Here is a 65,598-nt window from a genome sequence, read left to right as displayed (position 1 = left end):
TAATAGTGAGCTGATTTGGGCTGATTTGCACTCAAACAGATGGTAATCCTGCAGATACATTGATTCACAGCATAAAACACACTCTCACATACATAAAAACTGTTGAAAAATAAAACAAACAAAGGAAAAGGCGATTGCTATAAGTTCTGCCTCCATCAGCTGACAGGTGCGTCACAGCGTGTCACCAGCTCTCACGAGAGAGCGCCAAATTCAAATAAACTATCTTTCGCCTATCTTTCATTCATTCTTTTTTCCGGTGGATTGTCTCATTCTGTTTGTGACACTGTACGCTGCAAAACCATGCCGTGTTTTTGCTACCAAGACGCAGTTTTCAACCGGGAGTTATTCCATAACGGACGCAAACAGTTCTGTCGCTGAAGAACTGAAACGTAAACAAAGGAATTATGATCCATATTACAACGTTATTGCTTCGTTGGACTAACCGTGCTTCATGAGATGTCGTTCAGTGGACCCTTACCTTTCTAACTAAACCGGGGTTTACAGCTGTGGATGTGTTTATGACTCGTTATTACAACGGATCTGGTATGTACAGCGTTTCTAATGTTCATGTCTTTATGTGTACTGCTTACACAAATGTAGCAAATACAGTCTTTATAAGCTTTCCATTGAAAAAAATCACTGAAGGACAGACAGGATATGCTGTTGCTTCTTTCTCAAAGATAGTAGTCTCTGGTCATTGGCAAGTTTATTTAAAAGCTTCAAAGCCAACAAAGTGTGTACACCATCTCTTGGGGCAGACTAGGACACACAGACCAGGGAAGAGCCCAATGAAGAAGTGCAGCACAGCTCCAGGGCCAATCCTGCAGTGAAGGGTGAGCGTGATTTCACCAAGAACAACACGTTCCTGGATCAACATCTTTGTTGATCCTGGAACAATATTCCAATCAACCAATCAGAATTGAGATATAACTTTTCAGGAAATATCTGTTTTAGGCTTGAAATCATGGTTAGGTGCTTCTACGCCCTTAATCAGCTATCATTTCCAACTGATTTAAGGAATAAATTATGGGTAGGGTTAGGTTTAGGGGTAGGGATTGGGTTTAGTCTATATTTTTGGACGATAATGTTGATCCAGGATCATCAAAAGATGTTGATCCAGGAACATGTCTTGGCAAAATCACAGTGACCGCAGTGAAGACCATTGTGTCTTAGATTGAATGAACGGCACCTCTATACAAATATGACACTTGCACTGATTTTCGTAACTGCTCTCTTTACTGTTTTTTTCCTTTTACAAGAACACTTAAGAATACAATGTAACACTGCGTTCTGGGGAATGTAGCTAAATAAACAACGTTAACATATAAAAAGCAAAGGCTTCCTAACAGGTTTCCTCTCTCAGTAGTCTATCTCCACCTCACTGAGGCTATAAGTTAACAGAATTTCATTAGCTTTTTCTGCTGTCACCTCCATCCTGCAGCACAAGTGTTGCAGAAGACTGAAGAGGTTTGGTGCTTGCAACATCAAGCAACATCTAAGGAGTGATACAATTAATACAATTTCAAATGCTGATTTTAGAATGGGATGAAATTATGATTAATCATCTGTTCACCAAGTTGGACACTGTGCATTGTTAGCTATATTTCTTGCATATATGTAGAATTCAAGAGCAAAGCATGACGAAAAGGCCTACAGGATGGTGGAGGAATTAATATCAGTGAGGATGGTGCTAATGTTAGTGATGAGGAATGGCTGCCAGAAAAAGAAGGATCAGCTGCCTTTTGAATCTACAGGAGGGTAAAATACAAGTATTCATCAAAAGTGTTTTCAATATTTGAAGCTGTTAACTTTCCACATAATGTATCATTTTATTCATTGGTTTGTTAAATACAAACAGTATTACTGTGTTATTATGACTTAAACAGCATCTCTTCATGTACATTTATGCATGTAGCAGCGAATTACAGTGTATTCAGGCTATATATATATATATATATATATTTTTTTTTTAAACCATTTTGTGTGTTCCCTGGGAATCAAACGCAGAAGTAGAAGTGGAGGACTTTTATTTTGATCTGGCGATATGACGCCATAAGACTGCGCCACGCTCCTGACACTGTTGTGATTCGGCTGAAGAAGGTTTGAGTTTAAACCTTTAAACAGTGTTTAAATAAGTGCAACTCTTTCAAATGACTTTATAGTTTTACAACTACTGTAGAACGAATTATGTATTATTAAATATAACACTAATAAATGCTTTATCTAACATCAATGAACGTTATGTAAAGTGCACCCGTACGAGTAGTAAAAAGAGCGTCTCATTTCGATCCTTATATCGTAAATCAGTTGACCGTAAACACGAATTCAGTCTCTTACAATTAGGAATGAGAGACACTGAGCTTTTAGAAACTCAGAACCAGTTAATTTACAAACGGATTCAGTGATTTGTAGCGTTCGTATCACCGCAAGCGACAGCATCTTTTCAAAACAGTGTAAACACAATGAGAACACTAATACAATGACAACTTCTCTAATTTGCAAATGTTTTCATTAAAGTTTTTCTCTCTGTTGACTATTGTATTTCCAAACATGACAAAAGAGGCAGAAGAAAGCTCGGTGAAGCAACAGATCTCCACGGTGATGTTATAAAGATGGAGTTTATTAAAGAGGAGAGTGAAGACGTGAAGATTGAAGAAGCATTCAGAGTCAAACAAGAAGATCCTGAGGAACAGACAGGTTAGTTTTCATTCTCTAAGCTGAACTCAGTCATCTGATCCTTTTTAAAATGTTGACATTCACAGAAATTAATGATATTTTTGAAGAATGTCACTCAAGTGGGCAATTTTTTTTTCAGAACGACGAGCTAAAAATCGATTCGTTTTAGAAAGGCAGGGCGTATAGGAGAAGCAGTACAGTATGTGAAGAATTATGTGTTTTTTTTACCTTAAACCACATAAACACATTGAATTACACCAAGTACACAACGTAATGTTCTTTTTAGTAACATCATTTGCAGGGGTGCACATGGTTCTCATAAGAGGTTTGGTTTGGTCCACACTGCATATAGCGTGACCCATTAAATATAACTATAAAAAATGAATTTATAATATTATTGCACTATATTTATTTAGTTTTGTTTTTAAATACAATAATAGTAAATTGAAAGCTGTCACTGTATCAAACCAGCATCTTGTGAACTTTTTCTGATTAAAAACACCTTTATGCCCTTTACTTAAAATAAGATTATAAAATATTTGAGTGGCGGTGAGAATCTAAATGCTTCCTTTTTAATATAAAAAAGGGCTTTTGGGATTTCATCCTTTTTTTTTTTTTTTGTAAAACACATGGAAGCTAATAATATTCTGAGTCTCATAAAAAATCAAAAGAAGTGAAAACACTTAGTTTACAAACTATTATCATTTAAACATACTAACATACCTGAGAATGCTGTAAATAACAGTATATAATCATTAGAACAAACAGTCAGTCATATGTCCAAAACAAGAGTAGTAATGAAATAAAACCTCAGTCGTTGACAGAGTTTAATAGAGTTTCTGCATGTGTTTACACTGTTTCTTGAGTTGATGGGCTCTGCTAAGCAAATATAACAGCCTGTGGCCCCTAACTTTATAGTAAACTGCAGCATAAATTGTTTTAATCAAACTGTTTGAAAGTTTTTGAGCGACACAAGAGTTCAAATAAATCAAAGACACAAATTGCACATGACAGAGATCACTTGTTGTGTTGTTCTTCCAACAACCTCAATTGTAAATTTAATATCAGAAGTTTATTTAGGATGAATGTTTCTTCTCCAGGGGCCGGTGCAAAAGCAGTTATGTACTTATAACACAAAAGGGCACTAAGTTACTAAAAAAATTGTTTTAGTAGATATTTTTTGTGTTGTATCATTAAACTTAAACTTAACTCTACATAGAAATATTTAAAGTGCCCCTATTATGGGTAATGAAAGGTTCAAATTTTGGTTTTGGGAGTCTCCAACAACACACTGCAGGGAACTACACTCACCTTTTCCACTGGTGGCACTTGCGCGACTAACTTTTTCAGTTACTGGCGCAAAACATGATTTGGTCGCACAAATTTTTTATAGTAAGCCGCTCTGGATAATAATGAAACTGTATTGCATACAGATGTGCTTTTTATTTTACTTGCCATCTTTTAAACCACATTCCTTCTTGTTTTATTTCTTACAGTACACACAGTGCATTGCTCCGTCTTGGTACCTTAACCCAGGGCCGTAGCTGGTTGTACAGTGGACCCTGTCTGAAATTGTTTAATTTGAACTGTATGTTTGTTCTATTTATTTATTTGTGCTATTTACACAATGGTTAATTTTTTAAGTTTGTAGGTGTCCAGAAACTAATTTAAAATAGCACTGCATAGTCTTCACTGTAAAATAAAACACACAGTCAAACATTTCTCACATTATCACAGTTTATTTGCTATAGTTTAGAAATTGGTAACAAAATATGACAAAAACTCAGAGTTAAACTGTGTCAGAACAAATTCCTCTTGATAATGTCCGATAACTTCAGATAACAGATAACTAATGTAATGGAATCAACCAAAACTTCAGACAACTGTCAGTATGACAACATTTACACAACTATCAATACTTTGTTGAACACTTACGCAATGTCACTGGTAGTCTAAAGTATGAAGATTTTGGGGTACAATATTTCACAGATCACTGTATTTTCTTATACTCACTTACATAAATTGACTAGTGTCCTGCACCCACCAGTAGAACAATATAATCAATTATATCTGATTTTTAATTTGATTGTGGATAAATTCTTGTTAAAACTACAAAGTATTTCAGTCAAGAGCAGTGAGGGATTTACTTTCATTTTCATACATTAAAGACACTGACAGCAGAGCTAGTAAATAAGACGCGGTCACTTTAAGAGACAATGCATCCATTATAATGATACACATCCGATTTTTCTCAACTCTTTACTTTCACTTAAGACATAACCACAGACTTTTCGAACACACTTTCCAAGACAGGTATTTTGACATATTTAGTATGTATTTGTCGGTACAAAAGCAAAAAGACTTTGAGACGCGTCTCTGCGTGCTCCCTGAACGCCAGAACACTGCTGTTCTTTCGCATCTTTTTCGGTTTGTTTAGACTGCGATTTGTATTTGTTCGTTCAGGTGCAGGAGGACGCGAACGTCCTGAAGGAGAGCTCAGTTCAGTGTCGCTGTCCGTGAGACGCAGCTCTCTCGTGCAGACCGAACACAGCGCGCGAGTAACCAGCTTTAAACTCAAGATGAAGACAACTTGATGTGTTTAATGCGCAGAGCACATTATAAAACGTATTCTTAAAATACACGTCTGTAGTAAATCATAGCATATTGCCTAAAAAAAGGCAGGTAAAAATCAAAAAACAAAACAGTGATACATTTGCGACCTCATAAAAATTAGGGTTGCAATGGCCTTTCATAAGGTCGCATTTGCAGTTCCCTGCACTGACATGCATGCAAGGTCAAAAAACACTTTCATTGTTTTTCCTTTTTTGCTCAATGATTCCCAAAGATTTGTTTAACAATTAATTTTTCCAAACCTCTCCTTTGCGTGATGCTAAACTGTGATTGGTCTGATGACGCAGTCTGTTGTGATTGGTCTACTGCTGCAGCGCAGGTCAGTAACAGAACGCCCATCACCGTTACTAGCCCACAGCTCAGTGATCAACACCCAAACAGTCATGATATATGCGTAAGACTAATGCAGAAATGTATTAATAAAGCACTGCAATTTATACACTAACATATTGCTTTATTCTTTATCAGAACTACAAGTAATGACAATGACATACATTCACTATTCATCCATACATTTCTAGACAATTGCGAGTGAACAGATATTGCTGTTAGACAGAGACCTACAAGCTGCGAAGAGCGAACACAACACACACAACTAAATACGTATTTTGCATGCTACAGTAGGCTACAGAGTACATGACGGCAACAGTTTTTATAATAATTACTCCACTTTCAGAATAAAAATATTCCTGGTCATGTTCTCACCCCCATGCCATCCAAGCCTCCTTGCGCGTTCACTTTGTAAACACTGGATCGGTGCTTCTGCAGCGATGACGAATGATTTAAGTTGAAGGAGAAAATGAGTTGTGAGCTTAAGATTTAGCACCAGTTTCAGCGAGAGAAGAGACCTATTTAAAGGGGGTTATAAAACATCAATTAACTTCATAGGTTACAATAAACACTAGTGCTGCAACTTACGATAATCGATTAGTTGGCCGATTACAATTATTTTATTTATTATTAATCATATATATATATATATATATATATATATATAATAAAATTCAATTCAACTTTATTTCGCCATGTATACAGATACTAGGAATTTGATTTGGTCTTCTTAATGCAGGCAACACAGTAAAAGTGGAAAAGCTAAAAAAAACAGTTACAAAAACATACAAGGACATATAGAGACATTATAAGCAATACGTTAATATGAATGTAAAAAAGTGATGAGTTAATAAATAAAGTGCCATGAATTCCAAGATTTAAGAATCATTTAGGAGGGCTATTGCTTGGGGGAAAAAACTGTGGCGGTGGCGTGATGTTTTGGGCAAAAAGGCCCTGTACCGCTTTCCAGAGGGGAGAAGATTAAACGGACTATTGGCAGGTTGAGAGGGGTCAGCTGCAATCTTCACAGCTCTGTTAATGGACCTGGAGCTGTACAGGTCCATAATGGGGGGCAGGGGGCAGCCGATGATCCACACTGCTGCCCGGACGACTCTTTGTAGCCTGGCCTTTGCGCGGGCTGACGCAGAGGCAAACCAGACCGTGAGGGAGGATGTAGCACACTCTCAATGAACGCTCTGTAGAATTGTACCATGATGGGGGGACTGAGCCGTAGTCCTTTCAGGCGGCGGAGGAAGAACAGGCGCTGCTGGCCTTTCTTCACTAGTTGGGAGATGTTACTGTCCCATTTGAGTGTGTTAGCGATGGTTGTGCCCAGGAACTTGAAGTGCTCTACCACAGACACAGATGAGTTATTGATGACCAGAGGAAGATGAGTCGGGGGCTTTTTGTGGAAATCCACTATCATCTCAACTGTTTTGTTGATGTTAAGCTCCAAGTTACTGACTGCACACCAGGACACCAGGAGACTGACCTCTTTGCGGTAGGCTGACTCGTCGTTGTTGGAGATGAGGCCTATTATGGTGGTGTCGTCCGCATATTTGATGGTTTTGACAGAAGGGCCTCCAGAGGTGCAGTCGTTGGTGTACAGTGAGAATAACAAGGGGGACAGTACACAACCTTAGGGAGCATCAGTGTTGACTGTGCGGGGCTGTGATAGATGTGGGCCTAGCCTGACATACTGAGTCCTGTTGGTGAGAATGTCTGTAATCCATGAGCAGAGGAGGGGGTGAATATTCAGATAGGGTCAGTTTGCCGTGGAGGAGGTCAGGGATGATGGTGTTAAAGGCAGAGCTGTAATCCACAAACAGGAGTCTTGCGAATGTGTTCCGATTGTCCAGGTGTTGTAGAATGAAGTGAAGTGCAATGTTGATTGCATCATCAACTGAGCGGTTGGATCTATATGCAAATTGAAGAGGGTCCATGAGGTGATCAGTGGGTGCTTTGAGATAAGAGAGAACCAAGCGTTCAAATGCTTTCATGACTACAGAGGTGAGGGCAACCGGTCTGTAGTCATTTAAGCAGGTGATCTGGGGTTTTTTCGGCAACGGAATGATGACAGCAGATTTGAAGCAGGCAGGTACTCGGCATCGTTCTAATGACTGATTAAAATGTCCGTAAATAATGTGGTCAGCTCACTGGCACAGTGCCTAAGGGAAGCAGGTGACACCATGTCTGGACCACACGCTTTCCTGATGTTCTGACCTTTAAAAAGCCTCCGAACCTCATGCTCCGTGATGACGAATGGTGCAGATGAGGTGGTGGCGGTGGTGGCAGTGGAGGGGGGGGGGGGGGCAGGGGGATAGAGTGGGGAGACCCACGCGGGGCTTCGAACCTAGTGCAAAACACATTGAAATTATCTGGTAGATTGGGGTCGTTGGAGGCTAGTGGAGGGGGCTTTTTGTAGCCCGTGGCAGATTGTAGGCCCTTCCAGACAGCTCTGATGTTCTTATCTCCGACCTGTTGTTCAATCCTGACCTTATAAAGCCTCTTAGCATGCTGGATGGCTTTGCTGAGTGCGTATTTGGCCTTGGTGTAGGCAGCCTTGTCTCTGCTCCTGTGGGCTTTGATGGAAGAATAGCAGTGATCAAGAGTCCGTTCTCCCCTGGTGGCACAGCGCACCAACTGATGGTATTTTGGAAGTCCAGATCTCAGATCAGTGTGGTTGAAATCACCCATGACAATTACAGTGGAGTCAGGGAACTTATTCTCCACTTCTGTATTATGATCAGCTAAAAGCTGCTGCGCTGTGTCGGCATGAGCCTGTGGCTGAACGTAAACACATGCAAGGATAATGGATGATATTTCCCTAGGTGAGTAAAAAGGTTTGCAGTGTATGGCCAGCAATTCCAGATCGGGGGAACATAATTCAGCAATGCCTGTTAAATCACTGCACCACTCGCTACTCACATAAAAGCAGACACCTCCGCCTTTTGTTTTCCCGGTGGCTGTTGCATCGCGGTCCGCTCTAAAGAGCCGATAACCGGGTAGTTTGACCGCCGAGTCAGGAATATTGGAGTGAAGCCAGGTTTTCGTCAAGCAGAACGCAGCAATATCGGAATAATCCTTGTCCGTCTCCAACCGAAGTTGGAGCTCAGCCAGCTTGTTGCTGATTGATCTCACGTTAGCCAGTACTAGTCCAGGTAAAGGTGCACGGAACCCTTTCTTCTCCAAACGGCGACGGCAGCCGGCTCGATTACCCCTCGCTCTGCTGCGGCGGAGTAGCCTCCATGGACGAGCTCTCGAGTGTTTGTATGGGCTACAATCCGTTGAGATTCTGAGGATATCTGAATAAAGACCCTGCAAATTAGGGTGGCAACTAATGCATGATGTCGCACTGATGTTTAGTAGTTCGTCTCTGGAGTAGGTAATTTTAATAATTGCACCGCACGATATACAAACACGGACAAACTTTTCCTCCTGCACAAGATCTCCACGGCCGCCACACAAGCGCCGCCCCCATATCAGTATATCAGTACAAACCAAAAGTTTGGACACAGCTTCTTATTCAAAGAGTTTTCTTTATTTTCATGACTATGAAAATTGTAGAGTCACACTGAAGGCATCAAGGGCTATTTGACCAAGAAGGAGAGTGATGGGGTGCTGCGCCAGATGACCTGGCCTCCACAGTCACCGGACCTGAACCCAATCCAGATGGTTTAGGGGTGAGCTGGACCGCAGACAGAAGGCAAAAGGGCCAACAAGTGCTAAGCATCTCTCGGGGAACTCCTTCAAGACTGTTGGAAGACCATTTCAGGTGACTACCTCTTGAAGCTCATCAAGAGAAAGCCAAGAGTGTGCAAAGCAGTAATCAAAGCAAAAGGTGGCTACTTTGAAGAACCTAGAATATGACATATTTTCAGTTGTTTCACACTTTTTTGTTATGTATATAATTCCATATATAATTCCACATGTTTTAATTCAGTTTTGATGCCTTCAGTGTGAATCTACAATTTTCATAGTCATGAAAATAAAGAAAACTCTTTGAATGAGAAGGTGTGTCCAAACTTTTGGTCTGTACTGTATATATATAAAACTTTATTAAAATGTTATTGACAAAACACACTATTCCACATTCTGCCCAATGTCCTTCAAACAAATGGGCCAACAGAATGCCATGAAACATAAAGTGCTTAATTTATTAGACCACCTGTCATGAGAAAACACAAATATTTTAGGAATCTGTAAAAATAAACAACTAAATGTGTTACAGTGTTCCTGTAGCTCAGTTGGTAGAGCACTGCGTTATCAAGCGCAAGGTTGGGGGTTCGATTCCCCGGGAACACATGATAGGTTAAAATTGATAGCCTGAATGCACTGTAAGTCGCTTTGGATAAAAGCGTCTGCTAAATGCATAAATTTAAATTTAATTTTAAATTTAACTAAATGGTATTTATTTACATAATAACAAAAATGGCCTCGTTTGCCTTTGATAACAACTTGGATGCTTGCTGGCAATTTTTATCTACTCTTTTTTTTTGACTAATTGGGTATCTGAAAAAAAAGGGAGTTTACACTTTTTTTGTTCTGCCTTTCTTTCATAGATAACAGCAATAATTATATTATAGCATTAGAAATAGCCTACTACTGTAACTTAGGAGCTTACGCATATTGGAGGACTAACCAATACAGAAAGCTAAATAATTAACAAAGTAATTACCAATACTTAGTTAAGAGCAGCAGTGGCACAAACCTTACAAAATTGGTTAAAAACCTTACATATATTTGTTTGAATAAATTTGTTAATCACTGTAGGCAATAGAGTTTTAATCTCTACGTCAAAAATGTAAATAATAAACATAATTAAGACTAAATCAAATTAATGTTCTGCAGGAACACGTGTCCCGTGCACTTTGATCACAGTCAGTCTCCTCAGTTCGTAGTATTTTCATAAATTACTCACACCACATGCTGACTTTTAAACATAAATGTAATATTCAACAGCAGATATTTGAGCACAGTGAATGTTTTTGCGCTGAATAGTATCTCCCTCTCTACTGTGTTCCGTCTGTTTAACGCATGCCTGCTGCACTGAAGCTCTTTCAGTAAAGATTTCAACTTAACACAAACTATCAGGATGGTCCTTTATGCAAAATGGAAAGGCTTGCGTGAATTTGTGACATTTACAAATAAGGATATGACCATTAACTGAAAGTTTTTTTGCACTGAGGATGCAAACATGTATCTGTCAAAGCGATTGACAGGGCAAGCCATTACACTAATGCATCAGCTTGAAGCTTAAAATAAAGATTTATCATGTTTTGGGCAGCATGTATCACATACTTTTCCTGCAGGAACTCATTCGGTTTCCTCCACTATTTTCAGATTCACTTTTGTCCAAGAAATGCGTTATTCAGTGCTATAATTTGATGCGACCGGCTGAAGTTGGACGTGCACTGTGGGCAGACAATGAGAATTGTCTATGATTTTCATTATCGATAATAATCGATTTTATCGATTAGTTGTTGCAGCATTAATAAACACATCAAGTATATAAAAGACACACATTATGCTTGAATATATTTGCTCTAGTAGCAACGGTAATAACTGATTGTCTTTTAAAAATTATCAATTTATGTGTAAATGTATGTTTTGTATGAAAGCTCTGAGATCAGTCTATAGAACATTCCCAAAAAATTTTTAAGGCTAAATGCCCCTAATGCAGAAATTCAAAAGCAACTTATCATAATAAGATAAAATACAATTATTGGAGAATACAGCCTGTACTTTATTTTTTATAATGGCTATGGTAATTGTTAGCTCAATATGGAGAAGTTGTTCTGGGAGTGGCTTAGGGGCTGTTTACACGACAATGTTTTCAGCCAAAAACGGGAAAACGGCGCAGGTTGTTTTTCATTTCTATGGGTTTAAGCGACCCCGATAATGTGATATTTAGGCCATGAAATTCTAATTTTACCAGGAGAACCCAACCAAAAATGAATTTTATACCCAGCCTGAATGCAATTTTTTACCGGGAATCCCCCTCGAAATGTAATTGGGTTAGTTTTGAGTAACAGTTGGACGGGTTTTGTCGTGAAAAACATGGCAACCCGGACGTGTAAGGTATGTAGACATTCGCAGTGTTAAAGGCAAGTGCGTACAAACATACACAACAATGGCGGAGTACACTGTTGTTGCTGTTCAAGAGTTTGCTAGCGCTTCTTCAGCAAAGTGTGGATTTACTTCACCAATATTACAACCTACAGCGGAGATGAATCATATACAACATATAATTGCCACTTCCCTACAGGTACTGTTTTCTAACAAGGTGACAGCGCCATCTACTGGCCTGGCATATGTAATACAGCGTTTTTGGATGTTTTTGCGGATATGTGAAAACGTGAAACTTTTTAAAAAACGGAAGGGCAAAACTTTTCTGTTTTTGACTACATCACTGACTAGTCTTAGTGTGAATAGGATCTAGCAAACATTTTGTTGCTTTTAAAGCTTTACATGTCAAATAGTTTTGATGTATGTTGCTTTGTGCCATTAAACAGGTTAATTGAAGTTTTTTTTTCTCTCTCTTAGGCCTGATGGCGCTGAAAGAAGAGAATCAAGAGCTGAAAGAAAAAGAAGATAAAGCTGAAAAAAATGATTTTATGACGGAAGAAAACTTTTTTAATTGCCCAGAGACTGAAAAGACTTTGTCAAGGAAAAAAGCTAAAAAGACTGCAACTAAAGGCAGTTACACCTGCCAACAGTGTGGAAAGATTTTTAATCAAAATAGAAACCTTACAGTCCACATGAGAGTTCACACTGGAGAGAAGCCGTATACATGCCAGCAGTGTGGAAAGAGTTTCAGTCAAAAAGCAAGTGTTAAAGTCCATATGAGAGTTCACACTGGAGAAAACCCTTATACCTGCCAACAGTGTGGAAAATGTTTCAATAGAAAAGGAAATCTGTCAGTCCACATGAGAGTTCACACAAGAGAAACCCCATTCTCCTGCCAACAGTGTGAAAAAAGCTTCACTCAGAAAGGAAGCCTTAAAGTCCACATGAGAATTCACACGGGAGAAAACCCTTTTACCTGCCAAGAGTGTGGGAAAAATTTCATTCGAAAAGCAAGTCTTAAAAGCCATATGAGAGTTCACACTGGAGAGAAGCCTTTCACATGCTCTCATTGTGGAACAAGTTTTAAACATAAAGCAACCCTTAATGCCCACGTTAGAATTCACACTGGAGAGAAGCCGTTTGTGTGCGGTCAGTGTGGAAAGTGTTTCAGATTTACAGTAACCCTTAGTCACCACATGAGAATACACACAAGAGAGAACCGTTCTATATGTCATCAGTGTGGAAGGAATTACACAGACAAGAAGCATCTCATGAATCATGTAAAGATTCATTTGGGAGAGAAGCCTTTCATGTGCCATCACTGTGGAAAGACTTGCAAAAACAAAACAAACCTTGAGGTTCACATAAGAGTTCACACTGGAGAGAAGCCCTTCACCTGCCCTCAGTGTGGAAAGCGTTTCGCACTCAAAGGAAACCGTGAGGTTCACATGAGGCTTCACACTGGAGAGAAACCTTACGAGTGTCTAAAATGTAAGAAGAGTTTCATGTATCTTAGAGAGCTGAAATGTCATTTGCAAACTCATTCTGAAAAGAAACTACACCATTCAGTGTGTGACAAGGTTACTAAGAGGAGCAATTTCAAAAATCTTCTCCGTGATGTGAGACCCTATTCTTGTTCTTTCTGTAGAAAGAGTTTTAAATGGCTCAGAAGTTTAAAATGGCATCAGAAAACATGTCTGTATGTGAAATCAAAGCTACTTTTACACCGCAAGTGAATGTGGGCCAAATGGATTTTCCAGGGAGGTTTTTGCCTTTGGTGAGGCTGATGTTCATAAGATATGGATTAGAGGTTTCCTCCCTCAGGAATCTAATATTTAATTTTATAATTGTGTTCAACTGTCTCATCCTTTATACCATGAGGCAGCATATGAAAAGTGAACTATCTATTCCAGTGTCGCAAATAATTGCATAGTTCATTTCTTTAAAGAATGGATCCACTTGTATATTTGAAATTGAATTTCATGATAGAATTGGAAATGTAATAATCTGTATAGAATCTGCAGATTCTATGTCCCCACATAACACATAAAAGATTTAGGTTAAGTACATTGTATTTAGCCTTTAAGGTAAAGATGATAACATCAGTTGAATGATTGTGTTAAAGTTTATAGCTAGACGTTTCTGAAAGTTCCTGTTCTCTTTATTGTAAGTCAAATGAACTTGAATTACTGACTCTCACCTTTAGTCTTTACTGACTCTTGGTGCCCCTGTCCCATTCTTTGAATAATTATGCTGATTGGATTTGGACAGGTCAAATTATTATACCTGCAAAGTTCATTTTCACACTTTAAGATCATATGCCAGTTGCCATGTCTCTATCTCTAAGCACTGTCCTTTAAATGTATATAAAACTACAATGTACAGATCCCTGGTTAGACTTGATGACTGCAGCAAACAACAGCACTTTCTTAATAAAGATTCCTGCTACTTAATAAAGAAAGCCTGATACACAGAGTCTTTGCTTCTGAGTTTCTGACAGTAACAGTCATGTCATATGTTATTTGAATGAAAATAATTTGTGCTGTCATATATATATACATATATATATATATATATATATATATACACACACACACATAAAAATGAAATAATTATTAAAATGATTAAACCAAGTATAAATGTTTTCAATAATACAAAATGCATTTCATTGCAGAAGAGATTGTTTGACCACCAGCTGTTCTTTGGCGGGAGTGAGGTGTCATTTGGTCCTTGCTTATACTTTGTATCAGGGTTTCCCATGTGAATGTTACATAATGGTAGAAATGAAATCTCATGTAAAATTAAAAATAGTTCGAGGCTGCAAAAGTAATCAAAACTGAAATTAAGTGAGTGCTCCTTCTCTGATTATGGCATTGCCTTAAAGTTGTGATTTTTTTTTTTGTCTGTCTGCCCTGAATTGAGTGTGAATTAATCTTTAACAAAGCCCACTCATAAGTATAATTTAAACTTAAACAGATCAGTATAATAGACAATGCGAAACTGCAGTCTATAATTAAAAGTCATGGGGAATTGGATAATTAAATGCAAAATGTGCCCCCAGACCCAGAGAGCACCACAAGACATGGACAGAAGATGGAGGCAAGGGAGGCTGCTGATAAAAACTCTAGTAATAGTGAATATATTTAAACCACTGGAAAAGCGAACTAGTGTTAAGATTAATGAGGTTCACTCTGGGGTCACAGAGGTTACAAAAATTATTTTAACTGAGGAATGTATCTTTAAATCATTCAATTGAGAACTAGAGCGGACGCCCCAGAAATAAGGCGTTGAATAAGGTGGATGATTGGAATGCAAAGACTGGAGAAATTATCTCCTAATTCTGACTAGTCAGACTTCCATAGAAAGAAGAAGGTAGAGAAGTAGACGAGGGGCGTTAGCACGTGAGTGTTTTGCTTAATACTTTCTGTTGTTTAAATTATTACTTACTACTAGGAAATAATATTTCATTTTCTATATTTCTACTTTGTATTTTCATTGTAATTCGTATTTTTGATTGCACTTGCTGGTAATTATAATAATTGCCGTCAGCTAAAGGAGCCTGTGTTATTTGCATTGCTCTTTTCCCACACATTTGAGCAATTACCTTGCTATAGGCTATTGGCTGTGCTAATAAGGCACAGCTGGTTTCACTTTAGTCTCTTAGAATGTGTGATTATTTGATGTCTGTGAAGACTGACAAGTCTAAAGACCTGAGACTTCACCAAGCAACAAAACTGCCAATGCACTTAAGTATTATTATTTTTTTTTGTATCTTCCCTATCCAGCTTTTTCTGCGACGTGGAAGTAAGCCTATAGGTGAGGCTTCCAGTTTATTAGCCACTACTGCAATGCTCTTCTGGTTGGACTTCATCAAGTAAGATCAAATCTCTAAAGTTGATTCAGAATGCAGCGGCACGACTAGTCTTCAACGAGCCTGTAAGAGCATGTTACACGTCTCTTTATCTTCTTTTCACTGGCTACCAGTTGTGGCTCCCATCAAGTTCAAAACAATGATCCTTGCATATAGATCAGACACAGACTCAGCACCCTCCAACTTCCACTCTCTACTACAAATCTGCATAACCCTCCAGAAGAGCAAAGCCTTGTGGTACTATCACAGAGAGGCTCAAAATCAGTTTCCAGAACATTCTTGTTCACCTCGTGGAATGATTTTCCCAGCCCTATCCTGAATGCTGAATCTCTTACCATTTTTAAGCGACAGCTGAGTTCATCCTTTAAAAAAAAAAAAAACTTCCACACTGATTTCTCTTTATTTATTCCTTCCCTTTTAGCTTGTACTTATTTGAACAAATTCTTGAAACGTGGCATTATGAGCATATCCTTGGTCTGTTTGCCTCTTTAAATTTTTTTTTTGATTTTTTTTACAAAGCATTCTGTTGCAGCTGAATAACATGAGCAAAAATCAGCAGCCTACAGAACACTGCAAGTGAAATTGTGCCTATGCTTTTAGAAAAAAGACCACAGCAAAAACAACTAGATTAATATACATTTTAAATAAGTGTTAAAGACCAGTAAAAAGTCAGTAATAAAATAGGAATGAACAAATCAATTGATAGCATGAATAAATACAATAAATACAACTGAACCAGATTTCTGGTACAGAAACTGTAATTAAAACTTTAAAAACAATAGATTAAATAAAGTTATTAAATATATTCAGTCAAGATCAGTGAATTATTTTCTTTTGTTCTTTGATTAACATTAATGCGTGTTTATAGGCTCCTGTCTCTTTAGCACCGAACGCACACAGCGGCTCATCTGTTCATGTTCACTTTAGACAGGGGTAGGCATGTTCGGTTCTAGAGAGCCGCAGTCCTGCAGAGTTCAGCTCCAACCCTGATCCTTACCTCTGACTTCAGACAAAAATGCCTGTGTTTATGACGGTGATCCTCAAATCTGGCTTGCGAGATCAACTTTCCTTTTAGCTCTAACCCTAATCAATTTGGAAATTTTGATCCGGTTCTATAATGGAACTGGTTTTCGATACTCAACCCAATGCATGTGCCTCTTTGGAAAAATGTCTGCCAGAGGTCTTGGAGATGAGGCCATCCCACTCATAGCATCAGCTAATTATCGAATTACTTTCTGGCAAGGCATCAGAAAGTAAAATGCTTTTGAGAACAGTTATGAGGTTCCTCAATTTCATGCAGAAAGAGCGGCTACTGGTAGCCAGCGTAACCTGATGAGGAGAGGAGTAAAAATTTTTTGCTCACTGTTGCATTCTGGATCAGTTGCAAAGGCTTGACAGTACATGCAGGAAGGCCCGCCAGGAGAGCATTACAATAGTTCAGTCTGGAGAGAACAAGAGCTTGGACAAGAAGTTGGGTGGCTTGCTCTGACAGGAAGGGTCTAATCTTCCTAATGTTTTATAAGGCAAACCTGCAGGACCGTGTCGTTGTAGCAATGTGGTCTGTGAAGCTTAACTGATGATTCATCATAACTCCTAGGTTTCTGGCTGTCCTGGAAGGAGTAATGGTTGACGAACCCAGCTGTATAGAGAAGTTGTGATGAAACAATGGGTTAGCTGGAATCACAAGCAGTTCTGTCTTAGTAAGCTTGACCTGAAGGTGATGGTCATTCATCCAGTTAGAAATGTCACTCAGACAGGCTGAAATGAAACATCACCTCTCCAAGACACGCTGAAGGATCTATCAGAGAGGTGGGACTTAAACCACAGGAGTGCGGTTCCAGAGATGCCCATCTTTGTGAGGGTTAACAGGAGAATCTGGTGATTTAAAGGTGTCAAAAGCAGCAGATAGATCCAGCAAGTGGAGTACTGAGGATTTTGAAGCTGGATTGAAGAGTATTTTCTATATCTCATTTCCCCCTTTCTTTTCCTTTTTAAGTATTGTTTTACTATAGTTAAATGGCTAAATACAAATTAGAGCCATGGTATTAGATCAAGTCTCCTCATCCGGAAAATCAGATCGGAAGCCAAATTATGCCATAAAATATCAGTTTTGCCTCCAAAACCCAGTCGTCAGAGTTTTGTCTGATTCCCAAAACCTGTAAACAAGTTGTGTCTGGTACCTGTAATAAGTGTTTTGTCTGGTATCGAAAACTGCAAAGTTTATTGAACATTTCTTACCAGTAGTAAGAACTGAACCCGTGACCTTTGGGCTGTCTGACTCTCTAACCATAAGGCCACAACTATATTGTGTGGAAAGCACCAATTTGACCAAGACCGCACACCACACATGATCAAGATTCCATTCACAAACAACCAGAGTTCCAACTGTGGACTTGGGAAATCTTGTAAAATCCCTTGCTGTTAAACTTGACTTTAGAGCACGTACACGCACACACACAGATAGCCCCCCAAGTAGTGCTCAAGCATCTGTTCTTTTGGGGTCTGACTACCGCCAGGAGGGAACATTTCATTTAAAAGTCTGTAAAAGTGACTTCTTTGGGATGGCACAATCAAGCGACGTTCACTTGCAGAACGCAAGCTTCTAGAGGGCACATAAGTCTGAAGTAATACATTTAGGTAAATGGGTGCAGAGCCCATTGCAATAGTCCAGCCTGGACAGAACAAGAGCGTGAACAAGGAGTTGTGCAGCATGTTCTGAAAGAAAAGGCTTGATCTTCTTGATGTTGAATAAAGCAAATCTGCAAATCGGACAGTTTTAGCAATGTGGTCTGAGAAAGTCAGCTGATCATTAATCATAAGTCCAAGGCTTCTAGCTGTTTTTGAAGGAGTTATGGTTGATGTGCCTAACTTGATGGTGAAATTGTGATGAAACGATGGGTTTGCTGGAATCACAAGCAGTTCTGTCTTGGCAAGGTTGAGTTGAAGGTGATGGTCCATCATCCAGGAAGAAATGTCAAAAAGTAGCATGGAAACTTTTCTAAAGAATATCAGACTCCAACTGAATGTTTATATTTTTCTTCCAGTATAGTATTGAGTCTGCTACTGTGTTTTCTCTCCTGGTACATCTCCATTCTCCTCTTTGTGTCAGTATTCAGCATGTGCCTGTATTGTTTACAGACTTTGCAATATTTCCACACAAATTACATTTGAAGATGAGTGCAGAGCAGTTCTCTTGCAAGTCTGGAACAGAGATCGGCTAATATAAAACTAAACTAGTGCTATACCATTTTTAAATCATTCTCCGGGCCGGATAAAACACCTGGCCTTATGTTTGACAACCCTGAATAAAAGCTTATAATATAATATATATATATATATCCCAGAGGCATAGATTACGCTGGGATGCTGGAGACCTGTCCCCCAGACTTTTAATATCATGGAAATACGACCCCCGCACTTTTTCAGTCAAGCGTGTTCGCATCAAGGTTTTTTAAGAGCTGGTGTGAATAAATATAGATTTAAATTCAAAGAGACAGAATACAGGTGCTGGTCATATAATTCGAATATCATCAAAAAGTTGATTTTACTAATTCCATTCAAAAAGTCAAACTTGTATATTATATTCATTCATTACACACAGACTGATATATTTCAAGTGTTTATTTCTTTTAATTTTGATGATTATAACTGACAACTAAGGAAAATCCCAAATTCAGTATCTTAGAAAATTTGAATATTGTGAAACGATTCAATATTGAAGACACCTGGTGCCACGCTCTAATCAGCTAATTAACTCAAAACACCTGCAAAGGCCTTTAAATAGTCTCTCAGTATAGTTCTGTAGGCTACACAATCATGGGGAAGACTGCTGACTTGACAGTTGTCCAAAAGACGACCATTGACACCTTGCTCAAGGAGGGCAAGACACAAAAGGTCATTGCAAAAGAGGCTGGCTGTTCACAGAGCGCTGTATCCTAGCACATTAATAGAGAGGCGAAGGGAAGGAAAAGATGTGGTAGAAAAAAGTGAACAAGCAATAGGGATAACTGCACCCTGGAGAGGATTGTGAAACAAAACCCATTCAAAAATGTGGGGGAGATTCACAAAGAGTGGACTGCAGCTGGAGTCAGTGCTTCAAGAACCACTACACACAGACGTATGCAAGACATGGGTTTCAGCTGTCGCATTCCTTGTGTCAAGCCACTCTTGAACAACAGACAGCATCAGAAGCGTCTTGCTTCAAAAAGGACTGGACTGCTGCTGAGTGGTCCACAGTTATGTTCTCTGATGAAAGTCAATTTTGCATTTCCTTTGGAAATCAGGGTCCCAGAGTCTGGAGGAAGAGAGGAGAGGCACACAATCCACGTTGCTTGAGGTCCAGTGTAAAGTTTCCACAGTCAGTGATTGTTCGGGGTGCCATGTCATCTGCTGGTGTAGGTCCACTGTGTTTTCTGAGGTCCAAGGTCAACACAGCCTTATACCAGGAAGTGTTAGAGCACCAACTTTATGGAGATGCAGATTTAATTTTCCAACAGGACTTGGCACCTGCACACAGTGCCAAAGCTACCAGTACCTGGTTTAAGGACCATGGTATCTCTGTTCTTAATTGGCCAGCAAACTCACCTGACCATAGGAAATACCCCTATGGGGTATTGTGACGAGGAAGATGAGATATGCCAGACCCAAGAATGCAGAAGAGCTGAAGGCCACTATTTAGAGCAACCTGGGCTCGCATAGCACCTGAGCAGTGCTACAGACTGATCGACTCCATGCCACGCCGCATTGCTGCAGTAATTCAGGCAAAAGGAGCCATTTTTAGAAGTATTAAGTGCTGTACATGCTCATACTTTTCATGTTCATAGTTTTCAGTTGGCCAAGATTTCTAAAAATCCTTTCTTTGTATTGGCCTAGGTTATCTTCTAATTTTCTAAGATACTGAATTTGGGATTTTCCTTAGTTTTCAGTTATAATCATCAAAATTAAAAGAAATAAACATTTGAAATATATCAGTCTGTGTGTAATGAATGAATATAATATACAAGTTTCACTTTTTGGACAGAATTAGTGAAATAAATCAACTTTTTGATGATATTCTAATTATATGACCAGCACCTGTAGTCTGCACATGACCTGATATTTTATTCGGACTCAGAAGGAGAGATGAACATCACGGAGCACTAAACACTCCTGCAGAGTGTGTTTCATTCATACTCGATGCCGGAGGACACTCTCGTGTAGAAAGTCATATCAGGACATTCCTAATATGGACAAAAGCGTCCAGCTATCGCTGTATGGAAACAGTTGTTTTCACAGAAAAACAGAAACTTTTGGAATCACGAAGACATCAAACATACAACTGCGACAATATATGGTTTTTCAAGTCATCTCCACCAGATGATAAAAGTATATGAACAATGCAGTGCTAATTGACATAGAATTTATTACAGTGTAGAAACTATTTTGCCTTATGTGATACATTTTTTTTTGTAGTATATAAACAATTCATTAATATTTGTTTTTGTCCAGCAGTTATAGATTAGCCGCCAGGTCCTTAAAATGACCATTACTCCTTTGTATTCCTCCTAGACCAGAAATATTGGTGTCTGATACAAGTTTTGGCCATGTAATATTCTAATTAGCATATTTGCATGATAGATAAGTGATTAAAAGTCCAATTATATATTAAAGCAATTGGTTACAAGCATATTTATGGAATAAATATGTAAAATTTCCCTTGAGTACAGGTACATGTGAAAAAAAAAATTAATATCATGGAAAAGTTCTTTCTTTTTTTTGTAATTTAATTAAAAAAAGCTAACTAAAGCTAACTGAAGATTGGAGTAATGATGCTGAAAATACAGCTGCACATAATAAATTACATTTTAAAACCCTGACCAAGGCCCTTCTCCCCTGATCGCTCAGTTTGGTTGGGCGGCATGCTGTAGGAAGAGCCCTGGTGGTTCCAAACTTCCATTTACAGGTGATGGAGGCCACTGAGCTCATTGGTACCTTCAATGCTGCAGAATTTCTTCTTCACCCTTCCTCCGATCTGTGCCTCAATACAATCCTGTCTCAGAGCTCAACAGACAATTCATTGGACTTCATGGTTTGGTTTGTGCTCTGATATGCACTGTGTGTGCCTTACCAAATCATGATGCAGAAACATCTCAATGATGATCAGTGGAAACAGGATGCAACTGAGCTCAATTTTGAGTTTGAGTGTTGTTGTTTAGTTTTTTTGCAAAATTTGACATATGCAAAGTTTAAAAAACAACAACAAAACCTTCTTTCATGTTTTCATTATGGGGTATTATTTGTAGAATTTTGAAGATAATTATGAATTTAATCAATTTTGGAATAAGGCTGTAACATGCCAAAATGCGGAAAAAGTGAAGTGCTGTGAATACTTTCCGAATGCAAAGTACAACATAATCTGTGAAACATGGTGGAGCGGAGTGATGGCATGAGCATGCATGGCTTCCAGTGGCACTGGGTTACTGGTGTTTAGTGATAATGAGACAGAAGACAGAAGCAGTCGGATGAACTCTGAAGTGTATAGGGATATACTGTCTGCCCAGATTCAGTCAAATGAAGCAAAGTTGATTGGGTGGGGCTTCATAGTACATATGGACAATGATCGAAAACAACCCAGGACTTTTTGAAGGTAAAAAAGTGGATTATTCTGCAATGGTCATGTCAGTCTCCTGATTTCAACCAAGTTGAGCATGCATTTCACTTACTGAAGACAAACTAAATGCAGAAAGACCCACAAACTAACAAAACTTAAGTCAGCTGCAGTGAAGGCCTGGCAAAGCACCACAAAGGTGATGTCCATGAGTTCCAGACTTAAGACAGTCATTGCCTGCAAAGGATTTTCAAAAATAAATGCAGTCACAGGCCAAAATCTTAAAACCGGTGTCATGACCTTTTATCCTACCCATCAGATTTTCCTACCAGGGTTTATTGCACATGTGCACATCAATATCGCGTCCTTTTTCTCATGCTAAACAATGATATTTCATGTATTTGCATTAAGGTTAGGGTAGGTGTAGACTTTAATAATAATAATAAAAAAAAAACAATAATACAGTAGGTAGAAAAAAATATTTATTGTTGGTTTTCTGTAACTGAAACCTTTCTAGCTTTAACCGCGAATATATAACACATTATTACTGTATTTGCATTACTATAAGGTATGTTTAGGGTTGTGGTAGGTGTAAAAATTAATAAACCATAATTTTACAGGTAGCATTTTTCATTGTCGAATTGTACTACCAACTGTTTTAATGGTAGGTAGCAAAATCTGACAGGGTAGGACAAATCGACAGAACACCACGACACACCAAACCAACAGTCGGCCAATGTCAGGCCATTGGTGAGCGTCTGTCAAGCTACTTTTGGTGGTGTGATCAATCTCATTGGGCTCACGTCGGCAGTATATTGAATTGGCATCGTGAGAATGAGAACTCTGATTGGATGTTCAGTTTAGCAAGCAAGTCTGTGCACAAGAATTAAAGTGAAACTGATGTAAATGATATAGAGAGTAATCTGCTGTAATCTCTGCAGTTGTTTCAAGCTCAGTTTTATTGGTCCAGATACAGCCAACATGAGGTGACAACACCATTGGCTTTCATCGCCACTATGATCCGCCCTTTAGGAAGTAAGCCCCGTTCACACCAAGTATCATAAATATAACGATAACGATAAAGATATAGTTTTAAAAATCTTTCTCAATATTAAAGAATAGCAGAGTCCACACCAAAGTTACAACGTTAAAGGCACAGATAAACTATATCGTTGGAATCAATTCCAGAATTATTATTTTTTTCCAGCTGATGAACAATACAAACACTGATATCCACTGATATCAGAAACAATCCTGCAATAACGAGCTTGAGAATATAAAGTGGCAGACGAGGGTGTGCTAAACTGACGATATCATTCACTTGTGTGGAAGCTTATATCATTATCTTTATAGTTATTGTTTCTGACAGTAGAGAGCAATGAGATTTCATTACAAAAGGTAATTTAAGGAATTAGATTTACTTAATTATTCAATAAATCAATGTTATTGCTAATATTAATGTACTTTTTCATTATTGTGTCAGTGTTTTATTGGCAAGAACAACAAAGTGTCGAAACGAGCTCTGTAGAGCAGTTTGTCCATTTAGGGCTACTGTAGAAACATGGTGGTTACTTCCATGTAAGGGGACCTGTGGTGTATGTAGATAGAAATAGCTCAATCTAAGGTAATGAAAACAAAACGGTTCATTAAGAAAGGTCTTTATACACCTCTGAAAACAGTTATATACATATATTATATTGCATTTCTGTCAGTAGATCATTGTAAATATTACACATTGCACCTTTAATGATTAATCATTTATCATTTATGCTTTCATAATCCTTTTATGTCCTAGCATAATTCTAACTCTTAGACAAGACATTGAAAACATGTTTACCTGGGTATTGTTTAACTAAAAATGAAACAAAAAATGCAATTACTTTTATTCATAACTTTTCATTTACAATGAGGAATTGTAATAGAAGATGGAAGTTTATTCATCTAATACAGGGTTGGGCAACTTCGGTCCTGAAGGGCCATTGTCAAGCAGAGTTTAGCCCCAACCCTGATGAAACACACCTGCCTGTCAAGTCACCTTTATTTATAGTGCTTTTAGTAGTAACTTTACAGTATTAAGTAATACAAAATGACAATATTAAACACTCAATTTTCAGTTAAAGGCAGTTAATCATTGAATTCAATGATGTCATCATCCAACTCGTTGTTTAAATAGAATCTGTGCAATCAAGTCGACGATATCACTGTAGATGAAGTGTCCCCTACTAAGCAAGCCAGAGGCGACAGCGGCAAGGAACCAAAACTCCATCGGTGACAGAATGGAGAAAAAAAGACTTGTTCAAGTGTGTTTGATTAGGGTTGCAGCTAAACTCTGCAGGACAGTGACCTTTATAAGGAAACAGCCAAGTGAACAAAAGTGCATAAATGTTATAATACATTAATAAAAATGAAATGCGCAGTTTATATATAATTTTACATGATTTTGACATTATTTTTATTCACAATTTCTAGTATTTGTACAGGCTTTATTTGTTTTTATTTCAATGCAGTAATAATTAAAGGGTTAGTTCAGCCAAAAATTAAAATTAACCCATAAATTACCTAGGGGTGCGCGCTAAGGATCGTCCGATAATTAACTGACAAGCTGCGCAAATCAACGCTGATAATGAACGTGGATTTGCGCAGCTTCTCAGTTAACAGTGGCTCTGTGTAGTAACAGCTGCTCTATGTGAAATCACGCACCTGATGGAATTAACCGCTGATTAGAGAACCGGCTTTACTGACCAGATGCGCATTAATTATCAGACGATATTTATCGCGCACCCCTAGGGTGAAGTCATCCTAGGTGTATATGAATTTCTTCTTTCAGACGAATTCAGTTGGAGTGTGGGTGTTGCACACCATCGGTTCATGAGAAGTTTAATAAAAAGCTCATCCATTAAGAAAAAAGTGTCTCGCTCCAGGGGGTGAACAAAGGCCTCCTGTAGCAAATCGATGCGTTTTTGTAAGAAAAATATCCATATTCAAAACATAATAATCACTTTAATCTAGCTTGCACTCACAGTTGTAAACGAAGCAGTTCCGGGGGAATGAGGTCGGCTTTGTGTGTTTACTTCCGCTCAGAAGTAAACACAGCGGAGAGATCAAAACAAAACAAAGGTCACTAATTAGAAGTACAAAATGAGTATTTGTAAAGTATGTCAGAGGATTTTGGTATAAGCCAAGAGGAGACTGGTTTTTCTTTGCTAAAGTAAGGAAACTTTGCTCCTGTTAACCAATGTTGGTTTTCACAAGACTCGGCGCATGCACAGCACTGACCTCCATAACTGCCTTGTTTACAACAGTGAGTGTAAACTAGATTAAAGTGATTATGTTTTGAATATGGATATTTTTCTTACAAAAATGCATCGATTCGCTACAGAAGGCTTTTGTTCACCCCCCGGAGCCGTGTAAGACTTTTTATTTAATGGATGTGCTTTCTATTAAACTTATCATGGACCGATGGAGCGCAACACCCTCTGAGTTGCATCTAACAGCTTGAAAGATCAAAGACAATTTTTCATACTGAATTCATATGAAATAAAAAAGTAATATACACCTAGGATGACTTCGATGTCATTTATTTAAATTAATTTATTGGGTAATTTTCATTTTTGGGTGAACTAACCATTTAACAATTCTTTGATTTGTTCCGTGATAGAATTAAAGTTTCTTAAGGGTCAAGATCAAGTTATCTGCATCTCTGTGCTCCATCAATCCACTCTCATAATAGCTGGCTTCACTCAAATTAATGCACGGCTCAGATTAGCTGTATATCGTGTGTGTAAGACTCCAATACAATTTTAGAGTAATTATTTCATCACTAATATATATATTTAAATTCTTAGTATTACTAGAGCCTTGAGTACTAGAGTCTATAGTATTATTGAGTACACAACATTAAATAACATTAATTATTTGTTTAAGGTTGCATTAAGGTTTATTAAGGTTGCAATCTAATCCTGTTTATATGAAATAAGCAGGATTAATTTTACAAACGTATTGCTATGACAGCAACTCTGGGTTGATCTTCGAAGAACAAAATAATCCAAGATCAAGTGAAAATAATCGACAATAAAATCCAGCTCAACCCAAGACACACTGAATGATTTTAGCAATCCTATAAGATCACTGCATGTTACACTGTGTGAAATGGATCTAATAAACTTGGCTATGATGTGTGTAGACTGTACGATAATGACACCTGTTGACCACAATACGATACGACGCATGTTACTATAGAAAAACAAAACAATCAGCATGATCACAGAAATCACCAGGATTGTTTCACAATACAATTCTTTTGTCTGGGACAGCCGAAAATCCTGCACTGTGTTTCAGGCTTTAGCAATGTACGAAGAACAGCCTCAGGACCAAAGTTGCCCATTCCTGATCTACAATTTGTTTGAGGTGTTAAACGGAATCAAAAATAAACCAAACCACATTCCTAGATCCCCCAACTCAACACACTTTGCATGTCTTTGAATGTAATGAGTTGAATCGGGAGTTTGATTAAGAGAGGCATGCAAATGTGCTCCAGGAATGTAGTTGGGAACCAATGCTCTTTACAATGAAAATGTATTGTGAACATATACATATTTTCTGCTAACAATTTAAATTGATTAAATATTTAAAAACTCTTTTGCACAAAGAACAAAAATAAAGTCTCAGAATATCTGTATGATTTTTTAACACTACTCCTAATTAAATTCTCAGGAGGGAATGTGCAGGTGATTTCTGAAAATGTTCCACTTTGAAAACCTTTCTATATTCAGAACACAGCAGTTTTATTCTCACATTTAATGTGCATATGACGTTTCAGGTCTTTTGGATACGTGAAACTCTTCTCACACTGAAGACACTTGTATGGCTTCTCTCCGGTGTGAACCCTCATGTGAATGTGAAGGTTTCCTTTAACTGTAAAACCTTTTCCACACTCTTGACAGGTGAAAGGCTTCTCTCCTGTGTGAACCTTTATGTGATTCTCAAGGTTTGATTTGCTTTTACAAGTCTTTCCACAGAAATAGCACATGAAAGGCTTATCCCCGATGTGAATGACTACATGCTTCTTAAGGAGATTACTATCTGTGAAACTCTTTCCACACTCATGACATGTTAAACTGTTCTCTCTTAAATGAATACTGATGTGGTAATTAAGCGTTTCTTTACGTCTAAAACTCTTTCCACACTGGTCACAAATGAACGGCTTCTCACCAGTGTGAATTTTCATGTGAGTATTAAGATTGCCCTTTCGTGAGAAGCCATTCCCACACACTTTGCAGCTGTAAGGGCTCTCCCCAGTGTGAACTCTCACGTGGGAATCGAGAGTTTCTTTACGTCTGAAACTCTTTCCACACTGTTCACACGTGAACGGCTGCTCTCCGGTGTGAATTCTCATGTGAGTCTTAAGATTTCCTTTATGTGAGAAGCTCTTCCCACACAGTTTGCAGGTGAATGGAGTTTCTCCAGTGTGATCTCTCATGTGGGCATTAAGGGTTGCTTTATATTTGAAACATGTTCCACACTGAGCACACATGAATGGCTTCTCTTCATTGTGAATCTTCATGTGATTCTTGTGGCTTACTTTATGAACGAAACGCTTTCCGCAGTGATGGCATGAGTAAGGCTTCTCTCCAGAGTGAACTCTCATGTGAGTATTGAGGTTTTTTTTGAAACGGAAAATCCTTCCACATTGATGACATCTAAAATGGGTCTCTACCGAGTGGACCCTCTTGTGGGAATTAAGGATTTCCTTACATCTGAAACGCTTTCCACACTGACCACATACAAATGGCTTCTCTCCAGTGTGAATTGTCATGTGAATCTTAAGACTTTCTTTTCGTGAGAAGCTCCTCCCACACAGTTTGCAGGTGAATGGCTTCTCTCCAGTGTGACTTCTAATGTGGACTTTAAGGTTTGCTTTTTGAGTGAAACGTTTTCCACATTGTGGGCAGATGAAAGAACATTTCGATTTGGTTATATTGGTCTTTTTTTGTGAGGAAATATTTTTAGTCTGTATGGATTGTTCTTCGGTCATGAAATTATGTGTCTGGTCTTTCTCTTCCATTTCATTCAGTTCTTCACTTTCCTCTTTAGGGATCATCAGGTCTAAAGTGAAAAAAGGCGAACACATTTTTTAGAAATTAAATAGACGCAAAGCAACATATATGAAAACATCAAAACCAACATGAATGCTCAATCCTAAGAACCTTGTCTCAATATTGTTAACTCCTCACTTTCTTTAGGACACTCTGTTTATCAAACACCTGATCAAACACAGCTTGACCCAGGAGTCCTTGTTTATTATATGTCAATTCCAAATTTATGTCTAAAATATTAGAAAAACAATGTTGTGTCAACTATGCACCGTTTTGCATATTTCTGAACAATTTCATTCAGGATTAAGCCTCATCTTTGCTCATAAACTGTGTTTATTCAAGTTGTTTCTCTTCTAGTGCTATTAGACCTTTTGATAGCAAAGATCACAACACCTGTCATCTATAGCTACCAATTTGTGTGAAATCAGGAGTATGGAGTGCATCAGGGCTCTGTATTAGGCCCACGTATTAAGATGGCAATGATTTGGAGTCTTACATTTTCTCACAATCTGAGAAAAAGAAAAAAAGAAAAACTGCATAACACTTTAAGCAGTAATCAGCAATGCATTTTATGTAAGACAGATATTTAGATAAGAGGATGTAAGCAGAGTGGAAAGCAACAATTTCCCCTCCACACTTCAAGCATTCAATAATCACTCCGCTCTGGGTTTACCATTTCCCACTCCTAACTGAATTGATCACAAACACTGCTCTGCCTTCACTCCATGGCGATAATTGCTAAAGTATTTAAAGAGTAACTAAACCCTAAACCAACTTTTTTTAGTTAATGATCTATAAGAATGGGGCTTTATTAGTGCTGTTCATTGATTCGAGTAACTTTTTTGACATTTGAGTATAAAGTGTTTTAATTCTACAATATATGGTGTAAAAACGTCTGAGTGCTGCCCTCTTCAGGTTGAACTGTGGCTACTGCAGTTGATTTTTCCTATTGGATGTTGCGGTGGCAAGTGACGTAAGCAGTTTCCAGCTCACCACGCCCCTTGGTACGAGCTACCACGCCCTTGGCAGTATAAAACCATCAAAATCACTGTAGTGAGTCAGGAGCTGGAATTGCGAGTATTGGTAACGACCAGGATAGACTATTATAGCATATATTTAGCATAGCAATTATATAGTTATTTAGATCTTCAAGTAAGCATAGATTTATCTGTATTTAGTACAGTGGTCAGGATGGTACGGAGGTGTGTTGCTGGTTGTGACAGCACTGCTGGACTGCATAGTTTTCCAGCAGACTGTAAAATTAGGCGCCAGTGGTTGCATGCACTTGGCCTGGAAGACCGCAAGTTCCCGCCTAGAGCTAGAGTGTGCAAACTGCATTTTACACGGGATTGCTTCTCCAACGCAATGGAGGTGGAAATGGGCTTCTCCACACAGCTCGCGCTGAAAAGCGACGCGGTGAGGGAGTTAAGACCGCAGTTTGAGCCAGCGGCTCGAATTGATATGAACAGACACCTCGACACCCTCCACTTCAGGTGAAAGTGGGGGAGAAAAGTCCTCTACTTCAAATGATCGCTCTGTTGCAAAGCTACTTGCATCACTACAGTCACTCTCCATTTTAGCGTCTCTTACAGCAGCTGTCAATCAATCCGTCACTGCGGGTCTCAGGATCACGCCGCACTCACTCAGCCCCGCCCTAGGTTCGTTCCCTCTATCTCCGCTGTGATCTGCCCACTTTTCAGCATTTTTCAAATATTGTCAGTGGGTGGAGTCAGTCTCTGAGCAGGGGTTTAGTTACACTTAAAGTATGTTTTAAATATCACAAAGTTCTGTTCAGAACTGACTTAAATTAAATAAAAAATAAAATAAATACATAATACTATAATTATAGTTTTAACTTGGTTTATTTGAACACTACATTTTTTAAACACTACACACTATTTTTTTGTAATTGAATAAAAAAAAAGCTAACTTTCTTATATTCTAAATTCACTGCACACAAACTGAAATATTTCAAGATTTTTCTTTTTTTAATTCTGATGGTTACAATTTACAGCTTAGGAAAATTAAACAATTAGTATCTTAAAAAAATAGAATATTCCATTTTGAGCTTGATTAGTTTGATTAACATTGAGTATAAATAATTGGTACCTCTTAGGCTAGTTCAGAACATGCAACCACAATTATGAGAAAGACTACTGACTTGACAGTTGTCCAGAAGACAATCATCAACACCGTCCACAAGGAGAGTAAGCCACAGAAGGTCATTGCTGAAAGGGCTGGCTGTTAACAGAGTGCTGTATCAAAATATATTCATAGACAGTTGAATGGAAGGAAAAAGTGTGGAAAGCAACAGCCTTAAGAAGATTGTCAGAACTTGGGAGTCGAATCAAGAACTTGGGAGAGCTTCACAAGGAGTGGACTGAAGGCAGAGTGAGAGAATCAAGAGTCACCACACTGAGACGTCTTCAGGAAAAGGGCTACAGCTGTCACATTCATAGAACCAAGCCACTCCTGAACCAGGAAAAAAAACATCAGAAGCATTTCACCTGGGGTAAGGAGAAAAAGAACTGGACTGTTGCTCAGTGGTCCACAATCCCCTTTCAGATGAAAGTAAATTTATCATTTCATTTGGAAATCATTTTGGAGATTTTGGAGCACTTCATGCTTCCATCTGCTGACAAGCTTTATGGAGATGCTGATTTAATTTTGCAGCAGGACATTAGCACTTGCCCACAGACCAAAACCTCTTCCAAGTGGTTTGATGACCATGATATTACTGTGCTTGATTGGCCAGCCAACTAACCTGAACTGAACCACAAAGAGAATATATGGGGTATTGTGAAAAGGAAGATAAGTAAAATATGACAACCAATACTGAGGAGCTGAAGGCCGTTATCAAAACAACCTGGGCTTCAATAACGCCTCAGGAGTGCCACAGGCTGATCACCTCCATGCCACGCCGCACTGAAGCAGTAATTCATGCAAAAGGAGCCCCAACCAAGTATTGAGTGCTTAATTAAACCTGCTTTGGAGATCTTAAACACTTTTTGTCACTAATCTTTGAGAAAATGTTTTGAGAAAGTGAATGTTTAATTTTCCCAAGCTGTAAGTCATAATCATCAGAAGTAAAACAAAACACTTTTGAAACATTTCAATTTGTGTGCAATGAATCTAGAATATAATAAAGTTTGCTTTTTTTCACCATGTCTAGACTATGGTGAAGCTGAGGGTTGTAGAAACTAATAATATGCTGTAACTTTGATATTTTTTACCTGATAAATCACAGGACAGCGTTGGTATACTTTTCTGCAATCCTGTGTGCGTGAACTGTACGTTATGTTCAAGCTTGTGTGTTGCGTGTGTGAAGCAATGTAGCAGGCAGCACATTAGTTTAGAGCTGATATTAACTACCTGTACAATTAACTTTTTAAAACGTGAATTCACCCAATCAGTATCGATTATCCACATGCCATAAACAAGCATGCTTGAGATAAAACCTCACACAATCATCCATCATCTTAGGAGTGACCCACATATCTGTCCAACCAGCTAATGAGGTTTAACTGAAAAAAATATATATATATTTTTTGGACTGTTGTAGGGGTTGGGCGATACATCGCTAACAATAATTATCAGTGTTGGGAAGTAGCTAGCTACAAGTAGCGACGCTACTAGCATAACTACATTTTTCAGTAGCTTTACAGTAGCGATGCTACTTTTAAAACAGTGTAGCTTTTCCTGTAGCTAACTCCCTTTTCCAGCAAGTAGCAGTGTAGTACGACCAAATGCTACATTCCGTTCTGCATTCTAACTTATCACAAGCCTGTAATGCACTGAAGTAGCGCAGCATCTTCTGACTAGATCACAAACTACATTTGTTCATTACCGCTGTGCATGTGCTGTGATTTTGTCAGTCTGTCCACTGACAAGAAATCGTCTGATGATATTGCGAAGGATGCACAGGAGTGGATGTGTCACATGAATCAACTGTTATTTACGGAAAAAACTAAGTTAAAATGCAGTCTACGTCAAAGATTTAAAGCACATGCAGGAGGTGAATAATAGCCTCTTTAAACTGATTCTTTTTTCTTCTTTATTGCACTCCAATTTAATTGTTCATTTTACAATGATGAACAGGCATAATAGCCTACAATCTGCCCCCCCCCCCCCCCCATTTACTGTAGTGCCATTAACTGCATTGTGGTATTGTGGTAAAAATGTGGTTAATTCTCATAAAAATTTACTATATTATTAATTTAGACATTAATTAAATGTACTAAACGAGTAGCTGGTTTGAGAAAGCTTTCGGAATTATTGTAAAAACAAAACAGCATTTGCTAATCAGCAGTTTTATAAATTCTTATAAATTTTTCCCACACCAAATGGAAACTATAAATTTTTTTATCTATCCATCTTTTATTTTACATGTAAGAGCTGGCGTGAACTTGAGTGTTTGAGGGATGTTAGCTCCATTCAGCCTATTTATTTTTGCAAAAAATTGAATTGTGCTGCTGAGTGTTGATAACTGGTATTTTGGATAGTTGGGGCTCCTTTTGTCTGAATTACTGCAGCAATGCGGCGTGGCATGGAGTCGATCAGTCTGTGGCACTGCTCAGGTGTTATGAGAGCCCAGGTTGCTCTGATAGTGGCCTTCAGCTCTTCTGCATTGTTGGGTCTGGCATTTTGCATCTTCCTCTTCACAATACCCCATAGATTTTCAATGGGGTTAAGGTCAGGCGAGTTTGCTGGCCAATTAAAAACAAGAATACCATGGTCCTTAAACCAGGTACTGGTAGCTTTGGCACTGTGTGCAGGTGCCAAGACCTGTTGGAAAATGAAATCTGCATCTCCATAAAGTTGGTCAGCAGTATACGGCTGCGTTGACCTTGGACCACAGAAAATTGAAACAGGTAAATTTAGCTGAAAGGGAATCATATAAGATTTTAAAGGGAATTTGAACAGAATCACTGTTTCACGGCTGATCACTGAGACGGCCAGCGATTCATTGAACGAGCCGTATTACATCAACTTGGATTAATATCCAAAGTATAGTGAAAACACTATTAATTAGCACATTAACACACAAAACACAGGATACTTCTCTTTTCGATATGAATAAGGCTTTATTAGATAAATCTATGACATATAAACTACTCTAACTCACAAGCACACGCACTCACACATTCACACAAGTTGCGGGAAGATAGAAAGTTAGGAAAGAATGAGTTTAAGAGACTGAAATGAGTTTAAGAGAATGAAAATGTGAAATCCCAAGTTTACAGCAATACGTGAAATTGCATAGACATGAACAGCCATCAATCACTTAATTAACCCTCGCATTGAGTTCGTCAATGAGGTTAAAATTATATTAGATACACCAGTATAGATGTGAGACTGGAGATAAGTTACTTGGGTCGCCTGTGTAACGGGGTTCCCTTTGTTGAAAGGGGGTTTCCCGAGGTTGCTGATTGGCTGGAAGTTCAGTAGTAGTTGAAGTGACGTCTTGGGAAGCCCGTGGTTGGGCTTTGACTGAAGACGAGGAGGTGTGGGTAAATATTCATTACTAATGAATATGGAGTTAAACAGAGAACTGATATTCATTCAGAAGTCTTTTTGAGTTCAGTTTGGTGCATCTATAAAAGACAGTTTTTGTGCCATTCTTTCACTTAAGGATGTTCTGTGGAGACCAGAGGTTAAAAGGTCCCCTTAGGAATTTCAGTCTTCTAGTCTCCTAGGTCTGGGAATTCTTGTGATTACGATAACTATCATGGGTTTGCATGTGATGGTCAGGCTGTGCATCTCTTTGACCATCAATCTGGATTACTTGTCCTAGATTTGACAATCTCTTCTCCGAATTGAAATTGTCAATAATTGTTCTAATGGTGTTAATGTTGAAAGCTGTTCCGTGAAAGAGTTGGTTTGTTAGTGGACTTGCTTCTGACTTGTGGCACTAGGAATTGATTTACAACATCCTGTTGCCTTTCTGAGGAATTCGGCTCCCCGTGTTTCAACCATGGTCCTGATCGAATCTTTAATTTGTTTGGTTCAGGTCTGATACGCTACAGTGGACCAACACCAGCAGATGACATGGCACCCCAAACCATCACTGACTGAGGAAACCTTACACTGGACCTCAAGCAACATGGATTGTGTGCCTCTCCTCTCTTCCTCCAGATTCTGGGACCCTGATTTCCAAAGGAAATGCAAAATTTCAGAGAACATAACTTTGGTCCACTCAGCAGCAGTCCAGTCCTTTTGTCTTTAGCCCAGGCGAGATGCTTCTGACGCTGTCTGTTGTTCAAGAGTGGCTTGACACAAGGAATGCGACAGCTGAAACAGACGTCTTGCATACGCCAGTGCGTAGTGGTTCTTGAAGCACTGACTCCAGCTGCAGTCCACTCTTTGTGAATCTCCCCCACATTTTTGAATGGGTTTTCTTTCACAGTCCTCTCCAGGGTGTGGTTATCCCTATTGCTTGTACACTTTCCCTTCCCTTTGCCTCTCTATTAATGTGCTTGGCCACAGAGCTCTGTGAACAGCCAGCCTCTTTTGCAATGACCTTTTGTGTCTTGCCCTCCTTGTGCAAGGTGTCAATGGTTGTCTTTTGAACAACTGTCAAGTCAGCAGTCTTCCCCCATGATTGTGTAGCCTACAGAACTATAATGAGAGACCATTTAAAGGCCTTTGCAGGTGTTTTGAGTTAATTACCTGATTAGAGCGTGGCACCAGGTGTCTTCAATATTGAACCTTTTCCCAATATTCAAATTTTAGACGTTATATTAGAAGAAGCTTTCTAGAGCACGTCGACTGCCTGCGTTTGCACACGCTATCAAATGGAGTATACTTTGAAAGGCTGCGTGTTTGACTGTACACATTTGCTAGCATATGCAAAAAAAAAATTAATATTTTGGCCTTGAGGCCCACTCCATGCTAGCTAAAACTGCTTTAATTAGCCCAATAATTTATATATATATATATATAACCGGACCTGAACCCAATCGAGATGGTTTAGGGGTGAGCTGGACCGCAGACAGAAGGCAAAAGGGCCAACAAGTGCTAAGCATCTCTCGGGGAACTCCTTCAAGACTGTTGGAAGACCATTTCAGGTGACTACCTCTTGAAGCTCATCAAGAGAATGCCAAGAGTGTGCAAAGCAGTAATCAAAGCAAAAGGTGGCTACTTTGAAGAACCTACAATATGACATATTTTCAGTTGTTTCACACTTTTTTGTTATGTATATAATTCCATATATAATTCCACATGTGTTAATTCATAGTTTTGATGCCTTCAGTGTGAATCTACAATTTTCATAGTCATGAAAATAAAGAAAACTCTTTGAATGAGAAGGTGTGACCAAACTTTTGGTCTGTACTGTATATATATATATATATTAACTCTTGCGACATTCTTCAAAAACATTCATTTCTGTCGAGGTCGATATTTGAGAAGGATAACATGACTAAGTTCAGTTAAGAGAATGGAAACCAACCTGACTGTGTGTCAGTATCTTCTTGCTTCACACTTAATGCTCCTTCAATCTTCATGTCTTCATTCTCCTCCTTAATAAATGACATCTTTATAATATTCACGTGGCTCTCCGTCACTTCACCAGGAATTTTTCTGTTTGAAAACAGTGTCATATTTAAGTTGAGAATACATAGTCACATTAGTGTTGTCACGGTACCAAAATTTCAGTATTCGGTACCGATACCAGTGAAAATCCATGGTTCTCGGTACCAATTTCGGTACCAAAGCAAAACACAATATGCTAATAAAAAAATAATAATAATAAAATCAATGCCATTCTTTTTATCTTATTTAAAATTTTGATTAAAGAAAAACAGTAAACAAGTTTAACCCAAATTTTATTTGTCTTTTAATTAATGAAATTTGAACACATTCTATTTTTTGGTAAATAAAGGATTTGCTATTAAAATTAAAACATGGAAGAAATATTGTGTGATTTATTTCTTTAAAAAGTTCGATTAATTTTTTCAACAGTAGTAGCAGTATCACATACATTCTACTAAATAATAGTAATATTTCTAGCACAATGCCTTCTTGTAAAAATGAACTTATTTTGACGGGTTGCCATGAATAAATACCTTTAAACTGACACTGGTTTTACTCAAATGAAACGGTAAAATGCTTGTGAAGTGACTCAGAACAGTTCTGGTGATGTTATGTATTTATGTCCTCATTGAGACGGCAGATGCTGAAATCACTGCAAATGTCACGCGCATCAGTCTATGCAACCCTCTACGGACACCTCTGCAATTAAATCGCCATTGGCCATTAAATATTTTAGTTTACTCGCCAGACTGATATATAATTAGAACTTTAGTAATTAGAAGTAAACTTGATAACCGTGTTTAAATGCATATTAGTCAATTTAACTGAACATTTTAACTGGAATGGTGGTGGTGCTTTTTTTGTCATTCAGTGATTCTGTAAAAAAAAAAAAAAGGAGGTGAGAAAAACTAACAAGAATACTGATAAGATAATATTGATACCAATTCTAATAAGAAGAACTATAAAAACACACTAAAGATTACTAAGGATTAATTAGCTGCTGGATTCATGAATATTAATCAGGTTTTGTGCATTCGCTCGAACTGATTTGCTGAAATCAAAACGAACGATAATAGGTGAGCGCCAGCCAATGAGATTGCCATTTGCGCATTAACTCCACACACTAACGTTATCGGAAAACCCAAATATTCTTAAAAGCTGAAGATTTCCATAGATATGCCCCTTTTTTTACAGGAAAATACAACCAAGAGTAGTTTAAATGTAGTGCGTCAATTCTCTCTCTCGGTGTCTGCGTGTATGAGAGAGAAAGCGACAGCGATCTGTGCGCCTTCACACTAGAGGTACATTAAACACAGGTGCGCTGTGCATCCATTGAGATGAACTGAATCACACAGATCGCCTGACTGAGAGTGAAACTTTAAAGCGCTCAGTCAGAGAGTGTTCGGCGAGTGAACAAATATCTGAGCTAAACTTATAGCCTACTTAGCCTCCAACTCACACAATGGCGAGTAAAATCTGAGAATTTTTTAGCCATTGGCTAATATTAGAAATCATTTAGTCGCCATAAGGAAGATTTAGTAGCATATGCGAGTGGTGAACTCGCAATTTAGATGGTTGCTGTGTAGTAAACAAACCCGCACGTCTCTGCCATTCATTCATTCACACAGAGACACGCAGAACATGCAGGATTCAGATTTCAACCAACTTTTGCGGCTTAACATTTAAAAATACTGGTCCATATGGAGATTTGATTTGATTAATTTATGCTAACTTTGATAAATTCTTTGACTGTCCATATTAAAATGTAAGTTTCATTTTCATGACTGGATTTTGAGATTCCGTCTGCGTCTTCTGCTTTGCGGAAATCATAGCTGTATGCGTCAAGAACCGGGTTTGAACGGGACCTCGGTACCACCGGTACTTACAGAAACCTGGTACCGTCACATTTTCATTTTTATAGTACCGACTTGGTACCGAAGTACCGGGTCTTTTGACAACACTAAGTCACATTTAACTATTCATGTTAAGGTAAATCTGTTTATTATGGATTCACCGATGTATCAGCCGTCGATATTTATTACCCAATTTTTGATTATTTTAAATACATCAGCATATCGGAAATAGCATGAAAAGGGCAAATACCAATGGTTTATTAATCAACTGCATGGAGACAATGAGTTGCATGTCTGTTGCATAATCCAATGTTTTTTCTCTGGGCAAAATAATAAAATGCTTGCCATAACAAAATAAAAGCTTTTTGTGTGTTTGAAACCATCAAAAACTGTTACCTCCGCTTCTCAGTGTGATGTTATAGCCTATGTAAAGGATGATGATTTATGTCGAAGTGAAGAAAGCCTAATGTTTACAAAACAAATAATATTTTAGCATCCAGATACATATTGAATATGTAAACATTTGGATTCACGCAGAATGATAGAGGTAGGTTTCAGTTTCACTTTAAAATCAATTATTTTTAGCTTTCAACGTTAGTGGATTTGTTGTGGAGGGAAGGAAACTAAAATAGGCTAATTGTGATTGTAATTTGGCTTTATTTACTGGGGTTTTAGCCTACATTATTTCTGAATTATAATAAAATAATAATAATAATAAAATATGACATACAGCCTACTGATTTAGGAGTATCCATCCATCCATGATTTAGGAGTAGCGTTTTTTTAATCCATGCTACAAACTTTTTCAAATATCTTGAAATAAATAGGCATACTTTAATGTTAAAGCACTGACACTGACAGTATTTTCTATTGTTTAATACATTTGGTCAACAAATAGAGAAATATTGAGCTGTACTGTATTGGCTATGACAAAGCGCAAGATAGGCTATCAGATCAAGACCCTTGTGGCAACAATAAAAATTTTTAATCACAATTAATCACATTATTGTCTGTGATTAATCGCGATTAATTGCATCATTATGCACAAAACTAATAATGCATTCAAAAGTAGTGTATTGTACACTTTTTTCATTTAAAATTATGCCTACTGCTATATGAACAAAAGTGTAAAAACATTTGATTTGCTAACACTTTATACAAATAAAGTGCTTTTTACAGCAGTGTTCAATTTACATCGTAGGAGTTCAAATATTTATTGTAGCCTAAATCTCAACTGATAACATTAATGTAATTAAGTTAAATATAAAACAAGCCAGTTGTCACCGGCAGGACGTTAACGTTTTCATTGAAAATATTTTATAGTTTGTTTTAGAAAAACAAGTTATGCTCATAACATTATAACAGGCACCTTCCTATTAGAGACCTGCACGATTGCAGGACCCATCGCAGCAGAGTTCGGCGCGGGACAACACTTGATGGGCGGGTAGAGACTTGTGTGTACGGGATGCCGGAGAATTATTAGGGTGTGCTCACACTACGCAATCCTAACTTCACGTGCTATCAGAAACTTCTTATTTACATTTACATTTATTCATTTAGCAGACGCTTTTATCTAAAGCGACTTACAGATGAGGACAGTGGAAGCAATCAAAAACAACAAAAAGAGCAATGATATATAAGTGCTATAACAAGTCTCAGTTAGGTTAACACAGTACACGTAGCATGGGATTTTAAATAATATAATATATAAAAAGAAAACAGAATAAAATAGAATAAAAAAAAGAATAGAGCAAGCTAGTGTTAGAGATCTTTACACATACACACACATATAATTGCATAATAAATGAAAATAAAATAGAATACAAAAATATTAGAAAGGTAGTTTGATTTTTTTAAAGAATAGAATTAGAATAGTGAGTGTTAAAGTTAGAGGGTCAAATAAAGATGGAAGAGATGTGTTTTAAGCCGATTCTTGAAGATGGCTAAGGACTCAGCTGCTCGGATTGAGTTGTGGAGGTCATTCCACCAGGAGGGAACATTTAATTTAAAAGTCCGTAAAAGTGACTTTGTGCTTCTTTGGGATGGCACAATCAAGCGACGTTCACTTGCAGAACGCAAGCTTCTAGAGGGCACATAAGTCTGAAGTAACAAATTTAGGTAAATGGGTGCAGAGCCAGTGGTAGTTTTGTAGGCCAACATCAATGCCTTGATTTTTATACGAGCAGCTATTGGAAGCCAGTGCAAATTGATAAACAGAGGTGTGAGGTGTATTCTTTTTGGCTCATTAAAAATTTATCTTGCTGCCGCGTTCTGGATTAATTGTAAAGGTTTGATAGAATTGGCTGGAAGACCTGCCAAGAGGGCATTGCAATAGTCCAGCCTGGACAGAACAAGAGCGTGAACAAGGAGTTGTGCAGCATGTTCTGAAAGAAAGGGATTGATCTTCTTGATGTTGAATAAAGCAAATCTGCAGGATCGGACAGTTTTAGCAATGTGGTCTGAGAAAGTCAGCTGATCATTAATCATAAGTCCAAGGCTTCTAGCTGTTTTTGAAGGAGTTATGGTTGATGTGCCTAACTTGATGGTGAAATTGTGATGAAACGATGGGTTTGCTGGAATCACAAGCAGTTCTGTCTTGGCAAGGTTGAGTTGAAGGTGATGGTCCTTCATCCAGGAAGAAATGTCTGTTAGACAAGCTGAGATGCGAATAGCTACCGTTGGATCATCAGGATGGAATGAGAGATAGAGTTGAGTGTCATCAGCATAGCAGTGGTATGAAAAACCATGTTTCTGAATGACAGAACCTAATGATGCCATGTAGACAGAGAAGAGAAGTGGTCCAAGAACTGAGCTCTGAGGCACTCCAGTAGATAGATGTTGTGACTTGGACACCTGACCTCTCCAAGATACTTTGAAGGACCTATCTGATAGGTAGGACTCAAACCATTAAAGTGTGGTTCCTGAGATGCCTTTTGCCAGTAGGGTTGATAGGAGGATCTGGTGGTTAACCGTGTCAAAAGCAGCGGACAGATCAAGCAGGATAAGTACTGATGATTTGGATTCTGCTCTTGCCAGTCTTAGAGCTTCAACAACTGAGAGCAAGGCAGTCTCAGTTGAATGTCCACTTCTGAAGCCAGATTGGTTGCTGTCAAGGAGGTTGTTGTGTGTGAGAAATGTAGAGACTTGGATGAACACAGCTCGCTCAAGTGTTTTTGCAATGAAAGGAAGAAGGGAAACTGGTCTGTAGCTCTCTAAAAGAGATGGGTTGAGGGTGGGTTTCTTAAGTAGTGGAGTTATACGTGCCTGTCTAAATGATGAGGGAAATACACCAGTGTGGAGGGATGTGTTGATGATGTGAGTGAGTGCAGGTACAACTGCAGGAGAAATGGTTTGAAGGAGATGAGATGGAATAGGATCAAGCGGGCAAGTAGTAGGGTGATTAGAAAGGATGAGTTTCAAGTTATTTAGAGTTATTTACAACTCATTTATTTTATGAGTTATTTACAACTTGTATTTTACAAGTCATGATTACGAGCTTGTTGAATTCATTTCTGTTAAAAATAACAGTGGACAGTGGTTTGTGAATGTTGATGCTTAGCCTAAATAATTTGATCGGGAGCATCCCCTCCCTGACCCATGATTTGTCTTTATGTATATTCAGAGCCAGTGAGCAATGGACTTTCATAATAATAAAAAACTGTGTTAGCGCGCAATAAAATAATTGTCGGCGTTAATTAACTAATGCATTAACATGATAATAATGTGCTAACTCACCCAGCCCTTATACATTTATGACAGTGGTGACACAGTGGTGTCATGGTTCGGTTCGGTACAGGGGTATATTGGTTAAACAATGTTGGAAATATTTCTGTTTTAAACCGTGAAGGCAAGCCAATGGATATCACATACAAGCAACAATCAAACTTTGCGCAAAGGTTAAGCCGGTGAACGTCTTAAGGCTGATTTATAATTCTGCATCGAGACCTACGCTGTAGGCTAAGTGTCAGTTTATTTATACTTCTACGCCATTCTCCGCGTCGATGTGCAGCACACACTCAAAGCACTAGTCTGCAGTGTCCACGGACATGTTGCTGGTGTAACCTGCACAACCACGACAAAAGCTGAGGAAGAAGCGGCTCGTCAGAGATGCATTAAAGCCGTGACAGCAGCAAATATATATTAAATCATACAAAAAGGAGACAACAACGGAACAGGAGAAGATGGAATTCTTTCCGTCTCCACGAGGACTTGTATCACGGCAGATCAACACTGTTGCGGACAACTAGTGATGTATAATGATGTATAGTATAATAAATGATAAAACACTTGTTCTTTGCTTTTTTTCTTTTATATAAGAAGGTATAACATTAAAATATATTAAAGTGCACATAAACACACACAAAACTCAAGTACATACAGAAGAAGGTATTCTTGCAGACCAATCACAGTGCTTGCTGTCTGCGTATAACTGAGGCGCCGTTACCTTCCAGGAGTGGTGCTACGCCGTAGCCTGAAAGTACTGCACACAAACTACAGCGTAGTTTTGACGCAGAAGTATAAATCAACTTTTAAACTCAATCAATTCACTAAACAGAAAGTTAAAGTAAAAACGGAATGAGGGAGCTTTTGGCATCTGCAGTAACAATGCTTCTGCATGCATGTTTCATGTGGATTACATGATCTGAGAATATTTGTTTTCTGAATTGGTTCATTTGAAAGTACACATTTCTCTGTAGATTTTTAATGTCTGTAAGGCAAAGGTATACACGTTTCACGTTAATCAAAAATTAATCGAAAGCATGTGTAATTAATTAAAATCATGAAACATAAACAATTTAACATCAATTTATTAAATGTTTAACAAAAATTACGTTTAGGGCCCTAAGAATTTTTTTTTTTTTTTTCAACGTTATGTTTTATTGTTACCGAATTTTGTTTTAGCATGTGTAATTATTTGAAAGCATCAAAAAGTTTCATTTATTCTTACAATAGCTTATTATATCGAAATATTGTATGATTATTAATTAAAAATATGGTTTTAATGATTGTACTGTAGTAGTAGTAGTATCAGTCACATTCTACTGAACAAAAGCAATATATTTCAGCCAGCAATGCCTTCAAATTGAACTGAACTTTTATTTTGAAGGATTTACTGAACCTTTCATCAAAGATGTCCTAAAACTAAAACAGTACCTGTTCTTGTCTTAGGACAACTCTGATAAACTTTTTTGATCCACTTGAAATGTTGACTAATGTATGTATGTATATATATATATATATAATAAACAGATTGTTAAAGTGGAACTATTAAATCCATTCTTATATTAATAAATACAGATGCCAAAAATAGTTGTTAAACACAACTTTGTTTATGTTCCCTACTTAAACCAGAATTACAATTTATTTCAGAATTATTATAATGCGCTTTTATAAGCAGTTACTGTTTTTAATTATCATAATAATTAGCCAATTAATATAATATTATATTGAACCCTTTATAATAATAATAATGATGATAATAATAATAATAATTAAAGCACAGTGTGCCCATATCTCTATTTATAGCTAATAACGAGTGAGACCATACATATTTTGACACCTGAATTGGGTTTATTGTTAACATCAGTATACAGACAGCTAGCATGTGTAGGATCTGACAGCTGGTTTGTAATAGTTGTCATACACGTGTTTTGTTTTTGTGACATGCACATTGACCAGAGGGTGTCGTCAGCGTACAGTGATGGGAACGCTTCGAAACAGTGAATTATGGAATTTAGTAATGAAAGAAAATATTAATTCTATTGAGTGGAGTGTTTTCCGTTTCTCCCGTCAGAGGCCGAGTTCGTGTTTACGACAAACTGAAATGAAACGAAACGGAGTTACTCGCGGCTGCTCACAAAATACCATCATAGATATTAAATAAAGCATCCCGATGATACATTTGAACATCTACTACTTGGATAACTACTTTTCTTTTTGCAATGTTACAACTCCTGGACGATTTAAATTAATTTAAACACTTTAAATGCATTATGAGCTTAAAACAAACCTTTCTTCAGTCCAAACACAGACGCATCACACGGCGCATTCATATGACGCAACGTCGCCAAACCAAATTAAAAGTCCTGTTCACACGCTAAAATCTAAAATTGCAGAAGTGCAAATATATATTTGTATTCGCAGACATTTCTATGTAGGATATTCCAGTTCAATCGCAACGAAACTAATCATAGGCTTTATTGTGGACATTACACGAATGCAAATGATACACAAATAATAATCATAATAATAATAGTAAAAATAATAAAATTTTTCACACAATTTTATTTTTATGGGGTCAGCAGAGAAGGCCCTGGGTATAGGAAGCTGTTTATATGCAGATGACGGGCGCTGTGAAAAAGGAGGCACAATGTGGAGAAGGTGGATAATAGTGTACAGCTTGCTGTTAAAAAAGTAGAGAGTTGGGCTAACGAATGGGGTTTTTACTTTTCTCTGTAGCAAAAAGTAGAAAAGATTTTACAAAAACAAGAACTGAATCCAATAATCAATATTGAAATGTATGAATAGCAATTGGGACACATGTCAGTTGTCAGACTTTGAGGAATATGATATGAATATATAATATATATGATGAATATATATATATATATTGTGCAGTGATAAGAGCAGCTATTATATAACAGCAGCAGCAGTTTACATACCCCACTCCAGTGTCTAGGGCAGGGGTCAAGTAAGTCTGGCATCGGGCCAAAAACGAACACACACACACACACACATATTTTTATATATATATATATACTTTACGGAACCTGATAAAATCGGTATAAATACGTGTTTAATACTGCAAAATATGAGCCCCTGCCCTTGCTGTTCAGGATAAATGCGTGGTACGACTCGGCTTGGTACAACTCAGTATGGTACTGCACAGTTCAACTCTGCTGGGTTTGCGTTTCCACAGCAGTTTGGTACGGGATTATTCACATCTCGTTACTAAATCTCGCACCGCCTTTACTTCTGCGACTCGTGGAAAACTTTTTCATTGCACGTCGCCCATCAAGCCCTCGCTGGATCCGCTCCTCTGCTATCAATGAGAGCAACGTCTGTACTTCCTCAACAGACAACGAAACAGACATTTTCGTGTTGTTAAAAAAAGTGTGCTTGTTCAAAACAGTTGCATTTGCTCCTTCGCTGGCTGTGCTGGTTTAAATCTAGCGGTATGGTACGGTTCACTTGGAACCTCAACTGAGGTGGTACTAAAAAAAAGTACCAGGTACCAGGTATTGTACCCAGTGGAAAACCCCACAAAAGTGAACCATGCTAAACCATGCCGTGTCATAGCATGCAGTGGAAAAGTGTCAAAGTAGAACATCCCAATTGAGTGAAGGGAATTCTGGAAACTGTGGTTCCTAATTATTGTGATCCAACATTTGCCTCGATGAAAAGACAACCATTTCAGATTGTCCACTTCTTATCTCCGAGACTGTGTTATGATCTATATGACCTTATTATTTTTATTGTGAGTATTAGGCTTTTCATTATTTTTGATCACTGCTGTTGTGCTATTATATTGTATTTACCCATATATATAATCATATATATAAACAGAGGGGTATAGAAAAGTGTCACTCCATAATACAATTGCAAAATATATAAATATGTATAGTATTTTTATATTACATTAATCAGTATTTATCACACCTTCCTAAGGAAATATGGACCAAAAGACATTGCAATTACTAAATTATATTTAGTTACTTGTGTTCTTATTATTTCAGTTATGTTGCCTTTAATGTAAATCTAGGTCTATGGGGGGCACAGTTGTAAATTCCTAGAGGCCTAGTTACTCAAAGAGTGTATAGATCATTGAAGAAATGGTTCATATTGCATACAGAATACAGAAAATCTCCTCTCAATCTATTGTGACTGACATTTTACTAAGTCAGACAATCAGGATTATGGATGACACTGTCACTTGACTTGGACTGTATGTGCTGCTCAGGGAGGACATCTAACTCTGCAGAGAGACTGGAGAAAATAGAGAGATTTTTTTCATTACAAATCGTTACAAGGCAACTTTACAGAAAATTATGTTTCTACAATATTTAGTAGTAGCTTATAAGTGGTGACTGTCAGTATGTGCACGTATGACAGGATTTTTAGAAAAATTAATACAAGACATAGTCAGCCAGACCATGAACATTATTAATATTATTAATAATTAATAATTATTATATGATGCAGTCACACTTGTAGCAATGTTTAATAGTTCTGTTGTTGATTCAGGGTTAGCATCATCTGGGGTCCTCTGAGGGTCAGCATCATCTCTTCTCAGGTGTTCTGGATCCAGACTGGAGCTTGTGTAAATCCTAGTCACATAGAAACAAATAGAGACATTATTAGCATATAGCTGCTGATCCAACAAAGTAAAATTAATTTGTTTAACCCAAGCTAAAGAATAAAAATGCGCATTTGATCAGATGCAACTACACTCACAATTTAAGAGATACATTATTCGAATGCTTGGCGAAAGAGATGCGTTCTTAATCTAGATTTAAACAGAGAGAGTGTGTCTGAACCCCGAACATTATCAGGAAGGCTATTCCAGAGTTTGGGAGCCAAATGTGAAAAAGCTCTACCTCCTTTAGTGGACTTTGCTATCCTAGGAACTACCAAAAGTCCAGCGTTTGTGACCTTAGGGAGCGTGATGGACTGTAACGTGGTAGAAGACTAGTTAGGTAGCTAAACCATTTAGAGCCTTATAGGTAAGTAATGATAATTTGTAACTGATACAGAACTTAATAGTTAGCCAGTGCAGAGACTGTAAAATTGGGGTAATATGATCATATTTTCTTGACCTGGTAAGGACTCTAGCTGCTGCATTTTGGACGACCTGTAGCTTGATTATTGAAGAAGCAGGACAACCACCTAGAAGTGCATTACAATAGTCCAGTCTAGAGGTCATGAATGCATGAACTAGCTTTTCTGCATCAGAAACAGATAACATGTGTCGTAGCTTGGCAATGTTTCTAAGATGGAAGAATGCAGTTTTTGTAACATTGGAAATATGATTTTCAAAAGACAAATTGCTGTCTAATGTAACACCCAGATTTTTGACTGTAGAGGAAGTAACAGTGCATCCGTCTAGTTGCAGATTGTACAAGATTCTGTGTGGTGTTTTTTGGTCCAATAATTAATATCTCTGTCTTATCCGAATTTAATTGGACAAAATTATTGGTCATCCAATCTTTTAAATTTTTAACACACTCTGTTAGCTTAGATAATTGGGAAGTTTCATCTGGTCTTGTTGAGATATATAGCTGAGTATCATCAGCATTACAGTGGAAGCTAATCCCGTATTTTCTAATAATATTACCAAGGGGCAACATGTATATTGAAAATAGAAGGGGACCTAGGACGGATCCTTGTGGCACTCCATATTTTACTGGTGATAAATGAGATGACTCCCCATTTAAGTAAAAAAAAAGGTAGCGATCGGACAGGTAGGATCTAAACCATCTTAGAGCCTGCCCTTGAATACCTGTATAGTTTTGTAATCGATCTATGAGTATGTCATGATCTATGGTGTCGAACGCAGCACTAAGATCAAGTAAAACTAGAAATGAGATTCAGCCTTGATCTGACGCAAGGAGCAGGTCATTTGTAATTTTAACAAGTGCAGTTTCTGTGCTATGGTGGGGCCTGAAACCTGACTGAAATTCTTCATACAGATGATGTTTGTGCAGGAAGGTGCTCAATTGAGCAGACACAACTTTTTCTCAAATTTTAGACATAAATGGAAGATTTGAAATAGGCCTATAATTTGCCAGTTCACTAGGATCTAGTTTTGGTTTCTTAATAAGAGACTAAATAACCGCCAGCTTAAATGGTTTTGGGACGTGACCTAAAGATAACAAGTTAATAATATTGAGAAGCGGTTCTTCGGCTACAGGTAACAACTCTTTTAGTAATTTAGTGGGTACAGGATCTAATAAACATGTTGTTGGTTTAGATACAGTGATAAGTTTATTTAGCTCTTCCTGTCCTATAGTTGTAAAGCACTGCAGTTTATCTTTGGGTGCGATGGATGAAACTGAAGTGTTAGACGCTGTAGAATCTACATTTGCTATTGTGTTTCTAATGTTATCTATTTTATCAGTGAAGAAATTCATAAAGTCATTACTATTAAACGCTGATGGAATATTTGTATCAGGTGGCGTCTGGTAATTTGTTAATTTAGCCACTGTGCTAAATAAAAACGTTGGATTGTTTTGGTTATTTTCTATGAGTTTGTGTATGTGCTCTGCCCTAGCAGTTTTTAGAGCCTGTCTATAGCTGGACATACTGTGTTTCCATGCAATTCTAAAAACTTCCAAGTTAGTTTTTCTCCATTTGCATTCAAGACTATGAGGTACTTTCTTGAGAGAGTGAGTATTACTGTTATACCATGGCACAGTACGTTTTTCTCTAACCTTTTTCAATTTGATGGGGGCAACAGCTTCTAATGTATTAGAGAAAATAGTGCCCATGTTGTCAGTCATTTCGTCTAATTCATGTGTATTTTTGGGTACAAATAGCAGTTGAGATAGATCAGGCAGGTTATTTGCGAATCTGTCTTTGGTGACTGGAACAATAGTTCTGCCCAGACGGTAACGCTGAGACATATAGTTAATATCAGTAATATGCAGCATGCACGATACAAGGAAATGGTCTGTAACATCATCACTTTGAGGTACAATATCTATATCAGTAAGATCGATTCCATGCGATATAATTAAATCTAGTGTATGATTAAAACGATGAGTGGGCCCGGTGACATTTTGCTTGACTCCAAAAGAGTTTATTAGGTCAGTAAACGCAAGTCCTAATGCATCATTTGTATTATCAACGTGAATATTAAAATCTCCCATGATTAGCGCTTTATCAACTGTAACCAGAAGGTCTGAGAGGAAATCTGCAAATTCTATAAGGAATTCAGTATACGGCCCTGGTGGTCTATACACAGTAGCCAGAGCAAGAGATACATTAGATTTATTTTGCATGTCTGACAGTGTAACATTAAGCAGAAGTATTTCAAATGAGTTAAACCTGTATCCTGTTTTCTGAGTAAAATGCTTAACAAATACATTATTAACCATTCTATATATTAGCCAAGAGAAAACAGTGGAAAAAAACTATTTTATATAAAATATTAATAAAACTACTATGTAAAACTACTTTTTTTAATATCCTTTTTTAAATGTCACGTCATCAAGTAAACAACCTAATTTCTGTAGTTTATTTTTGTGATGTAAGTTCAAAATGAAATGAATAAGTTGTATATTGTGGCGAGTGGGGCGGGGCCGAGAGCCGTGGGGACGGAGCGAGGCTGGTGGAGTGATTGAGAAATGAGCGACATCTGCTCGACCCACCGGTCTCGAGTCCCACGGAGGAGATGGAAGGATATAAAACAGGAGCGACGACAGTGACGGACGAGAGAGGACCAGGCCTGGGCTTTAGAATGTAACAATAAAAATTCCATAATCATCGGCAAGAAGGAGGCGGGAACCGGCGGACAATCAAATCACACTCTGTCGCTGATGAGGGTTTCACATGTGATAAATACAGGGAAATAGTTAGGCTGACAGGGAAGATTTCAGAATTAGAGACACGCAATCCAAACTTTAATTGAGGACAGTAAGAATGTTAGGGCTCTAGATACGGCTTTGGATGCGTCTAGCTCAGGGATTCCTGTACATTGTTCGGTTCTGGAAACAGAGCCCCTGCAGCAGGGCAACTGGGTGACGGTGAGGCAGCGTAGTCGTGGGTCAAAACACCGCTCTTCTGTTCCGATCAAAACATTAAACAGGTTCTCCCCACTCAGTGATGCACCCACTGAGAAACCTGATGAAAGTGCTCTAGTTATTGGTGATTCTATTGTACGGAACGTGAATATAGAGACACCAGCCACCATAGTCAAATGTTTACCGGGAGCCAGAGCGCCTGACATCTTGGCAAATTTAAAAGTGCTGGCTAATGCTAAACGTAAATACAGTAAGATTGTTATTCATGCCGGCGCTAATGATGTTCGACTTCGCCAGTCGGAGATCACTAAAAATAACATTAAAGAGGTGTGTGAACTTGCAAGCACGATGTCAGACACTGTAATATGCTCTGGTCCCCTCCCTGCTTACCGTGGTGATGAGATGCATAGCAGATTGTCATCACTCAATGGCTGGATGTCTAAGTGGTGCCCACAGAATAACATAGGTTTCATAGACAATTGGACGAGCTTTTGGGGCAGACCTGACCTGTTTAAAAGAGATGGTCTTCATCCCTCCTGGGGTGGCACCACTCTTCTCTCTAGAAATATGGCAAATAGTCTTAGTGTTTATACTTGACTAACTGGGGACCAGGTCAGGAAGCAGACAGACTGGCTAAACCGACCGTCTGCTAGCTGCCTCCCGTCACAGAGGTCAGTTAATTCTCAGCACATAGAGACTCTTTCACCTAGATATCACACTATAGAGACTGTGTCTGTTCCCCGAACTAGAAAAAACTAAAAACGTCCAAACCAAGTTAAGATTAACAATTTAATTGAGGTTCAACAAATAAAAAACAGAAGCAATATGGATAAACAAATGATAAAGCTTGGCTTATTGAATATCAGATCCCTTTCTACGAAAACACTTTTTGTAAATAATATGATCACTGATCATAATATAGATGTACTCTGTTTGACAGAAACCTGGCTAAAACCTGATGATTACATTATTTTAAATGAGTCCACCCCCCAAGATTACTGTTATAAACATGAGCCGCGTCTAAAAGGCAAAGGTGGAGGTGTTGCTTCAATTTATAACAACGTTTTCAGGATTTCTCAGAGGGCAGGCTACAAGTATAACTCGTTTGAAGTAATGGTACTTCATATAACATTATCCAAAGAAACAAATGTTAATGATAAATCCCCTGTTATGTTTGTACTGGCTACTGTATACAGGCCACCAGGGCACCATACAGACTTTATTAAAGAGTTTGGTGATTTTACATCCGAGTTAGTTCTGGCTACAGATAAAGTTTTAATAGTTGGTGATTTTAATATCCATGTTGATAATGAAAACGATGCATTGGGATCAGCATTTATAGACATTCTGAACTCTATTGGTGTTAGACAACACGTTTCTGGACCTACTCATAGTCGAAATCATACTCTAGATTTAATACTGTCACATGGAATTGATGTTGATGGTGTTGAAATTATTCAGCTAAGTGATGATATCTCAGATCATTATTTAGTTCTTTGCAAAATTCATATAGCCAAAATTGTAAATTCTACTTCTTGTTACAAGTATGGAAGAACCATCACTTCTAACACAAAAGACTGCTTTTTAAGTTATCTTCCTGATGTATCCAAATTCCTTAGCATATCCAAAACCTCAGAACAACTTGATGATGTAACAGAAACTATGGACTCTCTCTTTTCTAGCACTTTAAATAAAGTTGCTCCTTTACGCTTAAGGAAGGTTAAGGAAAACAGTTTGACACCATGGTATAATGAGCATACTCGCACCCTAAAGAGAGCAGCCCGAAAAATGGAGCGCAGCTGGAGGAAAACAAAACTAGAGGTATTTTGTATTGCTTGGCGGGAAAGTAACATATCCTACAGAAAAGCATTAAAAACTGCTAGATCCGATTACTTTTCTTCTCTTTTAGAAGAAAACAAACATAACCCCAGGTATTTATTCAATACAGTGGCTAAATTAACGAAAAATAAAGCCTCAACAAGTGTTGACATTTCCCACCACACAGCAGTAATGACTTTATGAACTACTTTACTTCTAAAATCGATACTATTAGAGATAAAATTGCAACCATTCAGCCGTCAGCTACAGTATCACATCAGACAGTGCACTATAGACCCCCCGAGGAACAGTTCCACTCATTCTCTACCATAGGAGAGGAAGAATTGTATAAACTTGTTAAATCATCTAAACCAACAACATGTATGTTAGACCCTATACCATCTAAGCTCCTAAAAGAGGTGCTTCCAGAAGTCATAGATCCTCTTCTGACTATTATTAATTCCTCATTGTCATTAGGATATGTCCCCAAAACCTTCAAACTGGCTGTTATTAAGCCTCTCATCAAAAAACCACAACTTGACCCCAAAGAACTAATTAATTATAGACCAATCTCGAATCTCCCTTTTCTGTCCAAGATACTAGAAAAGGTGGTATCCACACAATTATATTCCTTCTTAGAGAAAAATGGTATATGTGAGGATTTCCAGTCAGGATTTAGACCATATCATAGTACTGAGACTGCTCTCCTTAGAGTTACAAATGATCTGCTCCTATCATCTGATCGTGGGTGTATCTCTCTATTAGTTTTATTGGATCTTAGTGCTGCGTTTGACACAATTGACCACAACATTCTTTTGCATAGACTTGAACACTTTGTTGGCATCAGTGGAAGTGCATTAGCATGGTTTAAATCGTACTTATATGACCGCCATCAGTTCGTAGCAGTGAATGAAGATGTATCCTATCGATCACAAGTGCAGTATGGAGTACCTCAAGGCTCAGTACTAGGGCCGCTACTCTTCACGCTTTATATGTTACCCTTGGGAGATATCATCAGGAAACATGGTGTTAGCTTTCACTGTTATGCTGATGATACTCAGCTCTATATTTCTTTGCAGCCCGGTGAAACACACCAATTTGAAAAACTAATGGATTGCATAGTCGATATAAAAAACTGGATGACGAGTAATTTCTTACTGCTAAATTCTGAAAAAACAGAGGTGTTAATTATAGGACCTAAAAACTCTGCTTGTAATAACCTAGAACACTGTCTAAGACTTGATGGTTGCTCTGTCAATTCTTCGTCATCAGTTAGGAACCTAGGTGTGCTATTTGATCGCAATCTTTCCTTAGAAAGCCACGTTTCTAGCATTTGTAAAACTGCATTTTTCCATCTCAAAAATATATCTAAATTACGGCCTATGCTCTCAATGTCAAATGCAGAAATGTTAATCCATGCATTTATGACCTCAATGTTAGATTATTGTAATGCTTTATTGGGTGGTTGTTCTGCACGCTTAGTAAACAAACTACAGCTAGTCCAAAATGCAGCAGCAAGAGTTCTTACTAGAACCAGGAAGTATGACCATATTAGCCCGGTCCTGTCAACACTGCACTGGCTCCCTATCAAGCATCGCATAGATTTTAAAATATTGCTTATTACTTATAAAGCCCTGAATGGTTTAGCACCTCAGTATTTGAATGAGCTCCTTTTACATTATAATCCTCTACGTCCGCTACGTTCTCAAAACTCAGGCAATTTGATAATACCTAGAATATCAAAATCAACTGCAGGCGGCAGATCCTTTTCCTATTTGGCGCCCAAACTCTGGAATAACCTACCTAACATTGTTCGGGAGGCAGACACACTCTTGCAGTTTAAATCTAGATTAAAGACCCACCTCTTTAACCTGGCATACACATAACATACTAATATGCTTTTATTATCCAAATCCGTTAAAGGATTTTTAGGCTGCATTAATTAGGTAAACCGGAACCGGAAACACTTCCCATAACACCCAATGTACTTGCTACATCATTAGAAGAATGGCATCTACGCTAATATTTGTCTGTTTCTCTCTTGTTCCGAGGTCACCGTGGCCACCAGATCCAGTCTGTGTCCAGATCAGAGGGTCACTGCAGTCACCCGGATCCAGTACGTATCCAGACCAGATGCTGGATCAGCACCTAGAAAGGACCTCTACATCCCTGAAAGACAGTGGAGACCAGGACAACTAGAGCCCCAGATACAGATCCCCTGTAAAGACCTTGTCTCAGAGGAGCACCAGGACAAGACCACAGGAAACAGATGATTCTTCTGCACAATCTGACTTTGCTGCAGCCTGGAATTGAACTACTGGTTTTGTCTGGTCAGAGGAGAACTGGCCCCCCAACTGAGCCTGGTTTCTCCCAAGGTTTTTTTCTCCATTCTGTCACCGATGGAGTTTCGGTTCCTTGCCGCTGTCGCCTCTGGCTTGCTTAGTTGGGGACACTTCATCTACAGCGATATCGTTGACTTGATTGCAAATAAATGCACAGACACTATTTAACTGAACAGAGATGACATAACTGAATCCAATGATGAACTGCCTTTAACTATCATTTTTGCATTATTGACACTGTTTTCCTAATGAATGTTGTTCAGTTGCTTTGACGCAATGTATTTTGTTTAAAGCGCTATATAAATAAAGGTGACATTGACATTGACATTGACATTTTAATAATCAAAATAAACACAAAACACAAACTAAAGCCCAGGCCTGGTCCTCTCTCGTCCTTCACTGTCATGGCAGAACAACAGTTTAATGAGAATCAAACAGGAAAGAAATTGAGAGATATAGATAAGGGCGCTCAGAAGAGAGAAAGATGGCAAATTTACTATCACAGACGCTGTTTTAGAAACACCCTCGCACTATTTATTTATTTATTTTTTTTTATAGAAATGTGATTTGTAACAAAGTATTTAAAATGCTGATGTCCGTTGAAAAACCTCATCACAGTCTTGTGAAAAGAGTCCAATAAAGGAACCAGTCAATGATTTTTACCTGATTTCAGATCAGTTTAATACATTTCCACACATTTTTAACAAGAAATTTGCATAATTAAGAGGAAGAGTAGTAGCTAATAATTCTCTTATTGAGTTTTTTAGACAACACATTCGTAGAATAAACAAAACAGCCCACATGAATAAGATTCAAGAATTATATTCGTCAAATAGACAATTATATCGAGCATATATAACCAGCAGTGAACAAAAGAACACATAGGGCTTTATACGTTTTAATACCATATTATAAAACGTTTGCAGTTGGCTTGTAAAAGCTGTTTTTTTTACACACGATTGGCCTGCATTGTTGCATTTACAAAGTTTTGACCTGCAGGCATCACCACAACATTTTATTTCTAGTGCTTCGAAAGTGAATACATTTTTGAAGTCTTTGCCAAATCTACATTTAAGATGTTTAATCCACATGTAGGTGCATGCTTTATGTTAACTCATGTTCATGCTGGCATGAAATTGAGTTGTTTGCTGTTTTACAATGGTAATAGTTTTGGGCACTTTTGTGTTTGTTTGCACACTGTCGTGAAACGCGCCGATTTTGCAGGAGAGTAATTGGTTGTTCGCTGTTGATATATTTAATCGAAATTTGACTAATGGTGAGTTTTGTTTGAAGGATTACATATAAGACTCTGTTAGCTTTGTTAAACATGAAAGACAAGTAAGTTAGTGTTTGTGTAGAGCGGTTTCTCTGGAAACTGTCGTTTATTTTAGACCTGCACTGCACGCTGTGCTCCTGAGAAACAGTGGATCTCATCAGCTTTAAACAAATAATGTAAATGAAGCCTTTACATTTATTTTATTCATACTTTTATAAAAAGCACCAACTGATCAGGAAGGAATTCATATTCGCCTTATTCACCTCGAACGTTCCACCGAGCCTGAGGGGTACACTTACCACTTCCGGGAGTTCTCACTCACAGCGCGAATTCTGAATTCTGTCAGTGCAATGGCGCCTCACTGCTGTGTTCCCAAATGCACTTCATCACACAGGAAAAAATCGAATAGAGGACAAACATTTCACCGTTTCCCAAAATATCAGGGACTACGTCGACAATGGATAATAAACATCAGAAGGGATCCTGGTCGTAATTTTAAGGTAAGTTTATGTCTGGTGCTGTGAGGCTAAGCCATCTCCATACGTTAGCTTGTATCGCTAGCTAGGCTAGGACAGAACTAACAAGTTTTAGTAGATAGATTAAGGCAGAGAGCCAGGTTGTTGAAATATACAGCATAGTCAAAAATTTGTAGTATGTTATTTAAATCTACCACCACAGATTCACTAGTATAAGCATATTCTGAGTGACCTTGTTTGTATTAGCTTCTAGTCACAAGCTAACCTAGGGAACACATCACATCAGTTTTCATTGCTAGGAGGATGTACAGGAGTCAGATTGATTCTGATCAATAAAATTACATGTACAAATGTTTATATGATTGCATTTTATTTGCTGATGCAGATAAACACATACACAAAAGTGTGCTTGGAGCATTTCCTCCCAGACTGCCTTGTGAAAAGCAAGACTGGCATCACCAAGTGGAAACAGGGAGCTGTGCCAACTGTATTTGCATGGAGTTCTGTCAGATCAGAGAGGAGGAGTGTTGTTAGAACTGCAAGGTACTATTTAACATTAGATGAATTAAGTTACTAGTTTGTAATGCATTTTAACTGTGTGTATTGACAGTATTTCTCTGTTGATGATTTCCAGTAATGTTTCCATGGATCTGGATGATCGACATGGTGGGAATGTGTTGAGGTACGTAAAAGATGTAAATTGTTACATGAGTTGAACATGAGTATCATTGTAAAACACCTAATGTGTCCATCAATATGTTATCTTATACTTCCAGTGAAGAGACACCCCCTCCGCACCCAGACCATGAATATGCTGCACTGCCTCCCTCACTTCAAGATCAACTTGAGGAAGCCCGCAAGACCATCGGTGATCAAGAACTTTTAATTTTAGAGCTTCAACAAAAACAGTTTTTGATTTCAAATTTTCAAGGTGATGATAAACAGATATCATTTTATACAGGGTTCCCAGATTATGATACATTTAAAGCTGTGTTTATGGCCCTGCAACCTACTGCAGAAAATATGGTGGGATGGAGTCAGGCTCAGCGACTTAAACATTCAAGTGGGGAGGTACTTCGTCAAGGCTTTAGCGCCTGTAAATTGTCCACTATGGACCAGTTTTTTCTTTTTCTTTGTAGGTTGAGGCAGGGATTTCCTGAGCACGATCTTGCAACCCGTTTCCATGTATCACAGTCAACAGTAAGCAGGATCTGTGTGACCTGGGTCAATTATTTGTATTTTATGTTGGGATCACTTCCAATGTGGCCTTCAAGGAAAACTGTGGATGAACTTATGCCAGATTGTTTTAAATGCACGTTTCCGGCTACTAGAGTTATATTGGATTGCACTGAAATTCATGTACAGAAACCTAGCTCCAAGGTCCTTAACTCAGCGATTTATTCACACTACAAAGGTAACACCACATTTAAGGGCCTAATAGGCATTGCCACCTCAGGTGAAGGGACTTTTGTCAGTGATTTATATACAGGTTCAATATCTGACAAAGAAATAACCAAAAAATCAGGTATCCTTTCTGTTCTCAAAGAAGGAGATATGGTAATGGCCGATAAAGGCTTTCTCATCGAGGACCTTCTCTCTGAAAGACAGGTCCCCCTTGTAATGCCTCCTTTTTTAGGCCCAAGTGGACACTTCACTGCAGATGAAGTACGAAAGACTCAAGCGATAGCAAGACTGCGAATTCATGTAGAGCACGCAATTAGGCGGATTAAAGAGTACCATATTTTTGATAAAGTCTTACCCATGACACTGGTGGGCTCCGTTAACCAACTGTGGGCCGTCTGTGCCCTTTTAACTAACTTTCAAGGTCCTCTCTTTTAAAATTGTAATGTTAATGTAAATATCTACCACTGTTATGTAAATCTCTAAAACTGAAATCTTAACCATCATTATTCTTCTTCTTTATGAATCATCACAAAGCCTTAACCAATATTCTATCTCTTTATGAATCTGTACAAAGCCTTAACCATTATTATTATTGTTCTTTATGAATCTGTGCAAAGCCTTAACCATTATTCTTCTTTTTTATGAATCTGTACAAATCCTTAACCATTATTGTTCATCTTTATGAATCTATACAAAGCCTTAACCGTCATTATTGTTCTTCTTTATGAATCTATACAAATATGTGAACTTGTATTGTTACCATAGCACCTTATCATGGTCAGTGTATCACAGGATCAGTCCCTGTCAGACCTTATAATCACTTCTCATGCTCTTCACTTTTACATACCTGTGAGTGATTGTTTTACATGTATGTGTGTGTATGTATAAGCTACTGGATGTGTATCTATCTAAAGAATAAAGTACAATTGTATTACACATGGATGATGTCCTTCTTAACTTTATAATTTAATATACCAGAACAGGTTGGAATATCAGAAAACATCAAACAAACATTGATAGGCACACTGCTCTAGGTTTGTAAAGGTAACTTTGTACATAGAAGTTGGTACAAGGGAATAATGTAAAATGGCCTGCCTGTATACTGTAAGCATGGAAAAGGAACCAGGACATCAGAAAACAGGCCATTCAAAAAACATTGATAGCCACAATGGTCTAGGTTTGTAAAGGTAACCATGTACATAGAAGTATGAAAAAGGAACCGGAACAGGTCAGAACATTAGAAATTACATTAGGAACAAACCATTTAAAAACATTAACAAAAGAGAACTATATATATATATATATATATAAATAGATTATCAGTGATGTATTACATGATTCTGTTACACAAAGATGGCAGAAAGTGAGAGAAAAAGAATCTGTCCAATTTACATTTCATGTTCTCCCACTCCTTTGGTTGGAAGTGCACCCGCTCCAAGTGATGGTCATCACTGCACTTCACAAAAAAGTCACACCACTTCAACCCAGTGATGCCCATCTGCCCCATCACTTGAAAATAGTACTCGTGTGTGGTCTTCAGGCTAAGGCTACCATCAGCCTTGCAATGCAAGTACTTGCAATCCCTCACGCTCTCTTTGTTGGGGCACTTGATCTCCAGGAGGCCATGCGTTGGTGAGGCACTGGGGTCAATCACTTTTCGGTCAGGTGAGGCACCTAGGTGTGGGGCGTGGTGGTTGATGACGAACCCACAGGGGAAGATCTCATAGCCAGTGAGGTCTTGATATTCGGCAGCAGCAACAGGCTCCAGTTCCAAACCTCTCTTCATTACCTTAGTCTGCACTATTTTCTTTTTTAAATTGGCAGCTAATATGTTGTAGTCTGCCACCCTTGAACATATCCTCTTGAAGGAAGAGGAGGTAAGACGGTTGGCTCGAACTGTATGCCAGGTCTTGCTATGGCTCTGTTCCCTTGTCTCGATCTCCAGTTGTATTGCAACAGCCTGAGTGACCACCAGGCCACCATAGTAGCATGACTCAGTTTCATCCAGGACAGTGTAAAATGAGCATGGCTGTGATGGTAAGGGAAACAGGGGATCATCATTAGCCCTGGAAGACTGTGTTGCGTGATAAGTAAGCACAGATCCCTTAGGAAGGTCTCCAAAGTCGGTAGAGACAAGAGCAGCAGGCTGTTTTCTGTTATCTTCCAGCAGCTTGAACATCTGACTCTTGCTTTTTATTTGACTCAGGTTTCGGTGTAAGCTCTCTGCAAAGGCATTTGATGGAAGCGGGAGTGGCACAGGACAGTACAGGTTTGACATCACCCCTTCAGACGAGTGTTGCCTCTTTGGCGGAGGTGCGTTGGTCACCGGAGGTTTTAGCTTTGAGACACTCACAGAGCTCACCGTTCTTGGACTGACACCCAGGGCCCTCGATGGAACGTGTCAGGCTTGAGGCAGTGATGTCTTACTCGTTGTTGGGGGGACAGATGTGTAGCCCATCTTGGCAAAGTGAGCGAGAGTGTAGAGCAGCCCGATGAGATGGTTGCACTGTCCCAAGCCAGCTTTGCAGTTGCACTGTGTCTCCCTTATAAATGGCTGCTCAAGTGACAGCTCCACCTGAAAAGATAATCAAACTTTAGACACTTGACACTTCAGAGTTGCTATTAACAAATATATGGCATATATATACACATATACACACACACATATATGTGTGTGTGTGTGTGTGTGTGTGTGTGTATGTGTGTGCATGTATACATACACACACACACACACTGAGTGTGCAGTGAATTAGGTACATCTGGCATTTAAATGATCTGCCATGAAAATATTACAGCTACATGCTGGTACTGGTAGGTTGTTTACAGCTGTGATACTTGCGAACACAACTTGAAAGATACATAATATCTTGGACACTCATTGTACAAAAAAGTCAGGGTTGTGGAAAAGCTCATATTAAGATTGAACAGTATGGATTCCATATTATGTTAATTTTAAACAGATTTGTAAGCTAATTACATTTTTAAGAACCTTCCTCAACCCTGGATACACTGCTCCAAGAACTGAGCAACTCTTATCTTAATATGAATGTTAATACTTACCTTACCACTTACCTGATAGTTATACTATCATTACACTATCATTATCAACAAGTAATAGCAACATGCACCTAGCCCTGTCTGGCTTTGCTAATTTGAAATAAGATAATATTTGAGAGTAGATATTAATGAGGCGTATGTGATATTACATCAACTACAGATAACATGTTAATGAGATAAAATCAACATGTTATTTTCAGTAAGACAGGGAAGGGTACATTGTTGATATAAACTCATAATGAACATTTAGCAAGCTGGTTTAACTGTGGCACTGCTCTGCGAACTGAGCAGTTTGTACCACTTAGCACCTGTATGTTGTAAGGTGCCTCATTTTTCCGCACCGAGGGAAAAGACCTTGCCCTCACAAATATGTGTGATGGGCTCCTATTAACTGTCGATTAAAGACATGTTAAGTGTTAAATAAAATCTAACATAGACATGTTAAGTGTTAAATAAAATCTAACATAGTACACATAGTCAACAACTCAATATCACAGCTAAACTTACCCCTAACGTTAGCTGCTACAAGCTAGCAGAAACTGAGGTAAATTAGCGTCCATTCATACCTTCAATGTCGTGGATAAAACCTTCGATCCAGTTACTGTATCCCTTAATTAACACAGCCCGGGGGATGTTGCAGTCGGTACTGGCCCATTGCTCCACATTTTGTATAGTTAATTCGGGCAGACAGGAAAGATTGGTGGTCCACACTGGAGTTTCCATTGCTGGTGCTGCGTCGGAATCAAACTTCCGGGTTTGTGTACCCCTTAACGGTGTTCGAGTTTTCAAAATGGCCGCCAGGTGAATAAAACGAATTGAATGACTTCACAAGTTGTATTGGTCCTTTTATGATGTTTTTTAAATCTACTGAAGATAGTAACGTTATTAGACCACTGGTTTTCCCCCGTTATGATATACAAAGTTGCTGAAATGGGCATTGATATCAAAGGTTGAACGGATTCAGTGCCTGCCTGGCTACTTGTTACATTTGCTTAATAATTTGCATATTCCACCCCACTTTTCTTAAGCTTTTCACCATGTCATAATTTCCCCATTTGATAAACATGTACAGTAACACCACCACACTTGCAAAACTTTGGCCAAACAGTCAAATTTGGATTATCTTCCTCCTCTCTTTCATTTTTGCATCTTTGTTTTTGAACAATTTCTCACACTAGACTTTAATGGACACATTTTTGGATATTTTGAGTAAAACAAAGTTGTCACCTTGGTTATTACAGTTTACTAAAACTTAAACCATATTATAAAAAAGATGTTACTTGAGATACAATGTAACAAAATAATTTATGTTTTATCTATGCCGAAGCAACATTTCTCATTCTTAGTTTAACTTGATGTACTAAAGTAATTAAAACTAAAATTGAAATAAATATTAATTTAAAATAAAAAAAATAATAACTTGAAATGAAATGAAAATGATAACATGGAATGATTTTTGTGTCTGGATTCAGTCACTACATCATATTATTTTCCCATATGCACATGCGTGTTATTTAGTGTATTTACCGTTATTAAAAAATGTGAAAATATATTGTATTTGATTGTGTTGTTTATGGAAACAATGTAATATTGTTTTGTTGTCAGACACTGAATGAAAATCAGACTAAAAAACTAAGAAAGTAACTTAGAAAGATCAGCAATCTTACACCTGTCATGGAAGATTCATTTCTATATTAAGAAAAGAACACAATATTTTAAGGGCGAAACTGAAAAACAAAAGGGAAGTTAGTCAATGGGTAATTTTTGCTATACGTGTTCATTCAGATGTTCAGTGTTTTAATGCAGTCTAAAAAACGTTATGGCTCAAAGAAAAAAAATACAGTTTGCATCAATCGGTTTGATTTAAGACAACCACTAATGAAATTATGTTCAACCAACAAACTATTGAGTTAGAGGAACATAATAATTCGTAGCAAAAACTATTTTTTTTTAAGCTAATTATTCAAAGAAGTAAAGGAAACTTTCAACTAATTTATTTCTGGCCCTGGAAGCAATTCATTTTATTTATTTCAGTAAAAGTGTTTTTGTAGCATCAATTACATACTATTATAGTTTTTGTGTCTGTGTTGTATTTTAAATTAAAATTAAATTATTTTTTACATTTTTAAGTTTTAGTAATTTTGTTGTGTTTTGCCATTTTTAGTAGTTTTTGTTTCTCATACATAAAACTGAAACTAAAACTGAAAAAAAATAAATAAATAAATTTTAATTGGTTTATTTTAAGGAAGCTTTTTTTTATTGCATTAAAGGGGTTATATGATGTTGCTAAAAAAAATAACATTATTTTATGTATTTGGTGTATAGCAATGCATTTTTGCAGTTTAAGGTTCAAAAAACATTATTTTCCGCATAATAAAAATTATTGTTTCTCCTCTATGCGCAGCCTTTCTGAAACACATTGATTTTTACAAAGCTCATCATTCTGAAAAGTGAGGTGTGCTCTGATTGGCCAGCTATCCAGTGCATTGTGATCGGCCAAAAACCTTATGTGTATTTGTTGCCCTTCCCATACTGTGGTGCTGTTTGTCCCGGCGCGAACTAGGCATGTGTTGCATCCATTAGGGACATAATTACTGATTATAATTACTTATTCTGTCTTTTTACACATTGCATTGCATATTTTGCTGCATAAACATAAAACCATGACTGCATTTGTGTTTGGTGAAACGACAAACAACAAGCGCTAGTCTACACTGCTCAAAACTCATGTTTCCATCATCAGTGGCAAATTCTTTAAATGTGAAAACTTACTTACAGGCTGTGAGTCAGAAACACCAGACTGTCCTTGCAAAGTTGGAACTGCCCCACTTTATAAAAACAGACAACGGCATTGTAGGCATTGTCTTCATCCTCCATAAAATGCACTGCACACATCTGAATATTTCAGTTGAACTGTTCTGGAACAGTGTTGAAATACATCTTAACCACTGATTTCTAGTTGTGACTCTTTTGGAAGGCCAAACAAAGCTTCACTTTCACAACAAAACACAATGTCTCCACAACATGGCAGCAGCAACAATACTACAACGAGAATTAAAGTTATGCCTTCTTTCTTTCTGTGAACATTTGGGGCTGCATTACGCAGATCTTCCCACAACGTGACGTAGATGTGGGGGTGTGTTTAAACAAGGCATTTTAACAGGGCGTAGTTAAAGAATATGTCTTTGGGTTTGAGACTTTAGTCTTTGCAACTTTACAGATCTTCTTTATGCACCAAGTGCTTGTAACACTCCAAAGAGAAAGGAAAAATTTAAATTGCATCGTATGACCTCTTTAATGTGTACGTGAGTGTAAATGTCAGCAGCATCATATACGTCTAAAGGATGGAACGTTTTCAGGTAAAAGAAGAGCATATTGATGTAGTTCAGTCTGCTATTTTATTCAAACCATTACTCCTAACCAGACTCTTCCATAATTAGTTAGTTTATATGTAGAGTTATACTTCAACTAATTGTAATGGTACAATGAAAAAACACACCAACAAAACTAAAATGTTTTTAAATGTGAAACATTACACTAACAGTAACACACTCTCTCTCTCTCTCTCTCTCTCTCTCTCTGTGTCTTTGTCTCTCACTCCCTCACAAACAGTTTCCTATTAAACTATACATACATTGTATTAATAATTATATGAAAGCTTATTTTCATATAAAGAAAGAACAGAAACTTAGACAGAAAGAGAGCATCTGGTGCTTTTACTACCATTTATGGCTGTGGTAATCTGATGGTACTCAGATGGTTTGTATCAGTGGTTCTAAGACATCTGTGTTGATTGCTTATGAGATATTTGGGTCAGACAGCATTGCTTTTTTGATAATATCATTTGTGAACTGCAAAAAAAAAAAAGATGATTGGAGTAAAAAATACCTTGAAATAACCGTAAGACAATTTTGGTCTCTTTACTTCAAAATGTAATGCTTAATTCAGTGTGTTATTACCCATTTCTTTGTAACTAGGCTATTTGGATAATTCTGGAGCAGTTTAATAAAAAATAATTCTAATGTCAATTAGATTGCACTATGTTTTGCAATATTGTGTGTACTAACCTGACAGAATGATGAATGATGGATGATATTGATGCTCTGAAGCTTCTGTAACCAAGTTATGTCTCACTAAGGGCACTTCAAGGGTATGAAGGTATCCTACAGAATGAGCCAAGAAGAACTAGGAATTGAATTTAAGTCAATCAATAAAAACACAGCTCATGAACTTGCAGATGTGTTTAGGTTAAGCGAGCAAAGACCATCCAGTTAGATCATGTTTCCCATCATGGGGCTGATCAGTGTTGTCGGGAATGAGGTGAAGGGTGTGGGTGGAGGTTTCAATGCCAGTAGATGCTGATGATGAAAGCATTAGGTTTAAAAAGACTATTGAGATGATATGACCAAAGAACACTGGCATGAAAGCAGAAGATGGGAAGATTTATGAATGTTGACTAGGTCCAAGGGGACATAATAGTACCATTTCATAGAAGTATTCATGTTTAAATGCAATCCTGTAAAAACAGTGACGTATTATTTAATGCGTTTTACTTCTAGGTTTTCTATAATAATATAATATAATACAATATAAACTTGTTTAAGTAAGCGAGAAAACATTTAAACATTTAAGATATATAGTCTGCTTTTCTTATTCTAGAAAGTAGTTAATTAAAACTTACAACTGACAGAAACAGTCAGCTCTTCTGCCTTGCTTTAAACCTAGTGAAAAAGCTATATATGGTTTTAGGACTTTAATTATTTTTTATGAGACCGGGCTAATTTAAACCTCTCGAGTCGATTGACGCGTAAACGCACAAATAAGATCAAAACACAAACTAATGCCCAGTCCTGGTCCTCTGTCGTCCTTCACTGTCATCACTCCTGTTTTATATCCTTCCATCTCCTCCGTGGGACTCGAGACCAGTGGGTCGAGCAGGTGTCGCTCATTTCCAATCACTCCACCGGCCTTGCTCCATCCCCACGGCTCTCGGCCCCGCCCCATTCGCCACATATACATTATTCATTTTTGTAGTGGAATTTATTTTTAAATGAGCCTGAGTACTTTCTGTACATTTTGTATTTTTGTTTTGCATGTTCACGTGTAAAGAGAAGTAATTACAGTAGTCCAGCCCTGCCTCCATATGTTCTGGGGTCTTCATGGTGAATCTCTTGGTGAATGGCAGGCACCTCTTCAGAGACTCAGAGGACAATGCGGTGGACAGTGGAACAAGGCACATGTCAAATACTCTGGAGACCACTCTGTATGATGTACTACTGGCAGACAGAGGAGAAACACCAGAGTCTGGATTGTAGCACCCCATCACTTCTCAGAAGATCCAGCAGCACTGTCAGGACTAGGGATGGGTATCGTTAATTTTCAATTCAATTCAAGTTTATTTGTATAGCACTTTTTACATTACAAATCGTTACAAAGCAACTTTATAGAAAATTATGTTTCTACAATATTTAGTAGTAGCTAGTAGTTTGTGCACGTTTGACAGGATTTTAGAAAAATAAAAATAATCATAATAATACAAGACGTAGTGAGCTAGATGATGAACTATCAATATTATCAATTAATAGTAATTATAGGATGCAGTCACACATGTAGCAATAATTGTTAGTTCTGTTTGTTGATTCAAGGTTAGCATCATCTGGGGTCCTCTGAGGATCAGCATCATCTCTTCTCAGGTGTTCTGGATCCAGACTGGAGCTTGTGTAAATCCTAGTTACCACGGGATGTAAATCCCGTGGCAAAACATAGAAACAAAATAGAGACATCATTAGCATAGCTGCTGATCCAACAAAGTAAAATTAGTTTAACCCAAGCTAAAGAAT

At 37.9% G+C, this 65,598-nt stretch overlaps 2 protein-coding genes across 2 annotated transcripts; one reads left to right on the top strand and one right to left on the bottom strand.

Annotated features, from left to right (window-relative positions):
* The first annotated feature begins 2,037 nt into the window (after positions 1–2,037).
* LOC132157548 (gastrula zinc finger protein XlCGF57.1-like) lies at positions 2,038–13,954 on the top strand. The gene is made up of 4 exons (XM_059566921.1): positions 2,038–2,100; positions 2,561–2,697; positions 12,184–13,325; positions 13,913–13,954. The coding sequence occupies exons 2-4, from the start codon at positions 2,613–2,615 to the stop codon at positions 13,952–13,954; spliced, it is 1,269 nt and encodes a 422-aa protein (XP_059422904.1). The 5' UTR covers positions 2,038–2,100; positions 2,561–2,612.
* Positions 13,955–26,111: 12,157 nt separating this feature from the next.
* Positions 26,112–43,717, bottom strand: LOC132157488 (gastrula zinc finger protein XlCGF26.1-like). Its single transcript, XM_059566848.1, has 3 exons — positions 43,655–43,717; positions 35,709–35,839; positions 26,112–28,268 (listed from the first exon to the last, which is right to left on the bottom strand). Exons 2-3 carry the CDS (start codon positions 35,791–35,793, stop codon positions 26,932–26,934), a joined length of 1,422 nt encoding a protein of 473 aa, XP_059422831.1. The 5' UTR covers positions 35,794–35,839; positions 43,655–43,717; the 3' UTR covers positions 26,112–26,931.
* Between the last annotated feature and the right edge of the window lie 21,881 nt (positions 43,718–65,598).

The sequence above is a fragment of the Carassius carassius genome, chromosome 14, assembly GCF_963082965.1.
Source record: "Carassius carassius chromosome 14, fCarCar2.1, whole genome shotgun sequence".
NCBI classification, from domain to species: Eukaryota; Metazoa; Chordata; class Actinopteri; order Cypriniformes; family Cyprinidae; genus Carassius; species Carassius carassius.
Note: the sequence above shows the minus strand (reverse complement) of the source record. Positions and strands in the feature narration are given on the sequence as shown.

Excerpts from the sequence above, each read along its gene's own strand:
- LOC132157548 (XM_059566921.1), top strand. The coding sequence starts at position 2,613 with ATGGAGTTTATTAAAGAGGAGAGTGAAGACGTGAAGATTGAAGAAGCA. Across the intron at positions 2,698-12,183 it reads AGATCCTGAGGAACAGACAG|GCCTGATGGCGCTGAAAGAA; the intron begins GTTAGTTTTCAT and ends TCTCTCTCTTAG. Across the intron at positions 13,326-13,912 it reads TCAAAAATCTTCTCCGTGAT|TCTTTACTGACTCTTGGTGC; the intron begins GTGAGACCCTAT and ends TCTCACCTTTAG.
- LOC132157488 (XM_059566848.1), bottom strand. The coding sequence starts at position 35,793 with ATGTCATTTATTAAGGAGGAGAATGAAGACATGAAGATTGAAGGAGCA. Across the intron at positions 28,269-35,708 it reads AGATACTGACACACAGTCAG|ACCTGATGATCCCTAAAGAG; the intron begins GTTGGTTTCCAT and ends TTTTCACTTTAG.